This window comes from Gouania willdenowi, chromosome 1 (assembly GCF_900634775.1).
Source record: "Gouania willdenowi chromosome 1, fGouWil2.1, whole genome shotgun sequence".
Lineage (NCBI taxonomy): Eukaryota > Metazoa > Chordata > Actinopteri > Blenniiformes > Gobiesocidae > Gouania > Gouania willdenowi.
This window is the reverse complement of record NC_041044.1, coordinates 16,604,390-16,656,841: the sequence shown is the minus strand read 5'-3', so window position 1 is coordinate 16,656,841 and position 52,452 is coordinate 16,604,390. Positions and strand designations below refer to the sequence as shown.

Genomic DNA, 52,452 nt, shown 5'->3' with positions numbered 1-52,452 from the left:
CCTCAATGAAATTGTCAATCTGGATTAAACTCAGTGGTGTTATCCAGTGCATTTTTAAAAAAGATTAGCCAATAATGAACCAAGATAAGAATTTTTGAAATTTTGCCAATAATAAACCGATCAATATACTGATCCAGAATCAGTTTATTGATCGGAATCCCTTCCAAAATTTTTTTTGATGGACTCATCCATGGCATAAGGTCTGTCTTTGGTTCAAAGTTTGTCAAAATCCAGTCAGTACATTTGACGTTATCCTGCTAACAGACAGACAAACTAATAAATAAACATTAGTTAAATTATAACCTCCTTGGTGGAATACGTAACAAACCTGGCAAACAATCAGACAAGAATTAGGACATGTTTTATCCATAATAAAGGCATAATTCCTTCAATACCAAAGAAACCTGTAACTTCTAAATGTATCGTCCTAGTGGAAGCTTAACAAGTGCAAGCTACAGACTGAAAGATACTTACAGTAAGTCATCGTATTTCACCAACTAACTCGTAAGGATAAGTCAATCTGGCCAGAGAAACACATTTAACACAGCATGTTGATGAATCTTTGAAACTGTTTCTTTTGGAAGTTTGAGGTAAACTTTGCCAATAAAAGATGAAACACTCAAGCTAAACATGCAACATGTTTTTCTATAAGGAACATACTTCTGTTGGTTCAATGGGTTCCTCTGCATCTCCCACAATGCCTCTGTTTTAGCTGCACCTCACAATGGATGTCCTTTGCATCGCATGACACTGGCTTGCAGCAGTGGAGCTGCTGAGGAATGTGAATACCCGCTTGGCCTTTTCAGCACATGGTTGCTGTGGCAACAGTCCAAACATCAGTCACCATTTAAAGCTAAAGTCTTAGCAGAACCCTAAATGGTACTATACCTATGAAGTTTTTACGTACCTCTTTCTTCGTTTTTGTGTGGTCGAGGATGTGTGTCGTACTCAGAGAAGGAATGACTGTTCTTGTATCTTATCTGACCTTGTGTTTATGATTATGATTCAAATGTGTCAAATCATACGTTGTGAAAGCTGAGTCAATGATTGATCTTCTGCTCTGCTGCATCTTTCTAGATCTCCCAAAGTTTGAAATCCTCCCAATGGCACACTGAGCAAAAGCTTGTTTCTAAGCACCTCTTACAGGGCAGTGGGTTGTCTGTTTGCAGCTTATTATTATTATTCTGATGATGTTTCAAACTAAAGAAAGAGAAATAAAGATATCACGTGACTGGATATTAAGGAAACTGACTTTGTGTCTTTATTCAAAGCGAACTGATGAGTGAAGCCAGGGTTTGTAGAAAGATTTGCTGCTTTAGTGGGGAGGAGCCTATAACACCAAAGGTCACAAGTGACAGTAAATTCAGTGTGACAAGCTGTGAAGTGAAGCAACCCCATAGAACAGAGATTTACTAGTTTAATAGATGCTGCGTTAAAGTGTCAAGCTGCTTCTTTTGTTGATCGTTCTCTCCTGTGGACTGGTAACGCAGTGTCTCTTATGGGCAAAGTACTGAGTGTTAAGGCCCAGAAGTTTATAAAGGTGGGAAATTTGTCTAAATTACAATAAATCATGGGTCACCAACCTTTCTGAAACTTTGCTATTTGAAAGGTACCGTATTGTCCGAAGGGCCACCAGTTTAAAAAGCACTTCTAAAATGTTCACCGTTTCACTTTAATCACAGGGTAAGGTTTTAAAGGAGGCTAGTATGGGGCCAACACTAAGTTAAAAAGGTAAGATTTGTTTCAGTTTCAACATGAAACACTTTATTTGATCAGTTTATGCAATTGTTTCATTTTCATTGCATTTCATTGAAAATGATCATCTTCCTATTTTCCTAGCTACTAACAGACAACTTTGAATTGATTCGTATAACACGTACGATTTGTAAAAGGTAGCAATGATGTCATATTTTATGAAAATCCACGTTTTTAAAAACATTTTATATATGTGTATATATATATATGCCACTGACCGTACACCAAATCTGCAACACTTAAAACATTTGTCCCAATATTTCAGCGAAAATAAACATATATACAGTAAATAGTAATTTAAGACTAAAACTTGATCATGTGCAGCAGTATTTAACTCTATTAAGTGCACTAACTGTATCTCTCATATGTGTGTATCTTTGTGAGTTTGAATCCTGGAAAGTAAATCAAATTTTAGATGGAGCTCCTGAGGGCCCCTCACATGGTTCATGCGGGCTGCCTGGGGCCTGCGGGCACCATGTTGGTGACCCCTGAAATAAATGTTTTAAATACTAGAAGAGGAAACTAAATATTCGGAAAAGTCTCAATAGTCATAATGAAACTGAATTGTGTAGATGATCAAATAAAATGTATTTTAGTCATTTCTTTTTCAACTTTTTGGCCAATCAAAACAATGTATTACAATAGTTAGTTAAAAACAAGTCAAATGGGTTCAACATTTTGCAAGTCTCCCAATGTTTGTTTATTATCTATTTGTGTAAAACTATTTATATTTCATAAGGCTAATATAATAAAATTGGCTTGTATAATTTAAAATAAACTTGTCTGGATGGATGGATTAATGGATGGATGATGCTGGGTAGAACCATTTTACAATGACTGTTGTGTCACTAATTTAGATCTATTTCTGATATTTCATGACAAATTTAGTCAAATAAAATATGACCGTGTAGTATTATGAGGTGTTGATTGTGTGGTAATATTTTAGTGAGATGTGTAATAGGAATTAGTGCCACCAGAGGGCAGCAGATATCTACTTTACTCCTGTGACCCTGGTGCAGCTCTTTCTGGTGTAAACTTACACTAAAGTCAACTATGTAAACCAAACAGTAGAGATGGGACGATAAACTGAGTTCACAATACGGTAGATGATCAAGTGCTCGCAATAATGATGTTTTTTTTTAATTTTTTTTATTTAAACTCTGGAAATACTTACATATTTACTCTGGGTATGAATTCAACTTTACACTAACACTAAGTTATCTCAGAGCACTCTTTACAAAATATAAATAAATTGTTAAGAAAAAAAACCCCAAGAATTCCTCATGAACATGCATCAGCTACAGTAGAGAGAAGCTTCCAGCAGAACCAGGCTCAGAACTGGGAGCCATCCCATCTGCCTTGACCAGCTGGGGTTAGTGGACAAAAACAAGAGGACAGAACAGGATGGACAGATACTGGAGTTGAACCTCCAACTGCCAGCTCCAGCTTCAAAACGCCTGAAAGAAAACAGAAAAAGAGAGAGAAAAGGACGAGGAGAAGACACAGACTGCAGAAAAAACATGACACAGTAGTAGCAGGTCTGCCTGCATGGAAACACCTGGTGCTAGAATGAATGGTGTGTAAGCAGCAGTGTTGGGTCATTTACTCTAAACATTTTGGATATATTTATATTACTCGTTACTGGGATAAAAATGTAATATATTACAATATTACTGTTTTTTAAAATGTAACTTACACTACTTTGAGTTACTTTAATATCACACTGATAGTGTTCCAGTAACATCGGTCTAAGTTTTGTTTCAAATACTTCTGCTGTTTCAGGAGCAGGAAGCTCTTTTTTTGTTCCCCATAAGTTATATTTAACTATAATGATCATCTTTTCTTCCTCAAATAATTGCAAACAGTGAGAAAACAAAGCAAATATGCACTTATATTGAATATGCATTTAACTTGAGTTACTTTAATTATAACTAGTAATATATTACCACTTTTCACTTTTGTAATGAGTTACTGTTGAGAGATATGCTCTCATTTCTGTTATGAGTTATCATTATTATGCCCCTGAATATTTGTGCTTAATGTTGTCATTGGCAACCACTGTGATCGCACTGATCATGTGACGTGCAATCAGGAGATGACATGCATGTGTGTGAATAAATGAGGTGATCCCGTCGGTGCGGAAATTCCCCGGAAACTGCAAAACGTGTGCTGTGTTATGTCACGTTAAACGCTGTGTAGAAGTGACTCTTCTAACAGTTACACTACTGAGTTACTTCAAAAAGGATTATATTACTGTAATATGTTACAAAAATAACTGCTTACTCCCAACACTGCTAAGCAAGCAGTGTGATGGCTATATTACAGGGGTCTAAAGGGGGGGGGGGGGGGGGGGGTACTACAACCCAGTCACTACCTGGGTCTGTCTGGTTAGTACCTGTAAGAGGAAAATGGCTGAGTTTGAAATGGCATACTAACGTACTACACACTACACACTCTACTATAGACTATTAGTATGATTATTATGATGAGCGTTCCCACTGAAGTGTACTTCCAAGTTTTCCAAGATGAATTTTAAACCCACAACGACAACAACAACCTGAAGCACAACGAGGCTAAATATCAGCGTTGATTCTCCAACTTTGAAAGTTCTAAAAGCATTTGAAGTGAGAAATGACTAAGTAGAATATCAACATGTGGTCATTTGATCCATAAAACTCACGTAGACACATTTAAGGCTGAGATTTTCAGAGACCCTCCATTGTGCTACTGACCAAAGTTCTAGTTAACTTCAAAACAAGAGTCCTGTTTACAAAAGCGTTAAAAACGAATGGAAGACAAGAAGAAACAGGGATGTTTGCCTTTTAGCTTGAAGATTTTACATTCCGCTCGCAATGCATCATGGGGCGGTTGCATATGACTAGTGTGCCCACCGTGCACATTTACAAAATGTCTCGATATACTATACATTCGGGTATTTCTCGAGTATTCAATCTTTCCCTTCTATCTAATTGTAACGCACTACATAGTCATTTTGACGTCAGACTTAAGCCCTATTGGCACAGGATCCGTTTTACCCACATGTAATAAATAAATCACCCCCCAACGTCTGCTTGTTATGTGGCGCATTCGCACGGGATAACCGAAGCCTGAGACTTTGCTGAAATTTACGGACATCTGAAAATGTGAAACAATGTGTGAGTTGATGTTAAAACAACTTTGCAGGCTTTTAAGTTTTGACCACAGCTCGGTGCTGTGCTACTGCTAGCGCTAGCCATTAAATAGACGGCTACAAACAGAAAAAAAAAAAAAAAAGATTCTTACTGTGTCACGGTCTGAGTTTACCTCGTACTGAGATCGATGAGCATAAATGCGCATGCACGCACATGCGCATTACCGGAAAATCAATTATTGCTAAAAAATAATGATAATAAATACATTTATTTTTGTTTTCAAAGTGAACAAGTGTTTTATTCGTTTATTGGTTAGGGTTAGGGTTGCATATGTGCTCATGCGCGTATATGTTATTTATTATTTATTTATTCAGTTTATTTCCGACATGGTTACATTCACTTTTTTTTTTTTTTTTTACATTTTTTTTTGTTTTTTTTTGTACATGCCGAAAAAGGAGACGAGAGAAGCAGTTTGCTTATCTGGGTCCCGTCCCCTGTTTTACCATCGCAAATTTACATGGGTTTACATGTCTCTCTGGTCAAACATTCTTGAGTTGTTCTGAACAGTCCTTTTTTGTGTATTCTCATCTGTAGTCAGTGTTGTCCTCTATCTTTGTTTGTGTTGGCCTTGTTCCCTGCCAGACGTTGTTAGCATTCCTCCAGTTCAAGAATAGTTCCTCTTTCGAAGGTGTTTGGAAGGTTTTTCCCTTTTCATCCATAATGTCACCACTCGGGAATGCTCATAATCGATTCCAGTACGAGGTAAACTCAGACCGTGATCCCGCCCATTTCTGTCCAAATCACACAGGACCTCGGAGTTCAGCAAAACATAGTAGGTCATTTGCGGTAGTATTAGCGTCACAGACAATCTCCACAATTATTACAAATCGCATGTGGTCCCGAGATAAAACGAATAGCGTGGAATAGGTCTTTAGTATGATTAGTTTGCCATTTCAAATACAGCCAATGTGTTGACGTAATGAGGGTGTGGTTTGCTAAATAGCAGGGGTTAGAAGTGCTAACAATGATAGCTAACGATGTCTGGATGAGAAACAGCTGCTAAATCTCCGGGTTCCATGGACCTGATACAATTTAATTCAACTGTATCCCATATATACTAATGTATATATTATACTATATATACAGGAATATATCTCCTCCAATTAGCTGTAGTTCCTCCAGATGTTTTTGCCTTTCAGCATTATCCAGTGTGTACACATTCTACCAGCCATTTGTAGGTGTTCTAAGACAGTGATTCTCAACTGGTGGGTCGGGACCCAAAAGTCAATACTGGGTTGGTCGCGGACAGATGGTCAGAAATAAATAAATATTTAATATCGCTCATGTTGGACTTGTGTTTTATTTTGAAAGAAACTTTTTTTTTGACAGCCATGCTGTGAAATGCATGTTGCGCATGAAAATATATAGATTTATGTTTGAAAAAAAAAAAAAAAAAAAGATTATGTACGTGTGATTTCGACAGCTATTGTTGAAAAATGAAATCTGGTCTGAAGAATTCTAAAAAAAATCAAAAAAAATAAAGTGGGTTGCGAATTAATGACCGTGGAAAAATGTGGGTCCTAGGGTGAAACCAGTTGAGAACCCCTGTTCTAAGACACAAGTCAGTGATTGGCTGGTGAACAACAAGGGATGCTTCCTTGCTTACAGATGGCGATCAGAGGTGTGGTCACATGGGTTGTGAATACTATCTATTGTCCCAGCTTTACTAAACTTTACTTATTAGCGCTATAGCAACAGAGAGATTACATCCAACAAATCACAATGTCTAGAAGTCCCTGTTATCTGTGACAAGGAGTGATGAAATGAGTAAAATGAAGTATTGACGGAACTCCTAATGCTGACCAGCAGATATTAAAGGAACTTTAAGTCAAATCTCAATGTTGAATAGTTGCTGATTAAATGTGATCATAACCTTCTAATAAAGGTAGAACTGGCTAAATGTGAACTTGGGATTTGTCAGTCATGGTTTCTGATCCAATGGCGTCTGAAGGAAGAGTGTCTCCCAGCATGCACTGCAGGAACAGCTTGTGAAGGAGCATGTTCATCTCCTGATGGACACGTGCAGAGGATTACGCTCCTCTCAATCCCTCTTTATCCTGCAGATCAACCACACCAGAGGAACACCATCTCATGCACTTTCTCTGGTATCTGCAGCAGACGTCCATATGCTCATCAACTAACCTCACAAGGACCACGAGGGAAACTGGTAGCTTGAATAGTTTGGTAGGTTAAAGGACAGCTGGGATAAGGAAGACGTCTTTGAGCAGAAATGACAGCAGCAGGATGTAGTGACACAAACCTGGGGACAGGTACGTCAGTCTTTGTCACATGCTCAGTGCTGGAAACCCCCCCCCCCCCCCCCCCCCACCACACTTTGTGAAAGGTAGTATACAGAGGTAGTACTCACGTTTCTGTATTTGAGTTGCTTTTATGGGTACTTGATTTGTACTTTTTGGGGTTTATTTCTAATTAAATCAGTCATTTTACTTGTACTTAAGTTTTTTTTAAAAAGAAGTTAAGTAATTCATTACATTTCGACACCCAACCATTACTGAGTAAATTACATTTTCTGTTTTAAAATGATCATTGGACATTGTGAAACTACAAAAAAAAAAAGTAATGACTAGACAACAATCAAATGCATCACATCATAGCCGACCAATCAGATTAAACGTAACGTACGGAGCCAAAACAGCATTCAATGCAGGTTATTTCTTTTGTATTAAATTCATTGGTGTAATTTTATTTAAAAAACAATTTTATTTTATATAGAAGTTTAGAAATGAGATGTTTAATGTATTGGTTCGCAAACATTTTTAGCTAAAGTACCCCTCTAATTTCTTTAATCCAAGTACCCCCTTTTGTCCAACTACAATATTTTGCTCAGAATGCTATGAAATAACAACTATAGAACATAATGATGGAATGAATGAGTGATAACATACATTTTAAAGAATCTCATTATGTAAATAGTGAAAAGAAACAGTATTTAGTGCATTGATTCCCAAATTTTTTGGATCGTGACCCCATTTTGATATCAATAATTTCTGGTGACCACAAAGACATTTTTAGTTTTTTAGATTTCTAGATTTATATTTCACAAAGTGAAAGTATATAGATATAGTTGTTGAAGATTGTGTGTTTTTTCTTACTTTTTTATTTATTTATTTTTTTTTTAAATAATTAAAACAATTAAAAAATCTATTTTAATTGTTCGGAAATTTCAGGCGACCCCACATGGGGTCCCGACCCCAAGGTTGAAAAACTCTGATTTAGTTACTCCTGAATAGATGAATTTCTACAGTTTTTATCATTTCTGGGGTTGGACCAAGACTGACACATTATTTATTAATTTTCCACTCTCTCTGTCTCTGTCTCAAGTACCATTGCGTACCCTTAGGGGTACACGTACCCCCATTTGAGAAACACTGGTTTACTGTATGCAAGGGAACCGTGGTAAGATTTATTACCAATAATAAACGTGGGACCACAAACAGTTAAAATATAACAATTCTACGTGACGTACCTTAGTGTTCACTACTTAGGTGCATTTGATTTATTTCCTCTATAAAGGATTGGTTATGGTTGCAATGAAAAGTTTCAGAGAGATGTTCAAAGCAGTTTTTGTATCATATTTAAAGGATAAATGGCATATTTTCTGACTATTAGGCCTAAAACTGATCAGTTGGTTAGTTGTTCGTTTTGGTAGTTAAAAAAAAAAAAAAAAAAAAGCTGAAAAATGCTCTTTTGATTTTCTTTTAGTTGCATTTGTGACGGTTTAAAAACGAAACAAGAAAAACAACTTAAAACTGAATAATATTAAAATTTAAATATCAAAATTGGCAAATAAACTTTAATTTCTTCTTCTGTAGCTTCCCATCCTGTACGGGATCTTTTTTCATTGAAGTAAAAAACATTTTTATTCTTTTACCGTCACATCCCAGCTCTTTTCTGTAGCATTACAGCATTTTTAATGTCCTATTTTTCTGTCCCAATCTCTGTGGATTAACTGATCTCTAATTACCTGTATTATGAAAACGACTGCTTTTACATCAAATGCTTATTGCTACTAACTTTTCAAGATCCATTCTCCATCAAAAACAACACAGATGAGACCAAGTTGGTCAGTATGTGTAGACAGTAGTGACCACTGTCCCATCCTCACAGTCTTTACATGACTTTATAAACAATAATAAACAATTGGTTACTTCTGTATTTTTCTTTTCATCATAATCTTATTGTCAATTCAGACGTCAGAATAACACGAAACAATGTGAAACCTTGCATCAAGCATGCGATTGTGCACAGCATACTAAGCAGGTATTAGTTGTATCAAATAATTGAGGTCATGTGACACATCCCTCCCTCCCGTCCATGTTACACTCCACACAATAAACCTCATCCCGCCTTTTCTCTGCAGAAAATCATTAATGGAGAAGGAATGCAAATAACTTGGATCTTTCTTTTTATTCTGAAAAGACCCTTTCATGGGCTGCTGCATTATATCAGGTTGTCACGGCGACAGCCTCCCTCGTTAGGAAGGAGGGGCTGAAGTTGAAGCCACAGTTACTGGTGTCAGGACGTCCCATTGGAAACTTGTGTCGGCGTGAACGTTTACCATCCCATAGAAATATAAAATCACACACTTCGAAATCAATAAATATTAAAAACTATTATTTAGATTGATTTAATTGTTTAAAAGGTGTTAAATGTTATAAGAGTGAATATTCACATTAGAGTAAAGGAAACATTGAGATCTGCTTGTTTTTAGGGAGAATATGCATGGATACAGGAGCTATTTATGCTGGTAAATACATTATTGATGAAGTGCTCCTCCCTGTGTGCGCTGAGCTGCCTTGTATTGTCTGATGAGATGTTGAATCAGTGAGGTGGAAGTGAGCGGCTGCTGCTCAGTGTGTGCAGTGCAGTGCAGTGCCTCATCTCATCTGCTTCATCCTCATGACTCAGAACAGGGCAGACCTTTGGGTGAGTGGAAACTTTTCATTTTGGGTTTTTTTTTTTAAACACTTGGGAATGAAACCATGACAGACCTGTGGGAATGAGCATAGAATGCATACCTCTGTGTGTTACTAGTGTTGGTTTACTATCAGCAGTGTTGTGTTGGTGACGCATTGGTGAAATATTGAATGAATTTTACAAACCTACTGTACATCTGGCACCATTTGTGTAACTGTGAGCTTCATATTAAAAGTCAAAGACACATTTTATTTGTTGTAAGTATTTTTGCTGGTTTGTGGTTAGGAGAGACCTGGGATGAGTAAGAACAAGGTTTACACTTTGAAAAAAAATCCGATCCGATATTGATATCGGCTATCGGTCCGATATCAGCCAGAATCGGATATATCGGATTATATCGGACTGCATCTAAAAGTTTTTGTTCTCTTTGTCCCCGGCCCCAGTTGTTCCCACCATATACTGACAGTAGAAAATCACTGGTGAACTTGAATTGCTGACTATTGTTCTCTGTTTGAGTAACATCAGTTGATCAAGCCTTTACTAACATTCCACACTACAAAATAAGTAATAAAAGTATGTATGATTCGCGCTGATATCGTATCGGATAGATATCGGTATCGGCCAATAACCAAGGATGCAATATCGGCATCGTATCGGAAGTGAAAGGGTTGTATTTGGGACATCCCTAATTTGTATAGTGCATTTCATACACAAGGCAACTCAATGTGCTTTTACATGATGTCTTACACCTTCACTGTAAAAAACAAAACAAAAAAAAACCCTGTAAAATGAATTAACAGTTGTGGTTGCCAGAAATTCACCACACGTGCTATGTCCTCAGATTTTGTTGTGATAGTGTTTTTTGGTGTCTGAGGAGTTTTTCCTAGTCCTACACTGTGCTCCCTCTAAAGGAACATAGTTTGGGACCTGCCTTTTTCCCCTCTCCTTTCCTCCTGTTTTCCAATTTTCATCTAAAATACGAGGCGCTGCCTTTGTGGTGATCAATAGTACTCCTGCTCCTGTACTCACATGGTATTGGTGATTGTTTTTTCATGTTTCTTGGAGTGATGTAACTGAAAATGAATTGCCATGAATTGGATAAATAAAGTGATCTGAATCTGAATCTGAATAAAGATTACGGTAACACTGCAGACAACATAATGGTATAACACCTTTTTAAAAAATATACATATATATTTATATAGTTTACCCTATAATATTGGCAATTGTGGTTGTCAGAACTTCACAGTAGAAATGAAGGTGTAAACAGAGTGCATGATGGTATAATTTACTTGTTTCTCCACATTATTCCTAGATGTGCTACTATACACATGACTGTGTAAATATCAGGGGCACTTCTTTCAGAATACATTTATTTTGCTGTTTTAAAAAAGACTAAGTCAAGTCTATAATCTTAAAAATGAATGTGTACCTTATATCCCAGTTTGCTACTTCTTTTCCCCCTTATATTCTATCTTTTATTACACAATAAGTTGCACCCATAACCAATAATTATACTGATCTACTGTTGAAAAATGCTGTTATGGATGGATTGATCATCTGTAATATTTCTATTGTTTCTGATCCTTCTAGAATGCAAAGCCTTTGGCTATTGATAAATCATTAAGCCTTGAGTAAAATTTCTAGAAAATACAATATTAAATTCTATATTAGTTCCACTTCATATAAATGCATGAGCGTTGTGAGATTTTTCATCAAACAAAACATCCAGAACATTCTCAAGTCAAAGAGTCAGTGGTAGACAGGAAGCCAAAATAAGTTCATGGGATGGAAAGCTTGAGCATAAATCTGATATCAGTGATATATCAACCATAGTTCAGCTTTACTAGTCACTAGTAATACTAGTGAAGTAAATAGAGTCAGTAGTACTACAACTAAGCCTCATATGCTAATAAGTGGGTGGGTAAAACGCTAATTCAGGCTTCCTATTGGCTTTTGAAAATATTGCAACCAATCAGGGAGCTGGATTTGCATCTGGATCTCGTACTAGTGCATCTTTTGGTTTTATTAGTACTTAGTCTAGTATACTAGAAACAGTCAACTAAAAATACTAGTGAGATTCTAAGTGCACTAGTAAACAACATTTTGTTCAACAAGTAAAGGTTGAGGGTAAAACTTACTAGTAAAGCTATTTACTTTCAGCCAATTTTGGTTAGTACAAGTAGACTTAAACTATGTTACAAGTAAAAATGTAAAGCTGTACTAGTACTACTAATAATAACACAATTTTTGCTTTACTAGTCAGTAAAATGAAACTACTACTAGTATAGCTTATGGTCAATATCACCAATATTAAAGAGTTTTCTATATTCGGGGAAAGTGAGTACTTTTACATCTGATTTTCTTTATATGACAGTTTGTGTGGCGTGTCTCTGCAATGCATCAGTCAAAATCAGTGGGTACTACTTCTGCTGCAGCATGTGAGAGGCTCTTAGTCTGTTGTTTCAGTCATGTTTACATGCATTTGATTCTGTATTCTATGTTTGTGCATTCATATACAGTAACTCTTTTCACGATTTGCGTTGTGTTCTATTTTTCTGCATATATGTGTGTATTACTAAATTGAGTGTTTGTTGTCGTCGCATGGCTCTGCGGGACAGTCTTTTTCATTTCACAGCACATTTGTATGAGCAGGTTGCGTAGATGGTATAGAGAGCAGGAAAAAATGGTGTAATGCAGCAGAGGATGTTCAGCTCCTACCTCTGCAGTACACCGTGTACTGCAGCTGAGGCAAAGCAACACAACAGACCTAAAAGACTGGCTGCTTTATTAGACACGTTCTGGCGAAGTTTTGTCCTACCATTCAATACATTATGAAGTTACCACAAAATTCACTCATACATAATAAAAATCTTTCAGAGTGACACGGTCACGTCACCGTACGCAGATAGCACTCATACGTCTCGCCGGCATTCAACTCCTAATGCGTCATTTTGTGTGTTTTTCCCCCTCAAATCGGTGATACCATCACTTCCATGAAGCTGCTTTTATGCTGGGGCTCTTTTGGCTTTGCTGCTGAAAATACATTTATGATCATGAACTGTGTCTCTCTTTATTTTGTCCACACATAATAAGCTATTTAGTGGTAGGATATTGTTTTTTGTTGTTGTTGTTGTTGTGATATTGCCATATTCCTATCAGATTTAGGTAAATACTCGACTATGGCTATGGAGATATTTATACTAATTGAATGATCCGGGCTAAATAAAAAGGTTAATAAAAGCTGTAGAGAGACCGCGCTGAGCATCTTTAATCCATCGGCCAAACACCGATGTCTCCAATGAGCAAACGCTCTCCATAATACGTCTCGCCGATGCAACTTCATTCATTTTGCCGACGTCGGCGAGATGTATGTGTGCTATCAGGGTAATCTAATACAAACCTCACCCATTCTCATTAAAATCACCTTATGAGAAGATCTTCAGATGGTTTATTCCACCAGGAACATCATCAGGAAACATGCTTGATAAGGACTTATTTGTGGTTTCTGTTTCAGGGTTTAACCAAACACTTTTCCCTTTGGTTCATGTTTTATCATCTTTCCCCATTTAGACGACTTTACTCGCTATTAAACTTCCCAAAATCGTACCAAACGTGCTCAAAAGGGTTAACGCAGAAAACTGCTGTTAATAATTATACAGTTATGCTTTCCCACATTGGAAAACCTTAATGCACAGTAAGTTCACCATCAGCAACTCACTCTCCCAATATTTTTCCATCAAACGTTGGCTGGGGATGTTACTGATATCTGTGTGACACACAGGCCGTGCTCTTCTCAACAGTTGTACTGTGATAATTCAGCCTGTCAGGATCAATGATCTCATTGTTGTGAGCTCTGCAGGAGTTGATCAGCAGCTGCGACTGACTGATTAAAGCTGATTGTTTAGCTTAGCACATCAGTCGGCTTTAGTCCAAGCTAACTGAGTATTAACTCTGAAGGTGTGTGCGTGGAGTCACAGTGTGTCCTCTCCATTGGCTTGTAATGAAGCCGACTAATAGTTTGTATACACTACAGCAACAAAAGAGAATTACACTGCCTTCTTCAACGTTTATATCCAGTTCGGCATTATTAAGTCCAACTTTCAAATGTGAAATATAGTCACACAAAAAGGTTTGTTCCAGCAAGATTCTTTTTATCTTTTTGAATAATATGTCAAGGTTTTATTTATTCAGACAACTGTTTCTCAAGAAATCCACTTTGATCTCCTGACATGTTTTGACTTACAACTGAATAAATTAAACATTAACATAATATTCAAAATGAAAACAAAAAAAATCTTGCTGGAATTATTACGTGGAAGTCAAGGAAGCTTCAAAGGAAACATCAAAGCGATCAGCAGACGCCTCTGACGAAGACTGGGAGTTCCTTTGAAGGTTCCTTGATTTCTGCGTAATAATTCCAGCAAGATTTTTTTTTCGTCTTCATTTTGAATATTATGTCAATGTTTCATTTATTCAGTTGTCAGTCGAAACATGTCAGGAACCATCATATATTATTCAGAAATTTTGTTATTGTGAGACATGAGAAGATTTTTCAGATATTAATTTTGTATACATTTAGCTTGGAGGAAATCCAAGCCATTTACGTCCAAAGGCAGCGTAGAGAGCTACCTTTGGACGTAAATGGGGGATCAGTTCTTGGGGAACTGATTGCGCATGTGCAAACCTAAAAACACGCTATGGAAACTGCCTTTCAGCGGAGTGAGACTGTGCAGCGTCTCTGCCGTACCAGGAAATAGCGATGTTTATTCATTTTGGGCTATGAAAAGCACAAAATGCTGATACTTTCAAACTTATAGCTACTGTAGAAATTGAAAAATAAATTATAATTATATTGTAGTTAAAACAAATAATCAAAATATCAATTCACCCTTGGGAAGGCACTGCCTACCTTGCCTACCCTGACTGCACGTCACTGGTCATCAGTGTGATGCTAGCCTGCTTAGGGCAGTCTGACCAGAACTGACCAGGAAGTAGTAATTTACCATATTATCATAACATTGAACACTCCACCAATATAATTTCAAAACAGTTTGATTTTTTTTTGTCCTATATCGCTATGATACAAATGTTTGGATCTTATAAAAATGCAGTTTTTACCATGTTTTATATAACGTGAAGTGAATTATTTTTCTTATTTTGCACAAGGAATGATTACAATTTTCAGTATTGTCTTATGTCTGCATTTGCAGCAGGACAACATGATAAAGAATCTGCAGAATCTGCAGAATAACAAAAACTAGATGATTTCTGCAATTATGAGTGAGTGTGGGAAAAATACCCATATTGGTATCGGTTATTGGCCTTTAATAGGCAGATTATGTAATTGCATAGGGTACACTAGGGGCACCCAAAGATAAATCTTTAGAATTATCTGAAGAGAATAAAACTGATCTGTCTTCATACCATAATAAATAAATAAATGACAGGTAGCCGTTATTCAGCAGTTAATTAACCATTTAGTGGGTTAGGAATCTACGTAAACTGGGGGCTCCAACTAGCATCGTGCATGAAAGTGGTTTAGAAACAAAGCTAGAGACTGCTCTGTCCACAACAATGAATATAAATAACTTTTTGAGAGACATACATGAGCAGCTGGCATTCGGGCCTTTTGGTGTTAAAACAGCATCTGGATTATAATACACATCTAAGACTGAACACTGGTTTCAATTAGGCTTTATTCCCCTTCAGCGATTTTCAAGACCAGAAGTAATTCAGTTAAGTAGCAGAGGATGGACTGGGAGACAAAAACAGATCCATTTAGATAATTGCTGCAAACATCATTTGTGAACGTCAATTACATTGAAGCTCTTAAGAACCAGAGAAGTCTCCTGAGGCAAATGTTGTCAATGTGGGAGTGGGTCACTGTCTGTAAGAGAGCCTGTGTGTGTGTGTGTGTGTGTGTCTGTGTGTGTGTGTGTGTGTGTGTGCTGGCTGCAAACAACAGATCTATTATTGAAGCCTGTCCCTTCAGTGGCAGATTTTAGGACATAATACAATTATTTTTTAATATAAACTAAAATGTTTCCCTTTTTATTCTATTTTTTTTTTTCATGCACGCCATGCAATGTGACCCTATATCCCACATGACAAATACTGCTTCTTGGATAGTAAATAGTATTGTCAGGTATTTATTTATTTTTGACAGTTTGTCAGTAAATAATTGCACCTACTCCTTGTTTCATGACTTACTCTTTCTCGTGATCGGATCAAAGTGTGAAATGTTTTGTCCAAATCAAATGTCAGGAGGAAAAACTTGAAGTTTTATACATAAGGCTGACATTACGCTGTTATTATTATGACGTCTGTCATTAGCATGAATAAGGTGTCATGAAGGCTGTTGTTCGTTAGCCTAACCCTAACCCTTTGTTACCCTAACCCTAACCCCTAATCCTAACCCTAACCCCTAATCCTAACCCTAACCCCTAATCCTAACCCTAACTCCTAATCCTAACCCTAACCCCTAATCCTAACCCTAACCCCTAATCCTAACCCTAACCCTTTGTTACCCTAACCCTAACCCCTAATCCTAACCCTAACCCCTAATCCTAACCCTAACCCCTAATCCTAACCCTAACTCCTAATCCTAACCCTAACCCTAACCCCTAATCCTAACCCTAACCCCTAATCCTAACCCTAACCCCTAATCCTAATCCTAACCCTAACCCTTTGTTACCCTAACCCAAACCCCTAATCCTAATCCTAACCCTAACCCCTAATCCTAACCCTAACCCCTATTCCTAACCCTAACCTAACCGCACTCGATCCCTCCACCTAGCCCAAAAAATGCCAACATAGCTCCAAAGGTGTCATAATTTAACAAACAACACTTAATGACAGCTTAATGACAGCCTTCATGATACCTTACTAATGCTAATGACAGATAATGCCTTATGTATAAAACCTAAAGTAAAATGATTGACAAAAATAAAAATTCACTGACTTTTTTGCACACATCAATATTATCTGTAATTGGTCTTAAACTGATGATGCTATGTTGTATTGTTATTTTAGTTGGAGGTTATAGCTTTAATCTTTTTAGGCCGATGCTGTTAATGTAGCTTGCATGTTCAGTGCTGTTGCCTGATGAGAGGATTTTTTAATAAATATATGACCATGTGTTTGACTGCTTTGCTTCTGTGCGTGTTAAAGATAAACAGATGAAATAAAAGGTGAGCAATAGCAGAATTTCTGAACTTTGGCCTGCACAATGGTAACCAATCTGTTCTCTGACTACGATGACTTTCTGTTTGTCTAGCATCATTACGCTGAAGCTCTTTGCATATTATCCTTTCAATCCTCAGAAGGTTGTGGTAAAAAGAGTTGACGGTAGCAGACCAGTTGAGGAAAATGTGGTGAACGTGTCCTCAGCATGTTTTCCCTCACAACCCTTTCACTTTTGATCTGAATCCTGTCTGTCTGGGAGGTTCACACTGTGAGGTTAAAGAGCAGAACAAGCTTGAAGCCCCACCTCCTCCAGCCTTACCAGCTCATCTGATTGGCCCCTCCTTTCTCTCTACACCACCCTAAGGCCTTCCCCTTAAGACTGCTTTCAGCCAGTGTTTTCCTGTCAGTCTGTGTGGATATCACTGTAACACAGGCCTCCACACATGCTTGAACTTCTCTATCAGTGACACATTACAGTGTTTCACAGATGAGGAAAAGGAGGACGAGCTGACAGAGAACACTGTTTGTTTCATCCACAGTGAGGGGAAGAACATAAGGAGAGTCAGCATGGAGTTCAAGTAAGTGGAGGGACTTTGTACAGTGTACAGTAATGTGTTGGATGATGCCAGGAGGGAGGGAAAAGGAAAGAGTTATGATCAAAGGCGATCCTGACTCTGAGTGAGGATCCTTGGTGCCTGATTAAAACTGGTTTCTAAAAACTTGAACGGATTCCAGATACTGTTCAGCTGTCTTAATGTCTGTGATTTCCTTTTCCTGTTTGTGTCCCTTTAATACTGTGTGTTCAGGTACAGTGGAGTTAGTTGCTGTAATACATTTGAGTAAAAACAGGTTTTAACTTCTACTACCATCATGACAGGGAGAGTGAACAACAGCAGATGAAACCAGGCTGTCCAGCCTTTTGGTAAATGTGGCTAAATACTGTTAAATCTATTCGTTGTTGCAGTTTCTACACAAATTTATCCAGTTTAGGGTCACATTGTACCGGACTCTATCAACATCATGACCAGGGCAGGTCACTGATGCACAATGTGTTTAGATTGTGCGTATACAACACATTCTCAGAGAGAACATACAAATCCCCACATTAACCTATATTTTAAAAGTTTTTTCTAGTATTAAGGGGTAAAAGAGAACTATTTCAGGACTAATGAAACATTGGAAAGTACTGGTTTTAGTATTTGTTTGGAACATTTTAGCTAAAGTTACGTCAGGAAAAGTAACTATTGCCCTACAGGCTGTAGATGTCTATCTAAAAGCCACCAGCTGTGCACAGGCTCCTGCTTTCACTGAGGAACATGTTTTACTCAATGGTTTAAATGACTATAGGTGAGATGGAGCTGGAGTGTGCAATGGTTCAATTCCAGTTCCATCCTAATCATTGCTTGGGGAAGACTCTTCACCACATTGTTGCCTGTGAATTGATTAGATGGAGGCTGTCATTTCTTTGTCGGGGCTGATGTGGCTACAGAGGTTGTTTACCTCCACTGAAATGACTTGTGGGGAGCATGTTTTTTATGTATCTGAGATTTGCTAGTCTTAGATGTCGTGGCACTGTAAACAAACAAACAAACAAACAAACATGATCTATTGTCAAGTCATTGAACTGTCATTTAAATGTCCTTAAAGCTGGGGTATGTAAGTTTTTTTTGGTTTTATTTGGTCAAAAATCCATAATCATCTTATTATATTGAATAGCATATTGTAATCCAAAGTGTTCTGAGTAGACAGTGAATCTCTTCTCCTTCTTTTGGCTCTGTAAATGAGCTTTAGAAATACAGGAGTGTGACGCTGGACATCAGCCAATCAGGGATCTTTCTACCAACAGGGCTATCCCATGAGCTGTTTTAAGTGTTACCATAGGTTGCTCGTCAAAAGTTGATGTGCGTTCTGGATCTGGGAATAGGGACAGTTCTATGGCGTTATATTCAAGCTGAAATCTCTAATGTGGCTTTTGGCGCAGCGGTTACACGGCAAATCAAGAAGAAAAAGGAAGACAGAGGAGGAGGAGCAACAGAATAAAAGGTACAAATGTGTTCAGGAAAAACGCTGTCTGCGGAGTCGGTGTGTGCGGCAAACAGCAAGCGATCTGCTTTCAGTCAGTGCAGTCAGAGTCAGAGAGAGAGAGTGAGAACAGATGGGATAAATTGCTTATTAAAAAGTATATAGGGTGGAAAGAACAGATTCAATTTATCTGCAGTGTGGACGGAGTGTTTTTGCTCTGATCAGCTGCAGCACGGCTGCTTGTGTTTGAGCAGCAGCTGTGACTCTGAGCCTCTTACTGTCCTCACAGTAGCGAGTGATACGTGCTTTCATGTCTCTAAAACATCAGAAAACTCCAATAGCACAAGATAAAGTCCCTACATGTGTTACTCGTCTCTATGGAGAAAACAGTTGCAAAGAGTTCCACAGTGTGTGCGTGCACGCAAGAGCTTCGTTCAGTAGGGGAGGGGGAAGCGTGGAGCACCTCACGATTCTACATGCCCCAGCTTTAATTAATGAACAAAAAACCTAAAAACAACAACAACAACTACATAAAATTATGCTTCATGGATGGCAAAGTTTGGTTTACTGAGCGAGGTATTAAAGCAGAACTAAGTAACTTGCGCTTTGCGCTCCACCTAAAGGTCCCTTTTGGTTATGGCACTGTCGTAAAAACACCGCGGCCCCCCGCCGCCCGCCCCACCCCACAGCTACATGCGCACCTTTGCTCTCCCAAGACGGTAGCAACCGATCAATGAAAAATTCTAATACAACAGTGACACTGAAAGGGTGCTTTCACACTTATAGTCCCATGTGACCATGTGAACAGTATGAGGAAGAAAGAAAAGTAAAATAAATGAATGATGTGTGAGTAATACGGAAGGTAGTGTGGAAATGTGTGTGATGTGTTTGTTTGTGTGCTGACAAGGCGGCTCTGTGGATGGATGGATGGATAGATAGATAGATAGATAGATAGATAGATAGATAGATAGATATTTGTGTGTGTGCTGCCTGACGGAGTGCTGGGTTGCGAGTGTGTGTGCGTGCCTGTTGCCGCGACGACAGTGTGTTTCTATTGGGCTGCCGTAAAGCAGTATGTCTTGCCACCGGGTCGGAGGCAGGAAAGTTGTAAGTACAGTTTTCTGTCCAGAGACAGCAGGGGAGGTGAAAGACCCCCCAATCTCCCCATAAACACTTGTAATACCCTCAAAGGGACTACTTGAAGGATTTATTAAGGTGATAAAGTTACTTAGTTCTGCTTTAATTTGATATGGCAAAAGTAGAAAAGCAGCGTTGATTACATTTTTTTGGCGCTATAATAGGATTCAGGAAGTGTGTTGTGTCTGAATGTGAGCCACAGGTTTTTATTCAGTTGGCAGATCTGCTGCATGTGCACACTGTGTTATCTTACGCAGACAGAAGACACGTTAATGCTGATACAGTGACATGCTGAGTGCAGAGTTATGACATTGTGCTTAAAATCTTCAAACACTGTCATTTTGACCTTTAAAAGGCGTTTTTCCTGTTTACCTAAACATTTGTTAAACAGCACATTTTCCTCTGTGTCCATAATGCAGATAATGGGTGTGTGTTTGGGGGGGGGGGGGGGGGGGTGTTCAGGAGGGGTCTGCCGTTGTAATCTCGCTTCATCCTGTTCCAAGCGTCTGCCTCAGATTAGCATGTTTTTATGAATTAAAGACACGTCCTGTGTCACCATCTTTAGTAATAAAGGCTGAAGCTAAAAGATACAATAGGTTCATATTTCAGACACAACGTTGTTGTCATCGTGTCTTTCAGCTGACGTCACACACTACGTTACTTTGGAGTGCCACGATTGTTATGTAAATACGTCTAAAAACAGGAGCCACAGCTAATGACAGCAGTTGTTTTATTCTTGTATTCTACATTTATTTTCAATCAAATACAGGTTCATTTCATTCTGCTCAGATAAGGAATAAAGTGCATGTACACAGTCCGTCTATAGCCAGAAACGCCTAGTCATGAGGGAAAGCTTCTCATTTGAATAAGATATGATGAGACGAGCTCTTTAATTGTATTACAACTCATGAGATGAGGCATGTTAGTGTGAATATGTTGATAAGTGATAAATGAGGTCATCTCTGTTTGACAAGGTAGACAGGGTTGTGTTTATCTACCCTGGTCTAAACGGGATGATATGAGTTATTTTGAGTAAATAGGATTTATTTTAGTCAACTAAATCCCCTACTGATTGAGTCGACTAAAATATTTGTCATATTGGATAATTGAAACCACAATACAACTTTAAAAGTAAAGAATGCGATGACTAAAGTCAAATTATTTTTTCAAAAGACCAAAATTAAGACTTTAATCAACATTTGCTGTTAAATTAACCCTGGTGCAGAAATAATAAGACAAGTCAGAGGAGCTGAGTGAACATGGAGAAGTCATCTCTCCACAGAAACTGTTACCAATCTTAAACACTTTATTTATGTATTTATTTGTGTACTTTGCACTGTTACCTGCTGTTTAGGCTTCATGGTAGCCTGTTTAACGTAATAGCCTACTCAGAACTGAAACAGAAAAAAAAACCTCTGAGAAATATATAAACCTTTTGCAGTAAAATGCTGAGATATTTAGGACAGTTTTTGAACTGCATCATCATATTTGGCTGCCGTGTTGGTCTACTGTACCTCATTTATGAGCAGAGATTGAGTTTATAAACCAGTGTTTTCCTTGGATGACTGGTTTTATTGGTGGGTAGAGCACTGCTTTATATCCAGAAACCTAGAAATGCACATTTTTTTTAAACTTTCAATTAAGCGAATAGATATGAACAGATGGGTTGTGTGAAACATTATTACAGTATCTGAATTCATGACGTTCCAGTGTAACTATAATCCTGCCTCTCACTGAACTCCTGGATGTGTAACTAAGGCTGGGCAAAAAAAAAAAATTGATTTAATTGATTTATGATTTATTGAATATGTAGATTTTTCGCGTTCCATCCTTGTGGGTTACCCTAGCGGGATGTGAGCCAGCCCCCTCTTTGTTTACCCTTTGAGTAGGCTATATGTGTTTCATTTTCTGTTCGCACTATGCTGAGATGCTAAGGGAAGAGTTTATTATTGTTTTAATTGTAATGTTATATGTTATAAAATATGTTATCTGATTTCTTCATCAGAAAATTGAAGCTACTGTAAAGTTGCTGTTGCACTTTTGCTTAAACCTGGGTTAAAGCTTGAAATTGTTGAATGACAGAGAATCATTTACTTTTTATTTTTGGGATTGTTCTATGCATTTCAACTCTTGAGGACAATCACAGCAATACAGTTGCACTTTTGACAATACATCTGATGTCTGCAGTCATTTTTAAGTGCATTGAAAAAAAAAATTGAATCGAAACTCAAATTTTTCTTAAAAAAATCAGAGATTTTTTTTTTATTTTAGGCAAAATCGCCCAGCCCTACGTGTGTAACTAGTCAGACTAATGAGTCTCCAGTCATCAAACACTAAAACTGGCTCAATAGCTGAAATCCAGTTAAGACTTATGGAAACCAGCTGACACAAACACTGATCATGTGTGTAAAGTTTCTTGTTAAAACAGTTTCTGCTAAAGAACATCTACAGAGTGAAAAGTGTCATGACTCATGGAGAACCTGCTCCATGCTTTTATCTCTAACAGACTGGACTATTGTAATGGTTTTCATCAAACAGCTACAGCTGGTTCAGAACGCTGTAGCTCGGGTCTTAACCAGAACACACATTACTCCAGTTTTAAAGTCTTTACACTAACTCCCAGTCAGCCTCAGAATAGACTTTAAAGTTCTGCTGCTGGTGTATAAATCTGTGAATGGGTTTGGTCCAGAATACATCAGTGACATGTTAGTCAGGTATGAACCCAGCAGGTCTCTCAGATCTATGGACACAGGTCAGATAGTGGAGCCCAGAGCTCACAGTAAACATGGTGATGCTGCTTTTAGTTGTTATGCTGCCAAAAAGTGGAACAAACTGCCAGAAGAGCTGAAGTCAGCATCAGATGTGAGCATTTTTAAATCAAAGTTTAAGGAACACTTTTAAACTGTCTTTCAACCCTCATGTAATCTATAATAAAAAAATATATATATATATATATATTTGGTTTGGTTTTTCAACCGTCAACAAACCTTTGTTAAATGTGTTAATTGTTGTTTATGTTTGTTTGAATATAATAATATTCACACATGTTCTGTGTTTATGTTGCTTTTTGAAGCGTCATCTTCAGAATGTTGATAAAGCAGCTATAGAACAGGTTGAGTGAGGTGTTTAGTGTCTTTCATCAGATGCCTCTTAATGTCTGTAGTGTATTTTCAACGTTTGATTGAGCTTCATTTTAAATCTAAAACTGCTCTCGTGTAGCAGCTATAAGATGACGAATGAATGCATTAGTATGAATATAATTATTATAAGATCCATCGCACCATTTGTACGCTTTAACTGACCCTAAATTCTATTTCTCCAATGTTCTCATCCCAGTTTTGTTCCCCTTACACGCTCCTGTTGGTTTTTCCTCGGCTGGTTCTCATTTCTCCTGCAGGCTGATCTTGCTGATGTTGGCAGGTTCTTGGATGAGGTCAGTGGAACAGCTTCAAAGCTGTCCGACGTAACAGAAAAAACAACAATCTAAAAACTGGATACACCACTCGGTTCAGTCGGAAGTAGAATTCTTTATTACTGAACAGCAATGTCGCTTGGCTCTTTGGCATTTATTTTATGTCAACAGTCCCACACGTACGGTATGTGTTAGTCGTGCAAGTGGAACTTTTTCTTCACAGTAACAATTACATTGCAATTTCAATTTACAATATATTACTTTGCTAGTAAATGTCCCTTAGCAAAGAGTAGTATACTTCAATTTATTAAGTATAAGATATAGAAAGTATACTATGGACCATGTACTTGTAGCGTACTAGAAAGTATACTAATTTAATACGTCTTCGGACTTATTTGGAACATTTTAAGTTGAAAAAAGTATACTTTTAGTATACTTTATAAGGTCATTTTAAGTTTGCAAAAGTACACTTTCAAGTATACAACAAGTACTCTCATCTATATACTACTATTGTACTAAGTATATACTTCTAGTCCACATTTTAGTTTATTAGAGTATACTTTATAAGACCATTTTAAGTACACTTTCAAGTATACTGCCTCCGTTTAAGTATAAAATAAGTATACTTGTAGTATACAGTAAGTATAAGCTTTAGTATTAAAGTACAAGTGTAAGTCTACGTGTTAATGTACTTAGTCTTAGACTATTCTTTATACTTTTCAGTATAAGCGAAGTATACTTCACTATACTTTTCTTAAGTTTATAAAATATAGTATATAAAAAGTACACTTCAAGTATACTTCCTCAGATTTAGTATAAAATATTCCTCTTGTTATCAGAGCTCTACTCATGTTTCTATTAGAACCGGTTATTTAAATACCTGCCGTTCCATTCAGGGCGAAAGCTTCTGGAGCTCAATGATTGGTGCATCGTCCGTCTCTCAACAGCAACTGTCATATCATCATCTGAGAGCAGGAATTTTGGTTTTTGGTTTCCTGGGGTTTTTCCCTAGTGTTCAATGGCACTCCTATCACGAGCCTCCTGTGGACGCTTTGCTTTCTCATTGCTGTAAAATAAGAAGAAGCTAACGACACAAGTCCCTAAACTTTATCAGTTGTTTCTGCGATTGTGTTGCTTTTAAGGGATTTCACTTTTCAAAAGTGAATGTAAATGAGGCCACCATGATGTGGGCCTTTTCACTGCTCTTCATTGGCTCTGTCTGTTCAAGAATGCTCAAGTTCTTGAATTGGTTTATTTTATTTATGATAATATTTTATTATTATTTATTATTTATTTTTTGCCTTGCCTCAAACTGATCTGTAAGGGCTCTACTGCATTTTAGGGGTAAAAACTGTATTTTCTAAAAAAGTGATCAGTGACCAAAAGTACAACCAAACTGTCATTTCAGTCATTCATTTTAAACACAATTGTTTTGGTGTTTGAACTGTATAAGTTTAACTACTTTTTACTCATCAATAAACTGTTTTAAAACAAACCCAAAGGGAACAGAAGGACAGGAAGCACTTTGTCTACAAAGTCCATGACTTCGACCTTATGGAAAGAGAAACAGTAAAACTTATTATTCATTCCTATTACAATGGCATTAACACGTTCTGTTAGATTAGTAACTGAGATTTTAGCGTCCACCACAACGTAAGTCACCATGAAGAATCAGCCAATCACAAGAGCCACAAATAAACACCCCTTTAAAAAAGTGTTAAAGTCTGTAATAAATGTGTCTAATAAGTCATTAGTGAATACCAGAGAACCACATGAGTGAGCATGAGAAATTGTAAGAAAATATGTAATGAAAATAAAATGTTAATGTATAACTTAAAGACAAGCAATGTGAAATTAACAGTAAATATGCAATGTGTTGACTCATATAAACTGTAAGTATATTAAATAAACACATGTGCTTCATATACACATTTATTTTTTATTTAGGCTGTTTTATAATTTAGGAATTAGAGCTGGGCGATATATCGAGATTCAAGATGTATCGAGTTTTCTATTTTGGTGATATAGAAAACTATAATATTTCATATATATATATATATATAATAGCTTATTAGTATCAAAAATACTAGTTTTAAGAGTCGCTGCTTTTACTTCTCAGAACAACATGTAAAACTCAGTTAGATGATTAATGTGTGCACATATTGATCAGCTGTTTGTTAATAAATGTCCATGTGTAGCATTTTGCATCAGCAAATTTAACCCAGACTTGTCTTTCTGGTCAGACTTTATTTAATAAAATTATCAAGATTTATATCGTATATCACCATTTTGAGAAAAAATATTGAGATATGAGTTTTGGTCCATACCACCCAGCCCTAGTAGGAATATTCACCGCATTTTAATGTTAATAAAGGTCGACCTACCAGATTCTAATCACATAATTGTATTTAGTAAGTGGTTGACACGTGGGTATTTTAGATTTATTGAATCAGAATCAGAATCAGAATCAGAAATGTTTTATTTGCCATGTACAGTTTTAAGGACAGTACAAGGAATTTGACTTGGTGGTTGGTGCACAAAACAAACAACAAAAAGAAATAAAAACAAAACAACAAAGAACAACCCAGCAACAATAATAATAATAATAATGATAAATATAAAGGATGAGGGATAAATAAAGGATAGATAGAGAATAAAGGATAAATAGGATAAATATAAATATATATATACAGTGCAGCAGATATCAAGCTGGTGGAGGTGGTGATCGGGTGGGGGGGGGGGGGGGGGGTTCAGTGGGTGACTTGGGGTGTGTTCATGCGGATGGTGGCAGAGGGAAAGAAGCTGTTTTTGTGTCTGGAGGTTCTGGTCCTGATGGACCGAAACCTCCTACCAGAAGGGAGAGATTGAAACAGTTTATGACCGGGGTGGGAGGGGTCGGCCACAATCTTTCCTGCACGCCTCAAAATCCTGGAGGCGTACAGGTCCTGGAGGGAGGGCAGATTGCAGCCGATGACCTTCTCTGCAGAGTGGATGATACGCTGCAGTCTGGCCTTGTCCTTGGCCGTAGCTGCAGCGTACCAGATGGTGATGGAGGAGCAGAGGATGGACTGGATGATGGAGCTGTAGAAGTTCACCATCATCTTTGTTGGCAGACTGAACTTCTTCAGCTGCCGCAGAAAGTACATCCTCTGCTGAGCTTTTTTGATAAGGGAGCTGATGTTCAGCTCCCACTTGAGGTCCTGAGTGATGATGATGGTCCCCAGGAAGCAGAAGTACTCTACAGAGCTCACTGTAGAGTCTCCCAGGGTGAGGGGGGTGAGGGGGGCTGGGTTCTTCCTGAAGTCTGCTATCATCTCCACTGTCTTTAAAGCATTGAGCTTTATTTAGATTTATTGTACACCTGTCTTAAAATATAAGGCATACTGGAGCTTGGTTGGGCGGGTGGGACGGATCGTAGTGGGCGCCAGAAAATGTCCCTTATTTTCAAATCCAAAACTTGACAGGTATGAGCCTAAATGTCTGTCCAACATTGGTTCCCAGAGGCTTAATCTACAAATTCAAAACAATGAGTGGAATTTAGTTATACTACAACTATTATGTGATTACTTCAATATACCCATGCCACATGACCTCACAGGTCACCGCCATGTTGAAAGAACAAAGGTTTTATGCTTTTGCGCTGTGTTTGGGTGCTCTAACACGGCAAGGACTGGAGTACACAAGTCTTTCTTCAGGAAATTAAATTCAACTAAACCAAATTGTTTTATTTGCAATGATCCAAGTGTGCAGATTTATTTTCACACAAACGTATCAATAAAAATCGCTCAGATTCTGAAAAACCAGCATTGCACACTCATATTACAGATGAATTATGAAGAATTAGCCTTCTTACCCTGGATTTAACCACATGGAGTCCATTATGGATAAAAGCAGCGACTTCACAAATCCAGCCACAAACAAACTGGTTGTAAGGTTCCAGTCCCTTTAAAACTTTGCATGTGGTCCACTGTGTATGAACTAGATGTAAAGACGAGGTCGTTCACGATGTCAGGGTAAGTCACTCCAGGGAAACAAGAGACATCTTCATTCCATTTTCCAACAGGGACGTTGTTGGGGTCATTCCTGCCGATCAGACCTAGTTTTTCCTTGTACCGACTTCTCTCAGCTTCTGGTAGAGTGTCAACATAATCCGACATGCTGAGGCCAAACGGAGACGACCTTTGACAATCGTTTAGCACATGGGCTCCTTTCAATAAGTCAAAAAATAACACTGTTATTCAAGTAAACGCAACCACGCCGGTGCATCCGTATAGGGCCGTCATCCTCCAAGATGGCGCTGGGTCAATGTGTCGTGACGTCAGTCGCAAGGGTCTATTGTAAGTAAATAGTCTCCTTTGTCAAATGTAGCTAATTATTGTTGATAAAATAGCCTCTACAGCATAAAATAATAATTATTTCAATAAATGACAACAAAATATAGTATTTTACTGAGTGATAGTACTATTCATTTGTCCCCAAAAACCATCCTAAAAAAGAACAGGGAACATTTCCTGATTATTTTTAAATAAATTGTTAAATCTTTCCGAATGCCCCATGCAATGTGCTCCTGTACCCCTAGGGGTACACGTACCTCTGTTTGGGAACCACTTGCTCTGGTTGAAAATTTGGAGCAACTTAGATTTCAGTGTTTTGCCCAAGGACACTTAAACAGACAGGTGTAGCCTGTTGGCATTCTAATGTGAATTTGACATCAGTTGGAGCTTAAACTCACAATTCTTGGCAAAAGAGAAGGTGTTCTACGTCACTGAGTTAATGAGTAACTCTGCAATACTTATGTTAATAAGTAATAAGTTAAGTTAATAAGTTAATACTTATGTTTAAAACATCTTCATGGTCATTATAGAAGTTCTAACAGCTGCAATGATGAGCCAATGAGCCAAATACATAATTAAACCACAACCATGTCACGATGGAACATCCTCTATGATGTCACTGAGCTAATTAGCACGTGGAAATGTCACCTGGAGCTTTTTGACTAATTGACTAAGCCAGTCACCTGTGTGCAAGACGGCAGTTAGACTTCAAACAGCTGTCAAAAATTCACTTATTAGACAAACTTCCAAAAAACACATATTGTATGTAGACAGCATGGAGATGTTGGTAATGTATACTTAACAATTATTTTTGCATTGACTTAAATTGTTAGCATTAATGCAAAATTCTAAATGCTGTTAAAAAAAGTCAGTTTTTGGGTTAAATTTTTAAAAATATTCTCCAAACTTCATTTTCGATTACTCCCAAATTTGGTCTTTTTTTAGATTAATATTGAAAATGTATTAAGCAAGAATTTGTAAGTAGTACTTTATCATTTCTGATGACCTAAAGGCTCTTTATTTTCTTCTTTTTTTTTGATAAATCTAAAATCTGTGTTAATTGTTAGCGTAGGATGGTGAAGATGTGCTGTAGCAAGTTTGATGTGTTTGGAGGAGGTTTAATAAGTTTTAAAGTTTTTGAGTAAAAAAAAAAAAAAAAGAGTGATTGATGTTATAATTTGCAATAGATTTATATTTGGGTGAAAGTTGCAAATCTGTAGCATGTATGGTTGATTTGTTGTGTATTTTCAACATTTCACCACCTTTAAGACCTTTGGGCCCTTTTTGTAGATGAGGAAATCTGGCGTGGAACTGAACCTTTGTGCAACATGTGATAATTGTTTGTGCCTGTGAAGTATCATTTTTTTTGGAAAAAGAACAGGCACAATAGATTCCAGGCAGCTTGTGCTGCATGGCCTCTAACTAGAGGTTTAGTGGGGTAACTTTCTTTAAAAGTCCTTGTAAAGCAGCCATGATGAGAAAAACCTGGTGGTCAGGAAGACACGGTGGGCGCCATTGTTATCAAGTATCACTGCTGGTGTTTGGATACTTCTCTAGTGGATTTTCCTCCTAAACTTGTCTGCTGATAATTTCACTCCTCCTTCTACTCACTTGTCTCATGCAGCGTGAGTTCTCACTCCTTACCCTGGATTTCCACTGGATGTGTTTCTGCACCGAAACTGCTCCCATGTGTGACTGAAGCGCAATCTGCAGTCCAGCATTAGAGGGATCTCGCCTCAGGAGATCCCTCTAATTCTCATGTAATCGCGCGATGCATATGTGTGATTCAACCATGGTTTTCAGGTACAGTTCGAATTGCGTCCGCTAGAGCTGAAACGCACAATTGCCAAAAAAAAAAGTCAGTTCTTTCAAAAATGCGGTATCAGTGAACAGGTTTTATTCCCCCGAGTCCGGATATGTGCCATGTTTTGAGTGTCCAAAATGGGCCGGTTGAAGGTCCCGAAAGGTCGGTGTTAACCCTCATGAACACGTAGTATTTTATTTTAAAAATAATCTGGACATTTCATTCTGTGACTATGTACTTCTTCCTGTCCCGGCTTATTTTTGTTAATTTGCTGCAGAACAACTCCAGCGTCCAGCCAAAAATATCAGCTGCGTTGCTGTTTTGCAGCAGTTACGGTGCAGTTAACGCATCCAGTGGAAATCCAGGGTTAGTGCAGATAAGTGCAGCTGACTGCAGGCTGTGGCTGCTCCGATGTACAATAGGAACCTACAATAACACGTCAGAGGGAGCTACAACACATGGTAGAGGAAATTCAAAGAAAGTAGGTGTGACTTAAATTAAACACTGCACCAGAATCAACTGAACATGGCTGCTCCCCATGGCTTGTCTTTTAAGGTATATATATTTATACATTATTGGAACGTGAACATGTTTAGTTTTTTGCACTAGTATACATATACCTGTTTAATACCGGTACAGCTAACTCGTAGCAACATTTGTTGTAGTCGTACATTACAGTGACATAATAAACAGTGTGTGTAAGGGGTCAAATAAGGACAAACTATTTTTGATTGGCTGGTTTTAAAGGGCTGTGTTCACCTTATTTGATCTGCTATACTTTGATTTTTCACTCAATCACTGATCATTTGTTTCCATGTGGTTTGTGATCCTCACTCTGCACATCCACAGTGAGTCAGCACACCCAAAAAAAAACAAAAAAAAACATCCTCTGGCTGCATTTCTATTGGCTGTGCTGGGGTCCCTTGTTTCGTCACTAGGATTCAGTCTAGCCCACGTAGTCCTGATGCTGTGCTGCAGTGAGGCAGCACTTTCCTCACACAGAGAGAGGGATGACAGATTCATGGATGAGACAGAGGAGAGGAAGTGATGGGAGGGGGGAAAAATGATCGGGCTCCTCAACTTTGCTCACATGTGTGGACGCACACTGGGAGAAGCTCACAAACATCCTGGCATCTCCTGCTTGGCTCGATGTTCCTGTTTGGAGTGAAAAGTCATTTCCTGTTGGAGCTGATGCGACTTGAAGGCATGTTTTGAGCTGGTATGTACACTGACTGTTGATTGACTTCCTAAAAGTCCTGATATATAATTGTTATTGTTTTTAGGAGCATTCAGGGACTAGATTCTGTCCTGAGCTCAGTTTTCCATAGTAAAACCAGTCTCTCTGTCATGTGTGTGTGTCCATGCCACTGTAAGGATGATGGTTCAGTCCTGCAGGACTTATTCCACTTAGCTGGTGAGGATGTGATTATGTAAGAGGAGCATTTTGTTGCTGCTGCGACCTTGTTCACTGACAGCACAGCACAACGCTGCTTCTGTTGTGGCTGTGGTTGTGGATTTGGGATTTATTTTTTTTCACTTCAACAGAGCCATATTTGAATATACTGAATCCATGACAGGTTGGTGAATTATTAACATGCAATCTGATCAAATCTGAGCTTCTTTAGCTTGTTTGTTGATGTGAATCAATCAGGTTTGAAATAGTGTTTTTTTTGTGTCAATGTTTGCAGATGATATTGACTATTTAAACTATACTATTTCAAATAAAGCTGCTTATTGTTGTTGAACTTCTTAAATGAGTCAAAAAAAAACAAACCCAACCATTTCTGATTTTAATGTCACCATCAAATATTAAAGCTGCACGTTCACTTACTGATCGTTCACACGTTACACTCCAGCTTATATAAAAGCCTGATTATTCACCGTCAGTGTACCAGGGCTCTTATAACAGTAACTGTATCCTCCACATTGTTGCCTGAGGCTTTAATATCTGCTTTCAATGAGAGGAAGGGTTGAGTCTAAAGAAAAGGAGATTGAGAGAAAACAGAATGAAGGCGAGGAGAAGTAAACCTGATCCCTGAGGGTTTCCTCTCACTGACACACTTTCTTTGCTGATGATGTTAGTGGAATAACACGCAAAGAGGGGGGAAAAGCTTAGCAATACAGTTAGAAATTAGTTAGTTTTAGCAATATCTGGATTTTTCTAACCTTATATTTAAATGTTCTTGTGCAATGCTTGTTATCACATAGTGGCCCATCAGTGTCTCCCATCCTGCCCAGGGGGTCCCTGTCTTCATTCACAGTCCTTAAGCCTCTACTTCCTTTCCAACCATATGAAAGGGCTTAGAAGATAAATGAGTTCATGTGTTTGTTTTGTTTTTTTTCGTCGATTTGTGCTGAACACGTCGTCTTGGGCTTCCTGAGAGTATAATCAAATATTCATCACCTAAAGTGCCTTTTTCAACCAACAGCTTTTGCTCTTGTATAGGGCACAGCTGTAGTCTCAGCACGATGGTCATGACGTAAGACGCTTCCAAATGAATACTTATCTAAAGAGTAGAAAGAAAAAACTGTTTGTTTACAACAAAAATGCAATGCATCTTAGGAAAAAAATGCTAACCTATTGTAAGTGCTATTGCTTTAAAATGTATGTGACATTTTATGCAGCACGCTAAAATTAGTGATTGCTGAAATTCTGTTTATTTGGATACATTTTTAGTTCAGTTTTTTTTTTTTTTTTTTTTTAAGAACTATGTCTTCTATTAATCTGCAGTAACATCTGGCACTGCTCACCCTGAATATTTGTTAATCCTGGTTCAAAAGCTTTAAATCGTGAGCATATGCTGGATTACGAAACTGTCTCATAAACCAATTGTAATGTACTTTACCAACAAACACTGAAAGCTTATATCTACACCCAGAATAAAACAGTGTTTTCCTAAATAATAATAACAAAGCTTATATTAAAGTTTAATTTTACTGCTCCCTTTAGACACATTACATTCTATCTCTATCTGATAGGGCAACACTTTGAAAATAAACGTTTAAAGGAGTGAATTGATACAAAATAAACGCATTAGAATAATAAACTGAGTCAAGTTTTGTTAACCAAGCATCAATCAATAAATCCATGGAAATTTCTGGGTTTCCCACTGAACTTAAACGTATCACGGTGGACACTTTCAGTCAAAGGCACTTGAAATTATCATTTATTTGCCAATATTTGACTTTTTATACATTCGTTTATGTAAATGAATGCTTATAGTGCATTGTGTGGTGACATATTTGGAATAGTGTGTAAAGTCTGTTAGCTTAAACTGTGTGATTATGTGTTGTCTTGTAAAATGACAATTTATAAATGTTCTTATAATTCTTGTTCAAGTTCCACCAGATTACTGAAACAAATTCAGTTTACCAGAACACTATGAGATGAGCCTCCACACTTTTCTGTTTATCCGGCCGACACCCACGTCTCCTCAGGCAACAAAAATCATTATATTGTGGTCGATGCTGCAAACTGTCCCTGCTTAGATGTGGGCCTGTGTCTACACACTTTATTTATTTAGTTTTTCAGATGAGTTTCTAGGAATGTTTCAGTGGTTGATGGATTTGAACTTGTTCTTGAGAATTTTTGAAGAACAGATCATTGTATGTATAATAAAGGTGATTGGGATGAGTCACCTTTGATTTCAGATTTGTTTTTTAAGTCTTTGGTTATAAATATATATTTCCCTACTATATTTAATCTATCTTGAGGGGTTTTTGAGTATGACACAGTTTGGAAACAAAAATATAGTCATCCTATCATACATTGTACTTGTTCAATTGCTTTTTAATTGAGATTTCAATGAGTGATCTTTCATTTTACCACATCATCATCACCAGTGCCATTTTCTGCATCCTCACTGGTTCTCTCTGTGTTGTCTGACAGGGTGCTGGCTAGGAGAAGAAAGGCCCTCTCATTCAGAGTATTAGAATGGCCGGTGAAGGCTCCAGTATTCCCAGTCCTGTTGTTCGCCAGATTGACAAGCAGTTCTTGATTTGCAGCATATGTCTGGACCGCTACGAGAACCCTAAAGTATTACCCTGCCTGCACACGTTCTGTGAGAGGTGAGTCCCCACAAAGTGCTGAGAATTCTGACAATGTAGGAATCCTGCATGACAGCATGACACTGTAATAATAACCTGTTAGTGCTGGTTTTGTGCATAAGAACACTCTTTACTAAAGGCTGGCAGTAACTTATGCTGTTGATTTCATCCATTTCTTAAACAGTCTTTGTTTTTGACACAGGACAGATTGTGTGAACTGTACCAAGCTCTCCCGTCTCTCTGGGTGCTTCTGGAAACCCATTGTGCTTTTATATATCAATAGTCTATTGTGTTGCTCTCTCTCTGCAGCAATGTGTCTGATACACATAAATACCTGTGTGTGGTGTTTGTAGCGGCGTGTTGTGATGTCTTTGTTTACAAATATGATTTATTCAAAAAATACTTAAAGCAAGGTATTAAAGCACAACTAAGTAACTTGCGCTTAGCGCTCCCCCTACAGGTTCCTTTTGGTTATGGCACTGTTGTTAACACTTCGCACCCCCCCGCCGCCCGCCCCATCCCACAGCGACATGCGCACCTTTGCTCTCCCAAGATGGTAGCAACTGATTACTGAAAAATCCTAATACATCAGTGACACTAAGGGTGCTTTCACACACAGTCCCATGTGAACAGTATGAGGAAGAGAGACAAGTAAAATAAATGAATGATGCGGGAGTGATACGGAAGGGAGTGTGGAAATGTGTGTGGTATTTGTTTGTGTGCTGACAAAGCAGCTCTGAAAATGGATGGATGGATAGATGGATGGATATTTGTGTGTGTGCTGCCTGATGAAGCATGGGGTTGAGAGTGTGTGTGCGTGCATGTTGCCGCGACAACAGTGTGTGTGATTGCTGTGTGTTGCTGCTGAGCTGTCACTGCGTGGAGTTGCTCCATTCCTCGGACAAAGGTCTTCTCTGCCTAAGTTTGAGAAAAGTGAATTTGTAGACAACCGTATGCATAATCTGTGTGGCAAGTGCGGTTTTCTGGCCAGAGACAGCAGGGGGATGAAAGACCCCCTAATCACCCCATAAACACTTGTATTACCCTCACAGGGACTATGAAAATGATTTAATAAGGTGAAAAAGTTACTTAGTTCTGCTTCAACCAGAGGTTTAACCATTTTCCCTTGTAAAAGCAAACCTTTCACAATAGCGTCTGAAAACTTCTCACAACAAATCATTATTTTGTTGTAGCAAAAAACTGAAATCAGTGTCCATGGGGCACAGAGAAAGCAGACTTTAGGCTGGATCAAAAAAATGCTAATGTCCGAGCAATCTTCATGTTTATTTCCTTACAAATAGGGATGTCGCGATACACCATTTTCACTTCCGATACGATTCCAATATTGTAGCCTGTAGTGTTGGCCGATACCGATTACTTATTTTGTAGTGTGGAATGTTAGAAAAGGCTTGATCAAGTGATGTTACTCAAACACAGAACAATAGTCAACAATTCAAGTTCACTTCTGTTATTTTTACTGTCGGTATATGGTGGGAACAACTGAGGGCGGGGACAAAAACAACAAAAACTTATAGGAGTGCTTATATCGGAGATTTTAGACGCAGTCTGATAAAATCAGTTATTCGTTTTCTGGCTGATATCGGACCGATATCAATATCGGATTGTGACACCCCTACTTACAAATCACTGACAACTTGGCGTTTCCTCGTGTCACTTGAGGTTCTCGGTAAAAACAAACATTTACCTTCTTGGTGCTCGCCACTCCTGCATACCAGGCCTGCTAATAAGGATCACCTGGTGCCTACACATCACCCAGCCAACTACTTAATAAATAAATCCCATAGAAAGCGTATCTTTCAATAAACAATAACATCATGAACCACTTTAAAGTAAAATATCAAATTATTTAAACCTAGAAAACAAGCAAAGCTCCAACAGTTATGTTATTCTTACGTTGCTGGTCATTAGCTTCCAAGCTAACTTCACTTAAGCTTGTGAGTTAACAAGCTTATACCATGTATGAAATTGAAAGGACCTGATGTTAATGCTAAAGCTAGTTTCAAACATTAGCACAGAACTCACGTCACAGACTTTAACTCATTGGACTCACTTTCAAGCGTGAAACTTCCGTGGATGAGAAGGTTTGGCTCAAGGTCAAGTAAAAAAACATATTTCGGGCCAATTTCTAACAGCTTCTGAAGTCTGTGTTAGCCAAATGCTAACTACAAGGTTTCAGAGTTCAAGGAGGCCAGAGGAAGGCTATTAGCATAAGCCTTTTTAGCATTATATATAGTATATAGTCATAATATTTTTCCTAAACCTAGCACTAATAGAAAAGATTAACTTTAGCATCTTGAGGTGAAAGCTTCTGTTTTAAGATGATGAATTTTGATGATGATGAATTTTGTTTAAATCTCTGGTGATCAACTTCTGGTCTTGGCCTGAACTTTCTCTTTCTGTCATTCTCATGCCCCGTATGTTTGTACCTTTGTAGTTTCTTTTAGTGGACACGCAGGTGAAACAGTGACATACTTTTCAAATGGTATGCTTGTGTAGGAGTTGCACCAGTAAAGAGACGCACACAGACTTTGACCATCATGCGCTGGGTGAAGAGCAGACTGCAGAGCAACGAGCAGAGAATGTGTATCTGTGGTAGTGTGGGCACGCGCGTCCGTGTGCACAATGATGATCGTACCACAATTGACTCGGCAGCAACACTGCGTGCGGGAATATCTCTTTAAAGTTGTTTAACTAAATTGTGTTAATATCCATCCAGCCTTTGTCAATTGACCTGATCTGTTAAATGTCAGAAAGATTGATCCTGATCCAATCATCGTTGGCTTTCTTCTTCCAGTTTTGTTTGTTGTACAACCTGCCTTGGACTTGCCAGCTCCGCCCAGTGTTGGAGTCAAAAAGTGCAGTAACTACACACCTTTTATGTCTGGGGCCATATTTCTTCTCTGCTGGCCAAATATACGATATACTGTAGTTTGGACACCCCTGCATTAGCAAATAAAAAAACTGGTCATAAAAACAACAAAAGATTATAAACACATTTTGTTTTGTTGTAGATGGTAGTGATATACTCCTACATCTGAATGGCTAAAGGCCAATAAAGGTTTTACATTGCCATCTCTTATTGTGATTTTCTGCTTCCTTTGTCTTTTAAATGACCACTAATGCATCATTTACCTGTATTAACTTATTTTGTATTCACTATTGCTGATATTGCAACAACACCTTCACAAAGAACATTTCACAGACATTCACAGAATTACGTCAAGGTCTGACTGTTTTTAAGGTAGGCTCTGAGTGTCTTGATGCAGTTTGTAAAGATATAATTGGTAGTTATAAGTGGTATTAGGCATCGGTTTTCTCAATAGAATAAAAATGAAGTAAAATATGTTGAAAATATGGAGTTTACAGTGATTCTCCTTTTCCCCCTTTAGGTGCCTGCAGAACTACATCCCGGCTCACAGCCTCACATTGTCGTGCCCAGTGTGCCGCCAGACCTCCATCCTGCCGGAGAAAGGTGTGGCGGCACTCCAGAATAACTTCTTTATCACCAACCTGATGGACGTCCTGCAGCGGACGCCGGACAGCTGCAACAAAGAGGCCTCGGCCCTCAACAACATCACCAGTGTGGCTACGGGACAATTACTCTCCTGCCCCAACCATGGAGGCAGTGTAAGACTCACTTTGATATCAGTCTGTCCTTTGATCTGCCTGTTTTCTCCTCCATGATAACACAAACTACCCATATGGTGAATATTCATAACTCAATCCTCATGGTGTAGCTGAATGCCAAGTCAGAGTATCAGTAAGTCACAGGGATTTAGTAATGCGGATAATTGCTAAGTTCAGTGAGATTATAGAGCTTGGACCAAAACAGGGCACAGCAAACCGCCTACCACACCACACTTGTGGTCAATGACTCATGCCCAAACTTTTACATGTTTTGCAGGTCATGGAGTTTTACTGTCCTCCCTGTGAGACCGCCATGTGTCAGGAGTGCACCAGCGGCGAGCACGGAGAACACCCGACTGTGCCTTTGAAGGACGTGGTTGAACAACACAAGGCCTCTCTACAGGAGCAGCTAAATGACGTAAAGAAAAGGTAAATAAATAGCCATATTACAACAGCACACTGGGCATGTGGGATAATTTATACAAGGCGGAGGAAACAATCAATGTTTTGATCACATCCCAATTTTACCACATGAATGCATGACTTCATTGTTGTTTCTAGGCTACCTGAGATCGACTCGGCTCTGCAGATGCTCTCCGAGATACTGATGCAACTGACCAATCAGAAGACCTCCATTGAGGAGGACATCCACCACACTTTTGATGAGCTGCAGAAAACTCTCAATGTCCGCAAGAGTGTGCTTTTAATGGAGCTGGAGGTCAACTTCGGCCTCAAGCAGAAGGTAAAGTGACATTTGGCTTTGCAATGGAGTTCTTCAGTGTTTGAAGTCTTCACTGGTTTATCAACAGGGTGTTCATCTGATTTGGATTAAAAGTGTTGGGTCAGAACCAATAGTTTTTCGTTGCATTACAAATTGGAATAAAATGTTTTAAAATAGAGTTACTTATTACCCGCCCACAAACCTCTGACACCATAGTTTTCTGATGCTGTAGGCCCGATGTTCTGAACATAATATCAAATGTTAACATTGCATGAATTGTGATGAACTTGTTGTTTTGGCATAATGTTTAGGGGTACCCTTGAAATATATTTGGAATCAATGTTTCCTTATCCATTTTCATGTTTAACATTTTGGTCATATGCTGCATCTGTGTACCAATAAAACAGACAAATAGGGTACCAAATTAAAGCTGGGCTTCTGGTCGTTCCAATAAATACAATAAAAATATTGTTTGAATTTTTTTATTTCATGTTAATGAGCTATTTATGATAATAAGCCTTGTACACATTCGACGCTGCCAAATATAATTAATTCTTATGTTTCTATTTCTGTGAACTCTGTATCTCAGGTTTGATCGTAATTACTATATATTACCAGAAACTGTGTTTAAACACCTTTAATTAAACTATGTTGAATTACAAAGTTATAACAGATTCAAATTTAAGTAATATATCAAAAAATTTGACCAGGATTGACACGTGTTGTGGTATTTGTTAGCATCCCACATATTGAACATTGTTGGATTGCTATAGCAGTAACAGTCCACATTACCTCCATTCTTTCCGGTCTTCATTGGCTTCCAGTCAATTTTTGTATTGAGTCCTGACTTTCCGTGCGATGCATGGTCATTACCCTCAATACATCACTGATTTGTTGTGCCCCTACACTTCAGGGCACACCCTTCAGTCCTCAAGCTTTTTATGATGTTCTTACCTGTTGTTTTAAATTCTCTTGTGTTTTATTATCCTTTTGGGATGTTGCTGTTTTAGTTTCACCTTGCTTGTACATCACTTTATGATTTTATCTGTGAAAAGCACTATAAAATTACCTACTAATATATAGAAAACATAGTATTAAATAAAATCCATGCTTCTTCTGAATCTCTTGCAAACAATATTCTTTGATTAAAAAATACCTCACAAGACTTATTAGCTTAAGTACACATTTGCATCATCAGAAATGTTCAACATTCTACACTTTATTGGGTTGGATCAAAGAATATTGTTTGCTTGAGCTTCAGAAGAAGCATAGATTTTATTTGGGGGGTGCACGGCCCATGGTCTATCTTTATAAACTAGTTTTAGGACAATTTTTTTATTTGAAAAAAAAAAAAAGGAGTAGTCACCAGCTGCCAGACTTAATCACATGCTCTGCTGATGATTTACTCAATAGCTGGTGTGCAGTCATCAGACATCAGGGCCCTCGAGGGGCTTTAGAATAACTTCGAGCTGCATGCTTGTATCTGTAGATGGAGCTCGTGTAATGTAGGGGTGTTTCCAGGCCTGTTGTGTCATAAGCCGTGAGGCGAGAATACATAGAGGCATTGGTTGTCCTGCTGCAAACTGAGCCTATAAGTACTATAGGTGAGTTGATAATATAGTTGGTGTTACTCCAGTTTGAGATGGATATGGATTTGCTGCTGAGACAAGAAGAGGAGCTTTTTCATCAGCTGTGGGTGAGTTTGTGAAAAACAGAAGCACGTAAAGAGTTTTAGCTGTTGGAGGATTTAATGATGGGACTGTAGCTCACAAACTGGACTTCTCACTTCAGACACATTTCCTATTTCATGTAGACCTTTGGGCGACCTGTCCTTGTTATTGTGCTGCTGTTGCTTTCCTGTGTACTTTAAGTTGTAGCAAATGTGGTAATACCTTTTGTTTTTTGTTTTTTATGTAAATCATCATGAAAATGGAATGTGAATAAGCACTATTTACTAACTTTGTTGCATGAGAAACATTCACTGTACATTATGTACCCACCTCATGATTTTTCACCTGTGTTTAATAACAATATCTGGTGTTTAGAGTTAACTACTCAAAGGATCACAATAAGCTCTTTGTTCCAAAGCTTATAAATAAATAACTCATGTCTACTCTTTCATCAAATCAAGTTGTTGCAGTTCTCTAAAATGAGAAGCAGGTACAATCATCGCCATGATTATCAACTACAAGAGTCTACACTGCATGACATCATAAACATGCATAATGAAGTAGCTGCATTTTCAAATTATTTTAAAACTGGAAAACAAGTAAAACACATTTGCTATCTTCTACTACATACAACGTTTTTCAAGATATTGCATTGCCAATGATGTCATTTTAATTTTATAATTAGAATTAGCAATGTGAATTACTTTGCAAATATCAAACATTACATATGATTCCAGATGTCTATTGTCATGTCAATATAGTTGTTTACTAAATCCCCCCAGAACACTACGCTCTCAAAATGCTGGACTACTCGTTGTTCCATTCATCTCTAAAAGTAGTATAGGAGGAAGAGCTTTCAGTTATCAGGCCCCACTTCTCTGGAACCATCTACCAACCACGGTTCGGGGGGCAGACACCCTCTCTACCTTTAAGGTTAGGCTCAAAACATTCCTCTTTGATAAAGCTTTTAGTTAGGAACCAGCTCATAGCTCATAATTAAGATGCAATAGGCATAGACTGCCGGGGGGGGGGGGTCTGGCATGCTCGGTTGGAGAGAGGTTGGAGAGGGCGTTAAGAGAGAGGTCATTTAGGTTAGAGAGGGACCGGAGAGGGTCCCATTCCTCTTTCAAACACTCCCTCTATGTCTGCTTACTCCCTTGTGTGTTTGCTCCTGTACTCCTTCTGGCTTTTGTCTTGCAGGTCCGTGGGATCCTCAGTGTGGAGTTACAGAGACTCAGCGGCTCTGTCTCCACCCTTTCCTCTGCACACACCCAACACAGCATAACGTGGATGGCTGTTCATCATAGGAATGGGATCCACACAAGGTTCCTGCTGCTTAACAGAAGGTTTTCCTTGCCGCCATGATGAATTCATGTTGGGTGTGGGATACATATGTATGTGTATATACGTATATATGCATATGTGTGTATCCATAAAATGAAGAGTCCGTCCTTAAGACTGCTCTACTGTAAAGTGCCTTGAGATACCATTGGTTATGATTTGGCGCTATACAAATAAAGATTGATTGATTGATTGATTTAATGAAGCTCATTATGTCCCTTCTCCCAGCGTGCATCCATATGTAGAAAGGTACAAAACTATGCCCAAGCCGAACTCATAAGGACACATGACAGCCATCATTAAATGCTTTGATGCTTTCCGAATGAGCGAACTCATAGGGATACATCAAAGCATATCACCTCTGAGGAAGACAGGCAGTTGACAGTCGAAACATGGCAGAAGAATTTCCTGAAATACCTTGTCTGAATAAACGAAACCTTAACATAAATTACAAAATCATGCAAATTTTAAATACTTATTTAAAAAGTTATTGTTTTTTAATCTCGTAAATTCCAAACAATAGAAATAGAAAAATATACATCTTTGTGCAAACAATTATTTGTACATTTACATTAGTATTTAGTTTTTCTCCTAAAGAACTTTTGATTGCTTTAGATAGATTTCCTCTAGAACAAAGGCAGTTTGCGACTAGTTTGAGGTTGTAAACAGTACAGAGGAGAATGTGTAAGATTTAGAGGAAAATGAGAAAATACTCATGTTTAAAACATTGGACCTTATTCTAGATGCTACATGTGAGCCTAATAGTGGAGGTACACAGAGCCCAACACGTTATGAATGTCAAATCTGTGTGAATCGTGACACATTTGTGACACTCGCAATGAAGGTCAACCTAAAACATTCCTGTTTCACCATGCTGATAAGTTTTGGCATGCAGCAGAGCTTGAAAGCACTCAGTGTATCCTCACTTAATTTCTCGCCGTTTCAAGATGCCACAGGTGAAGAACATGTGAAAGTCCAGGACCAGGCAGCAGCCGGTGCCCTCCACACATGCCTTTACTCCATTTACTTCTGCACCTCTGGCCAAGTGAACGGTCCAAGATGTGAGGATGGGATGAATTTGGGTGTGTGGAGCTAAATATATACACATTAGGCAACACTCGCCACACTTGTAGCTCCGCGCACTGTATTGGAATGAACCTCAGTAGCGTGTGACCAAGTGTCACAGAGCATCATAGAGCATAGCAAGTTTCCACTGACCCATTCCATTTTTCAAACTTTAACTTGAAATGTGAGGCACTCTGTCAAGAATATCTTCCTGGCATTCAAACATGTTGGGGCTATATGTAACTCTTACTTAAGCCTTCTTTCCATCCAAGCGCTTAACAAAATATAAAGTCCTTAGTAAGAAAGAAAAAACCCAACAAGATTCACACGAACAAGCGTTTAGCAACAGTGGGAAGAAAAAACTGCCTCTTTTTTGTTGGTGGGGGTCCTTGGGGTCGGTGGCGGGGTACGCTTGGTGCTTTCTCGGGTGTGTGTGTGGGGGGCGGTGGTTGCCTCTCATCTTGGGGGCGTCTGGGGGGCTGCTCGACCATGGGGGGTTGCCTGGGCTCCCTGGCCCCCGCTCTTTCTGCTAGCCTGGCTGCATCTTCAGGTCCGGGGCAGCGCTTGGGTTTGCAGTGGGGTTCTTGCACATACATTGACCTACAATGCACTGGCATGCCTTGGACTGTGGGATAAAACTCATAGTGGGCTTAACTTTAGACACGTTGATCCCAAATACCTGTTTTAGGTATTACCACTCACTCCTTCCCTCTGTCCACAGCCACCACCATTATACCTAAGCTTCACACTTATCATCACACTGGCTTGATTACACAATGAGCACAATATGCACCACTACAACTTCACATCTCACTCTCACTTTACAATAATCAACTCTTCCCCACCCTTCCATATTCTACCTTGAATCTCTCCTCCCTGCTCCCCTCCCCCTCCACCTCACCCCCACCCCCTCACCCAGGTGTAACACTGCCCTCTCTTTTTATACTCTCCTTTTAACAAAGTGTTTCTTACCCTTCCTTAGGGAATGCTTGTGATGGTCACAATTATGCAATAAAATTAATTCATTTATTTAATTGCAATAATAATAAAAAGATACACTAGTTCCTAGTGGTTGGGTTAACATTAAATGTCTTGCGCTGAAATGCTACCACTGCAGACGAGGTTTCATCTTGTACTGGTCACACGTAATGATATAAGGGGTGAACATCAGTGTAAATGGTGTGAAGCAGTGTGAGCAGTATGATGGGTTATGCAATGAGGGACAGAAGTGGGGGGTTGTTTACAACCCGGCACAACTGTGTCTGACTGGACATCGTCCCATTGCAACCCATTAGAGATATATGTAGATGGTGGATCGTGTTCTCACTGGCTCTTCTGTTTGTCTGTCTGTCTGTCTGTCTGTGTGTGTGTAGGTACTCCAAGCCCAGCTGGATGCCTTGCTCCAAGGTCAGGAAGGCATCATCAGCAGCTGTAACTTCACGGAGCAAGCGCTGAGTCATGGAACCGAGGCAGAGGTGCTGCTGGTGAAGAAGCAAATGAGCGAGCGTCTCATTGAGCTGGCCAATCAGGAGCTTCCTCTTCAACCCGAAGAGAATAATCAGCTGGACTTCCTGATAGAGACGGACGGCGTGAAGAAGTCCATCCACAACCTGGGCACCGTTCTGACCACCAATGCTGTGGCCTCTGAGTCTGTAGCGACGGGCGAAGGCTTACGGCTCTGTGTGGTGGGCGTGCCCACGTCTATCACCATAACAACCAAGGACAAAGATGGAGAACTGTGTAAGATGGGAAACGCAGTCATCGCTGCTGACATCTCCTCACCTGATGGGAGCAAAGGTGATGGAGAGATACTAGATAACAAGAATGGAACGTATGAGTACCTGTTCACGGCCCCCAAAGAGGGCACTTTTCATCTCTCGCTGCGTCTGTATGACCAGCACATCAAAGGAAGCCCCTACAAAGTAAAAGTGACCAAATCCATAGATGTGTCGCCTACCTCAGATGGTGTGAAGAAAAGGCTGAAGTCACCAGGCAGTGGGCATATCAGGCAGAAAGCTATAAAGAGACCGGCCAGTATGTACAGCACTGGGAGGAGGAAGGAGAATCCCATTGAGGATGACCTCATTTTCAGAATTGGTACGATTTTTATTTGGTTTTGAGGGAGAGAAAAAATCCATCAATATATGATTAAAATATACTGTATATAGATCAGTTTATTATAATGTTTCCCCTTGTTTGCATTATCTCGTAACAGTATTTATTTGGCTTTAAAGGTTTAAAACAAGACTAAATATCACACAATGCTCACTTGCCTTAAAATTAACTTTAGCATTCAGAGTAAGTATTATTAATACACTAACCAGCGATTCTCAAATGGTGGGTCGGGACCCAAAAGTGGGTCGCGGACCTCTACTGGGTGGGACGGCTGGTCAAAAATAAATTACTTGATGTCTGGCATGTTGGACTTTCTTTTGGGTATGCTGTGAAATGCATGTATCAAAAAAGAAAAAAGACTGTTTTCAGCAGCTATTTTTGAAAAACTAAATTTGGATGGTTGAATTATTTATCGCGATTTATTGACCGTGGCAAAATGTGGGTTCCAGGGTGAGACCAGTTGAGAACCCCTGCACTAAACTGTATTAATGATGACTAACAGTCAGGGGCATTGTGTTCACTGTACAAATAGGTTTGCATGGAAACAATACTAATTGATTTTGCCAATTAATCAATTACCGTTTTATGAAAAAGCTAAAAAAAAAAAAAAAAAAGCAGGGGTGTCCTAAGTATTCTGTACACTGGGGTCCCCGTGTGGGTAAAATCTGATCAAATTTGGGGGGTGAGTTATCTGACAAATATATGTCATATAAAAATAATAAGTACATGTAAAACAAATATTCACCAAAAATTACAGATTGAAAGTAAAGTTACAAAAAGTCATCACATGCCATCAAATGATGTCAAAACCCAAGCAACCAAACCTTGGCATGGTTTGTTTTAAATGTTTTCCAGGCACAAAAGGAAGAAACAAAGGAGAGTTCACCAACCTGCAGGGAGTGGCTGCATCATCTGTGGGAAAGGTGCTGATAGCGGACAGCAACAACCAATGTGTTCAGGTAACAGAGCTCCTTCTTCTCCCCAACAATGGTGCTACAGAGGAACCAGGCCCTGTGCTGCAGATGGCCCTGTGTGTGTGTCACATTCATTAAAAACAAGCTTATCTGGATGTTTAATGCTCTTCAGATCTTTTCCAATGACGGTTTGTTCAAAAGTCGCTTTGGGGTCCGCGGCAGAACTCCTGGTCAGCTGCAGCGACCCACGGGCGTGGCAGTCCACCCTAACGGTGACATCATCATTGCTGACTACGACAACAAATGGGTCAGCGTCTTTTCAAGTGAAGGAAAGTTTAAGGTAAAGCAGGTGTTTCATCTATCTCTTTATACAACAATGCAAGGAAGGTCTGCGTGTGTGCTTGTGGAGCGAATATCTCCGCGACGCGGTGCCTGTTCGACCTGAAACTTTGTCAACGGCTTCCAAATACCACAAGTGTGTGCATCTGTTATTTTGGAGTAATTTGGTCATTTCAAAGCGTTTATTTTAATTTTATTTCACCCGGAGCACATTCATGTTCACCCAGAAATGAAACCTATTCAACTTTTGACCTTAGATTTGGGGAGCGCTAGCGCACCATCTACATCTATTTCACTGCACAGCTCCCCTCCGGTGTGTGCCAGAGCCAATCACAGTGGCGAGCTAGAGTCACGTGTGCGGCCACAGCCAATCGGTGCTGCCAAGCAGACACGAATGAGAGAGAGGAAGGTAGTTTAAGGCTCTTTCACAAGTTTTGAGCTCCTGTGGACTTTTCTTTTGAGGTGATAACGTTTTAAAACGTTTATTTTTCTTTTATTTTGAAATCACCACGGAATCAACACAGGTTACACCGGACGGAGACCGTCTGAGCAGCCGCACTCACACTGATATACTATCAAAGCTCTCAAGTCTCACACATTGGGCGTGAGACGCACGCATTTCAACCTGATGTGAGTCAGAGTGTGTGCATGTGCGCGGCTGAAGCACACATACTTCCAACGAGCACTGTACTAATTTTTATTTCAGTATTGCTTCTTTGAGGAAAGAAAGCATTGATTGGTTGAATAAATAATGTGACTTTAGTTTTTATTGAAGTTTTTGGTTTTAAAACAGATTCTAACTTTGAATATTCAGGTTTTGCATCATACACAGAGTCTGTGTGGGTGGGGGTTCAGTTGTGTAGTATAAGTTTTCAGTGAAATTGTCCCAGGCTTTTGAGACTTTAGGTCTGTTCTTCTTCTGTTGCGCAATTCTTCTTCACAATGTAAATGGTGAAGCGACACTGCACCCAGCAGCAAAAATGAAGCAGGAAGTGGCCTACGACCTGATTTTATCATTGATTTACAACATTAAATGACGCGTTAACACACATTTTTGTAGTCAACATTATCAATTGTTACTAATAATTGTTGCATTATTGTACATATTACATGCATTATGGTTGGCGTGAAACTCAAGACAGTCTATATATTTAATTCTGTTTTTTATTTTGCCCCCCATGGCAAGAATCTCAAACTCCACCTGTGTTTCATCCAAAGCTGTTTTCTGTCTTCAGAACAAGATTGGCTCGGGAAAGCTGATGGGTCCTAAAGGCGTCTCTGTGGACAGAAACGGACACATCATCGTGGTTGACAACAAGGCCTGCTCTGTCTTCATTTTCCAGGTCAACGGCAAGTTGGTCACCAAGTTTGGTAACCGTGGCAACGGGGACAGACAGTTTGCAGGTATGCTCAGCACTGTTTAACCAGCTCAATCCTGTGTTCGTTTTTAAAAAAGAGAAGAAGAGAAAAGGAACTTTCATCATTATCATGCCCTAGTTTAACTTCCACTGACTATGTCCAAGCAAGACATAACATAAATCAGTCACTGCAGGATCTCCCCTTCAAAATGTCTCGATTATGTTACACATGTTCTGTGTAATTTCGGGCAGTTCTGGAGAATTGTTGGTAAGAAACGGCAGAATTTTAGAAAAATTAAGAGTTCTTTCAACAATTTCTGACTGTAGTCATGTGACGTTTCAATACGTTTATGAATTTAGGAGGACTGACATGTCTACTCCTGAAATATTAAGTAATTTACACAACAATTCATGCTTTCTGTGTTATTACTTTCGGCAATGGGCCGATTTTGATGCTCTGAACAGCCAGATTTGGCCCCCGGGCCTTGAGTTTGACACGTGTTTTATATACTTACATATTGCAAACATTTTCTATTCACTCACTTCTAAATGTCTTCATTTATGACGTTTACTCCAGGGCCTCACTTTGCTGCTGTCAACAACAACAATGAGATCATAGTGACAGATTTCCACAACCACTCAGTCAAGGTAAATAATAAATACATTACAGCCATCCCATTCCTGTGCTTTGAAAATGACATTTACTTTGATTGTTCAGTTTAAACACGTTTACATAATACATCAGTTTGAACTGCTGCGGTATGAGACCAGGACAGGGTTTAATATGTCAGTATTTCAGCATTCTTTCTGAGTTCTTTTACAGTAACAAAAAGGTCTAATGTATTACAGCTTTTCTCTGATCACTTTGAATTGATATCCAGGATTAGGCTCCCACCACACAAAGGCTTTCTGTCAGATATTTCTATACATTCTCATTGATATATTTTACAATATATCACTTTCAATCAGGGTGGATGTACAATAAAGAAGCACCCTGTTTGTTTTTACGAGCTAATATCTATGTATGTTTCCTCTATGACAACCATGTAGGTGTTCAACACAGAGGGCGAATTCCTGTTGAAGTTCGGTTCTAATGGTGAAGGCAACGGTCAGTTCAACGCTCCAACAGGAGTGGCAGTGGATGCTAATGGGAACATCATAGTGGCAGACTGGGGCAACAGCAGGATACAGGTCAGTGAATGACACAACTACTGAAGAAAAGCCAAGCAGAGCTTTGTCAACTAGTATTTAGTAGGTTGTAATAATATACATTTTTTTTTTAATGATTACACACATGCAAAGCACACATGCCTGCATACAATAATACCTGCAGATAATGATCGTGTCCTATGTTAAGCTCTACTAGTGCTAAATTTGGAGTACTGGTTTACTACTGCACAAGTATGAGCAAAAAGTGTCTAATACCACTGGTAAGCGTGTATGCTAATAAGGGGGCGGGGGAAGCAAATTCAGGGTTTCAATTGGCTTTGATTAGATTTGATTAGAATCCCTCCTACTTCACTAGCATTAGGTCTACTAGTTCTACTAGTGCAGAGCTGGGCAACTTTTACCACAGCGTGGACCACGACAATGTGATGATCTGATCCTAGGGGCCACAATATCAACATTTATGTTAGAAATCTCCCCAATCTGAGCATTAACACAGGAAACAACACATTTTGTGTATAGTTGTGGTCATTTTGTATTGTTGTCATTTTTTTCTATATTTAACAAGTAACACTTAAAGTTTTATACATAAAGGTTGACATTACGCCGTCATTATTATGACATGACACCTGTTATTAGTGTTGTTCGTTACCCTACCCCTAAGGCCTAACCCTAACCCCACTAGATCACTCCACCTAACCCAAAAAATGCCAACATAGCTCTAAAGGTGTCCAAATTTAGTGAACAACACTTAATGACAGTCTTCATGACGCCTTATTCATGCTAATGACGGCATAATGTCAGCCTTATGTATAAAACTTCAAATAAAGTAACCTTTTAATCTGTTTTTTGGAGTCGTGTTGTGTATTTTCATTGTAGTTTTGTGTTACTGGGGTAATATTGTGTGTTTTTGAGAGATTTTAATGGTTATTTGTTGTTCTGTGTATTTTTGTCATTTGCTGTGTTTCTGTTGCTTTTTTTTTAGTCATTTGTGTTGTTGTTTTTTGTCTTTAGAGTCACTTTGTACATTTCTACTGTCATTTTGTGCATTTTTTGAGTCTCTGAGTGTGTGTTGGTTGTGTATGTCTTGCTGGGTTCTTTCTTTCTTACTCTGTATTCTATATTGTTAAGCGCTTTGAGATGACTTTGTTGTAATCTGCGCTATAAAAATAAAGTTGAATTGAAAGTATTTTTTTTTTTTGGGGGGGGGGGGTGCACAAAATTAAACCGAGAAGCGCCAGTGGCCCCCAGGCCATCAGTTATGTTTGTACTCGTGAATATTTTGGTTTCACTGCTAGAGCTGGGTATCATGGCCAATTTCCTGAATCGACTCAATTTTGATTAATGTGGTTTTGAATCGATTAATCACAATTCGATTTCAAATCAGTATTGATCTTTCAAATTCATCAGGATATCAATAAGATGGTTCCACACTTCTGTCTTAAGTTGGGACAGCTCATCCAGCGGAGCTTCGTCTGCCATGTTTGCACTGAGTTGAATGCATTTTCATGTAGTACTTGACTTTGCTCATGCTAGAGACTATAGTGCGAGTCTATGTCTATGAGTACTACTAGTGAGATTTTTCTTGTGTACTAGTAAATAGGGATGTCCCGATACAACTTTTTCACTTCCGATACGATACCGATATTGCAACCTTACGTATTCGTCGATACGATATTGACTCAATATGATATCAGCACAAATCATACATACTTTTATTACTTATTTTGTAGTGTGGAATGTTAGAAAAGGTTTGATCTAGTGATGTTACTCAAACAGAGAACAATAGTCAGCAATTCAAGTTCACGTCAGTTATTTCTTTATTGTCAGTAAATGGTGGGAAGAAAACAACAAAAACTTATCGGAGCGCTTATATCAAAGATTTTAGATGCAGTCCGATAAAATCCTATTTTTTTTTTTTGGACGATGTTGGACCGATATTGATATTGGATCGGAACACCCCTGCTAGTAAACAAATATTCCTTTTCTATTAGGCCATTTAGAGTTACTAGTAGTTTAAGTTCTTACTAGTGACATCATTTTAAGTCTACTCCAGTGTTTCTTCTTCGGTCACATTCACTGTCTGTATAAAGTGTTTGGACATTTTCTCAGTCACATTAAAAACATCTCTCATTTTTATTCATTTGAAACCAGTAAAACCAGCAGAAAAACGAGTCGTACTTCTCTTCCAGGTGTTTGACGGCAGTGGTTCGTTCCTTTCTTACATCAACACATCAGCGGACCCTCTGTACGGCCCCCAGGGACTGGCCCTCACCTCTGATGGACACGTCGTTGTCGCAGATTCAGGAAACCACTGTTTCAAAGTCTATCGATACCTGCAGTAGCACAAACACACACCACTCTGGGAACGCTTTGGGATTCCATCTACTCATCTGTCATTGTGCCATCTAGTTTTTAATAGTCCTCACTGTGTTTCATCTCTGATCCTTAGGGGAAAAAATAAAGGATAATTATTTATGGTTTAAAGATAGCAAGAAGACGTCATTCCTGCTTCATTCATCTGATTGGTGAGATCAGACTATATCATTGTACAGCCAACTCATCTTCATCTGTAAATACTAGAAATAAACACTCGCGTCTGTTTCCAGCAATACTAGAAATGATTGTGAAAAATTAACTTCAGCGTCACATTAGGGAAACCATAGCAACACAACCCTGTAGACAACTTCCTGTGAAGTGCTCTTTAGCTTCCTGACATTTTGCCTGTTTACATTAAGTGTTCCATCTAATGTCTAGAGCAGGGTGTTTCCAAGCATGTTTGGGAACTCAAGGCACGTTTTAATCACGGAAATTCCTGTGTATAGAATCTAATACAGTTCAAAGCTCATTGTTATCAACTCAAAGTAAAGCCACTGTCTCACCTATAAAGAACTTCACCACTCAATGTTCTCTATTCAGTCACAACACGTTATTCTGATCATTGGTTTACCAAAGTCGTATATTATGCGTTTAAATGTGACAACAAGTGAATGATCAGGTGAGTTTACCTCAGCCGTGCACAGTAGGTGTGATTGATTGGATGTGTAATGTGTATAAAGACTTGTGACGATTCCATTTCATTTTGTGTTTTCTTATAAGTGGAAGAAAGACACAGTACGATTGATCTGAGTTTGATTTAAGCCGTGGGTTCAGATGCTGTATATAATTTGTATATATCTACATTCACAAAAACACAGATTGTGTAGTTGTTAATTTTTGTATGACAATGTAGTCCCAGTGTTCCCATTAGAAGGTCTTACTCACTGCATTGTCCTCACTCACAGTTAATATTTTTTTCCTTATAAATCCATGTTAATTTTCTACACAGTCATGCAAAGTTACATTTGTCCTGTTTATATTTGTGATGCCAAATCAAATTAAAGTGCCCATTAAAAGAAAAAGGGATTGTTTTATACATGTTATTATTACGAGAAACATTAGAAACCCTGTTTTTTAAAGCTTTTGAACATTTTTCAAAGACATAATCCTCACTTGAATTAAATAAAAATTACTGCCATTTGTAGCTCTATATATCATAGAAATGAGCTATTCTTCTTTAAATCATTGGTTCCCAAACCTTTTTTGTATCGTGACCCCATTTTGATATAAAAAATGTCTGGCGACCCTTAAAACATTGTCTGGAATTAGTTTTTAATGTTTGCTATACAGTATTACAAATACAGAGTGACAAATTGTGTCAACTCGGATTTTTTTTAATGCATTTTTATTTAACTAGATTTAATTTTTGACAAAGTGAAAGTATACAATAAGGTAGTTTAAGAAAGTGTTGTTTTAATTTCAGAAAGTATAATCATGCATTTTTTTTTTTTAAAAAAAAGTATTTCTAATCAGTAATTATTTAGATTTTAAATCAATTACTAGACATTTCAGGCGACCCCACATGAGGTCCTGAACCCAAGGTTGGAAAAACACTGCTTTAAACATTGTTTAAAGTATGTATTTCATCCAAAATGTGTAAAAAAAAAATAATTTTTTACTGTTTAATATATCTGATTTATTATTGATAGACGAACTGGATTTCTTAATAAAGCCTCTGTAATCATTGTCCTCCAAACTTAGAGTAAAAAGAGCCATCAATCGAAGACGTCTCATCTGTTATGCACTGTCGGTGAGGACAGATGGATACATAACTATTGATGATTTATCTTTGCGATCTCAATAAAGTAATGCTGGACATATTTTCGTTTTAACATGAAATATTCAGTCATTGCAACACCATTTTTCAAGCCTCAACATGATGTGCAAAGATTGAGTAAAGCAGTACC

At 38.5% G+C, this 52,452-nt stretch overlaps 1 protein-coding gene across 6 annotated transcripts; it reads left to right on the top strand.

Moving 5' to 3' along the window:
* The first annotated feature begins 9,798 nt into the window (after nucleotides 1–9,798).
* trim2a (tripartite motif containing 2a) lies at nucleotides 9,799–51,567 on the top strand. Of its 6 annotated transcripts, none has more exons than XM_028452019.1 (12): nucleotides 9,799–9,893; nucleotides 33,671–33,849; nucleotides 37,239–37,476; nucleotides 37,754–37,905; nucleotides 38,038–38,218; nucleotides 43,647–44,370; nucleotides 45,244–45,347; nucleotides 45,475–45,642; nucleotides 46,877–47,045; nucleotides 47,577–47,647; nucleotides 48,050–48,190; nucleotides 50,359–51,567. In XM_028452019.1, exons 2-12 carry the CDS (start codon nucleotides 33,716–33,718, stop codon nucleotides 50,509–50,511), a joined length of 2,235 nt encoding a protein of 744 aa, XP_028307820.1. In that variant the 5' UTR covers nucleotides 9,799–9,893; nucleotides 33,671–33,715; the 3' UTR covers nucleotides 50,512–51,567. The 6 variants fall into 6 exon arrangements, with proteins under 6 accessions (XP_028307820.1, XP_028307801.1, XP_028307846.1 ...); XM_028452000.1 differs by lacking the exon at nucleotides 9,799–9,893 and adding an exon at nucleotides 17,475–17,650; XM_028452035.1 differs by lacking the exon at nucleotides 9,799–9,893 and adding an exon at nucleotides 30,306–30,336.
* The last annotated feature ends 885 nt before the right edge of the window (nucleotides 51,568–52,452 follow it).

Bases quoted from the DNA above. Each gene is read 5' to 3' on its own strand.
- trim2a (XM_028452019.1), top strand. From the start codon at position 33,716: ATGGCCGGTGAAGGCTCCAGTATTCCCAGTCCTGTTGTTCGCCAGATT. The intron at 37,906-38,037 runs GTAAATAAATAG...TGTTGTTTCTAG, and splicing joins CTAAATGACGTAAAGAAAAG to GCTACCTGAGATCGACTCGG. The intron at 38,219-43,646 runs GTAAAGTGACAT...GTGTGTGTGTAG, and splicing joins ACTTCGGCCTCAAGCAGAAG to GTACTCCAAGCCCAGCTGGA.